General features: G+C 35.5%; 1 protein-coding gene across 2 annotated transcripts; it reads right to left on the bottom strand.

The window, feature by feature from the left end:
- Positions 1-30,373: 30,373 nt before the first annotated feature.
- Positions 30,374-60,399, bottom strand: LOC131051128 (sm-like protein LSM4). Of its 2 annotated transcripts, none has more exons than XM_057985504.2 (7): positions 60,143-60,399; positions 58,725-58,766; positions 58,176-58,274; positions 57,923-58,000; positions 31,134-31,173; positions 30,855-31,013; positions 30,374-30,765 (listed from the first exon to the last, which is right to left on the bottom strand). In XM_057985504.2, exons 1-7 carry the CDS (start codon positions 60,143-60,145, stop codon positions 30,743-30,745), a joined length of 444 nt encoding a protein of 147 aa, XP_057841487.1. In that variant the 5' UTR covers positions 60,146-60,399; the 3' UTR covers positions 30,374-30,742. The 2 variants fall into 2 exon arrangements, with proteins under 2 accessions (XP_057841487.1, XP_057841485.2); XM_057985502.2 differs by lacking the exon at positions 60,143-60,399 and adding an exon at positions 59,446-60,019.
- Between the last annotated feature and the right edge of the window lie 11,690 nt (positions 60,400-72,089).

The raw sequence follows: 72,089 nt of genomic DNA, 5'->3' as shown, positions 1-72,089 counted from the left end.
TTATTGTGAGAGGAAATAAATTTTAAGATTCCATGGAGAGAAACGACAAGAAGTTGTAATAGATGGTTCACCATATCTTTTTTATTTTTTGTAAATGATGCAAATAGATTTGAGGGCAGGTTGTCAAAGGTCCTGATAGTCCTAAAATGACTATGCAAAAAATTTCATGCCTTAGTCAAAATCCTAGTCATTCTAGATTAATTTTGTTCTCTGCTCTTGCCTTTGGGGTTTAAGGTTTAGGGTTTTACGCTTTTATAATTAAATCATGTGGAAAAAACCTAAACTTGTTATAATTTTGCATTACCTTTTTGTCTTAAGGCCTGAGGGTCGTGTCATCATCGGTGGGGCCATTTTATCCCCTAATTTGTGCTTACCTATATTATCCTAGGTGGATCTCGTTTAACATTTCAGTCGACCCCTTCGTTTTTTCCTAAGTCTAATGTTTTAATATTGCGGCCAATAGCTAAATCGCGAGTAGATCCTACAGCCTGTGCTCCCCCATAGTTGAAGGTGCATGGTGGTTAAAGACCACGACATCACGAGATGATGCCATGTGTCCTCGGTGGGGAGGTTAAGCCGACAGTTAAACCTTTGCAACATTTATTGTTACCGATTCCCAAAAAGTAAAGTTTGGACTACTAATGGTTCATCAATCTGCATGTTCTTGTAATGGATGAAGATGTTTTAATTTCTGCAAAAAAGTTGCTCGACTGTTAAGGGACTTAAGAAGGTGGTTGTTGTGGGCGGCAGGTAAAGTGAGTCGATCCAACAACCCTTGTAACCCTGCGATCAAGAGATGCAAGGGGATTATGTACCGCGGCATCACGAGATGATGCCACATGTCCAAGGCAAGCAAGGAAAAGTTGGTGGTGGGGTCACTAAATGAGGTGAAGTAAGCGGTGAGTTGGCTATGCCAAGTCATACTTTGGATGGACCCGTTTGCCACATGTAAGGTCAATGTCAGATTGACCGACGATGACCGTGTGATTCGCCGAGATGGATAGGATCTATGACGGAGTTTCAAACAATTTTTATAAGGGTGTTGTAAAGGTGTGGTATGTTATCTGCATTGGAAAGTTAGAATGGATAGAGTGCAAGCTTGTCAACTTGGAGAAAATAGTGACAAGGTAGGACGATTGGATATCGACTCATTTCAGAAGGCCAGTTTTCTAAAGGTTTGTATTGAGTTGAAATTGATTTGACAAGCAAGGACAACAATTTTAGAGGCATAAGAGAATTTGGATAACCTCTGAGTTAGAAATGGAAGATCACAGATTTCTCAGTAAATTAGAGGTTGCTTGTTATCAAGGATTCTCACGGAAGGATAAAGTCAAAAAAGCCTTCTTTGAGAAGATCTAAAAGAGGATAATCCAATGTTTTAAAATAATTATGAAGCAAAGTTGCACAGTCCTAGGACAAGAAGATCAAAATAAAATCATCCATGTAAGGTGAATCTTGACAGAAAAGCAGTGGATTGATTTTCCTTGTGAAAAAGCTGGAATTCGACGGTGTCCTGGGTCTAACATGCATGATTTCCCTAGTTCACAGTTGGCATGGTAAATAGATAGAAGCGAGCATTTAGGAAGATTGTTTTTGCATGAACAGACACCACCAAGTGAAATTATTTTGATTATAAATACAATAAGGTGGTAGTTTAGTTGGTAGAAGAGTAAAGAAGCCTCTTTTCTATCTGAAGAGCGGTTTTTCATCACTTAAGAAGATGATGTTTGAGAAACTTATTGTGCATGGATTTGATGTGTGCTTGTTGATACCAGATGAATGTTCTTTCTCTTGTGTGAGTTTTCTTATTGTCAGAGGGGTTGTGAAAGCTTGAAGGATTTTCAAAGGGGGCATGAAAGTCATTTCTTGTCAGAAAAAGACACTCATGATACATCATTTCCATCTACTCTACCACTAGCTAGCAAGGGGTTTGAGGAAGGAGCCTGCAAGGGAATGAAAGAAGGATTTGTTTGAGTGGGGAGCGGTAGTCAGTTGTCTCTATGACAGCATGCAAGATGCTACCCCTCCCTAACATATTATGTTTCCCTATAAGCTTCTCCTTCCACTTTCTCTGATCCTGGACATAAAGGTTGGAGATCTTCCTCTAGTTTGGGGGCGATTTTACTTCTTGCCAGGATCCAGTTTCCCTTCTGGGAAGGGAAATGCTTTGTAGGAAAGAACGAATCATCTCACAGTCTAATTGAAGACATCAAGATGATAATGGTATGGCTCAAGCACTTTTGTTTCTACCAATGTTTAGTTACAAATTGTGATTTTGTTTTATCACGGGTGTGAGCGTATGGGTAGTTTTAAAGAATATTTTGTAACAGAATTGTGTGTGGCTTACTTGGCTTGTTCATTCTAGATGACATGTGTCTCTTGGCCTCAAGATTGTTGCTCCCTTATTTTCTATAAAAGAGAAATCAAGGCCATTAGAAAGGGTTCCAAAATCTATGAATAGGGTCTCTTGTGTAGGTTCGGTCTACAAGATTAGGTTCTAGTTTTGAGAAGTCATTAGTAAATAGCAGAGAATTGTGATGTCATTTTGCAAAGAAAAATAGAAGTTAGTCATCAGTTTCAAATTTCAAATGAGTTCTTCTGTAAATGAAATGTATTCGGTTATTTGATAAAAGATAGCTTTTGAAGTTAATACAGATATAATTTCAAAATCCTTACTCTCTTGTGTATGATTTTATCTTCTTTTGAGTTAATGGAATCAAGGGTTTCATTTGCTTGTTGTATTGTTACGATGTATGTAATTTTTCATTTCATGCTTTAATCCAACGGGTTAATTAAAATGCTTGAATGAGATTACAGAGGGATAAAGCTTGTACTAGGATTTGATAAGTAGTTCGGGTAAGAATTACAAATAAAATGATACTGTAAGGTGGTATTGTTTAAGATTTAATCAGCTACTTGATAAATTTATGTCAAGTTTTAGTGATATTTCAGAAACTCAGAGCCCAATGGAGTAAGGCACTAGTATATGCTAGCAGATGTCATTAGGTTATCAATTTCTCATCTATTTCACTTATGGTTTGTCATAAATCATTAAAATCAAGACATATTTCCAAGTTTTTATGTATGTTTGAGGTGTACTACTATCTCATGCTCCAGATAAGGTCAAGGATCACTGAAGAATTTGTCAATCTTGAGCATTCTCCTTGTTGTTGAGTTCATATATGAGATTATCTGTTTTGTTTTAGCTTAATTCGTGAGTGTGGCGCAAAGATCACAAATTTGCTAAGGGATCACCCTCCCGGGTCTTGCAGAGCCCAAAGTGTAGAAGGATTAGCAGAATCCTTGTCAGTTGGTCCAAGTTCTCGAGGATTTTAATAGTTGGAGTTGGCTTCTCCATGAGTATTTGAAGAATCAACTTGGTTTCTGCCTCTCGCAGTATAAACCCATTTGGGAACTAACAAGTCCATTGCATGGATTGATAAGAATGGCTCATGCTTTTTCCCCAAATTCATCATTGAGGGTAATGTTGATAAAGAAGTTGACCCTAAAGTTGATGTTGAGATTTAAATTTGAATAAGGCCAACTGGGGCCTCAAGTGTTGATAATTGTATTAAAGAGTTGTTGCTAATGTGGATGTTTCAAAAACTGAGCAAGTTTGTTTTCTTGGTAATTTTGGAGTTTCAAAAACTCAGAAAAATAGTCTTACTTGTCACTTAAAGCATATAGGAGGGCCGAGAAAGTGGAATGAGATATACCATGTGGATGTCAAGGTGGTTTAGGTGAGAAAAAAAATCAAATTTTTGACAAAATATAGTAGCTAAAACCTGGCTTATTATTAAACCACTCCAAGAAGGGTGTAAAGAGAAAGCAAGCAAATAATAAATGGTTTATATAGGGTGTATTGACTTATGCCTATCGATCCATGAGAAGAATCATTGTCTTGCCTTTATGTAAACTGTGCAGGATCCTCATCAAAGGGGTTCAATTTCCTACATATGTAATTCATTTATCTTGTATTAGCTTACATCTTATATGAAGGTCAATCAAATGGTTCACTACCTTAAATAGACAAGGCAGCGAATTGTTTGAAAAAATATCTCAAAGAAATGTGTTCTCATGGTGATGGAATGCCATGAAAATCCATAGTAATTTGACTGTCATGGCATTCCATCACCATGAGACCGCATTTCTTTAAGGCATTTTTTCTGATAGTTCATTGTCTTGTCTATGTTATCACATTTTTCATACATTTCTTATATTGGTCAAATAGTGCAAAACATATATTTAACATAGCTAGGCAATGTTCATTCGGATCACAAATTCTCTAATTACATATATAAAAAATTAGTATCCCATAGGTCAATTTTGATTTTTACATATAATTAGATATAGAAATGTATAATATCCCATACCTTGGCAATGTTTACTTATAATTTCATATAAAAATGGTTAATATCCCATAGGTCAATTTTAATTTTTACATATAATTATATTATCTCATTTAATTATAATTACCCATATGATGTCCCATTTAATATCCCATTTAGTTATGTAATTGAAATATCCCATTTACATATAATTATAATATCCCATAGGTCAATTTCAATTTCAAATTACTCTGCAAAGCAAAAGACTTCGAAAAAATTCATTCCCACAAAGCAAAGCAGAAGACCATTGGCGCATGTAGGAGAGGAGATTCGCGGGGTTAGAGACAGTGGTGAATGAAGACTTCATTCATGCGCACAGGAGGAGGAAATCAGTTTGCAGGTGAGCAATCACTTAGCTTCATCTTATGTGCATTTTATAATATATATATGGTATACTATATGGGATATTTCAATTTCATAGACATATGTAAATGGGATATTATATGGGATATTATAATTATAAATAAATGAGATATTATATAATCAAATCTAACAGTTTTATTTTACAAATTTGTTGTGTTTGATCCTTAAGAGCTTTGGTAGAGCCAATTCATTTAGTCTAGCAAGTAACTAATCGAGTCTATATTGGATTTGTTTGTTTCAACAACTGACCCTTGCTTTGTAGCAATCTTATAGGCTCGTATATACCTTTGACTAACATCATCTATAGTTACTATATTGCTAGAGGACTCGGACAAAAAGTAGAGAAGGCTTTGAACTCTATAATGATAGAAGGTGGTGCATAAATACTTATCAACGGTATTAAGAATGGTGCCACACCAAATTGGAAAATACAAAGGATTCTGAGGGACATTATGGATGCTCTAAATAAATTTCCTGACTACGACGTCAGACATGTTTTCAAGGAAGCGAACATGGCTGCATATTACATGGCAAGCATGGGAATAAATTTAAGGACAAAGGATAACCAGGTTTTTGAGGCAATCCCAAGTGAGGATTTGGAACAGATTCTATTGGACGACTATGAAGCCTCGTGGAGGTAGAAAAAAGAAGGCATTAGATAGGTACAACTAAGGGAGGGTACTAATCTGGATTCCAAACCAAAAATTTGGATCCAGAGTGACAAAGGTGATCATGATAGACGAAAAATAAGGCTCTGATTACCATGAATGAAGGGACATTGGGAGAAGGTGGCAAGAGATTAGGACACTTCAAATCCAAAGATTGATTTGGTTTTTACGAGATATCAGATTTCCTTCTCTTTTAGACAGAGCTCGATGTTCGATAAGGACGTGAAATCATAAGGCTAAGGTTAAATAGGAAGGCAGATCAAGCAATGAATGTAGGAGGAGAGCTGGGGGAAAATGGTCCATCACTTTGGGTTGAGCTGTGTATGTGCGGAGGAGACATTTCAGCAAAAATGTCAGAGACTTTTGATTGTGATGAGCTCACTTGGAATGCGTTGTGGCGTTTGGCTAGGGCTATTTTGGTTGGGGACAGGCACTGGTGTGATGGTTTCGTTTATGAGATGATTTTATGCCCAATGATTGACATCCTTGATTCCAAGGAAGCATGCATACAGATGATCCCAACATTCAAAGAACATCCTTCAAAGCCTTCATACAGCATACAAACCCTTGCAATACCAAGAACAAGTCCCTAAAAAACCCTAGAACATCATTGAAAAGGGAAACAAATAATTTTGATTATGTTTGAAATACACATAAGATGAAGCTAAGTGATTGCTCACCTGTAAACTAATTTCCTTTGCCTACGAATCTCCTCTCCTGCACACGAATGAACTCTTCATTCACCACCATCTACAAATCTAATCCTCTCCTTTTTGGCGGGAATGAAGTTTTCTGAAGTATTTTGCTTTGCCTCACGTGAATGAAGTTTTTTGAAGTCTTTTGCTTTGCAGAGTAATTTGAAATTCAAATTGACCTATGGGATATTATAATTATATGTAAAAATTAAAATTGATCACCTAAGTGCCGATCCCAAGTGACTCGGTCACGCGAGATAATATTTACAAAGAAAGTGTCCCTTGTCCATTATCCCGCTGGGTGTTTCAATGTGATTTTCAACCTCGCGGGATAAGGATATGATAGTTTCCAAAGAGTGCATCTTATCTCGCGACACATTTGCATCAATGATTTGGAACCGTGGGATAAGAAGAAGGAAAGAATTACAAAGGAGTATGTATCCCGCGACAACTGCAAGGTGAGAAAAGAAGCAACGCGGGATAAGGAGCGGCTAAAAGAAACAAGCAGTAGAGGCCTATCCCGTAATGAGTCAGGAGAACTATGAGAGGTCCACGAGATAAGGTTTGTCTTAGGCACAGAGGAGAAATATTATCCCATGGGGTCTCCAAGTTACTATAATAACATTACAGGGTAACGCAAGACAAGTCAACAAAGAAGGACGCTATACTTTTCTTACCCGCATGTTCTCGTGGGGATAAGAAAAGAGTCACGGGATAAGAAAATAACTAAGAAAAGGGTAAAAGGGCTTATCCCGCAGGGAGCAAAGATCCACAACAAAGGTGAATGAAAGATCAATGGGTAAGACTCAAAGGTGCACCACGGGATAAGAGTATTAAAGGAAAGAAGAGGAAGTCTTATCCCGTGATGTGTTCTTCTTGTTCAAAGATGGTTGCGGGATAAGAGTTATAAGTTGGAAATAAGGGAAAGCTTATCCTGCGCATTCTCGCAGCGATAAAAGGAGTATTGCGAGATAAGACAAAGCTAGTTCAAAGGCTTATCCCGCGAATGGTAGGAACATAAAGGAAAAGGGCTTGCAGCCGGAAGGCTAGGAGCAACGCGGGATAAGGCTTCCAAGGTAAAACACAAAAGCTTATCCCACAAGGATAGAAGAAGGGGTAAATAACATCACGGGATAAATAAAACAAGAGAAATATACAATAGAGGATTATCCCACGGAGATAGCTGAGATGGTCGAAGGAACTTCAGAGACTATGAATTTCTAAAGTGACAAAGGGGACTTAAGTATTGCTAAAAAACTTGGGTCTTAAGTCCCTTATTTCCTAGGAAGGCCCCGCGCATGACCACTTAACCCATGAATTTTTCCATGTGTTATAAATGATCACTTAAGTGTTGACCCCAAGTAACTCGGTCGCGCGGGATAAGATTTCAAAAGGAAGCGCCCCTTGTTCCTTATCCTGCAAGTGGTTTCAATGTGAATTTCAACCCCCTAGGATAAGAAGAAAGAAAGAATTGCAAAGGAGTCCTTATCCCGTGACAACTACAAGGCGAGAAAGGAGCAACGCGGGATAAGAAGCGGTCGAAGAAAACAAGTGATAAAAGCTTACCCCGCAATGAACTAGGAACACTGTGAAATGGCCACGGGATAAGGCCTGACTTAAATATAAAGGGAGTCTTGTCCTACAGGATTTCCATGCCACTAGAATAGCATTACAAGGAAACATGAGATAAGTCAACAATGAAGGATGCAATGCTTTTCTTATCCTGCGTGTCCCCGCAGGGATAAAAAAAGAGTACCGAAATAACAAAATACTTAAGAAAAAGGTACATGGGCTTATCCTGCAGGGCAACAAAGATCCATAATAAAGGTGCGTCGCGGGATAAGAATTATGAAGGGGAAATAAGAGAAAGTCTTATCCCGTGTGTCCCCGCGGGGATAAGAAATATGCTCCAAGAAAAGAAAAGGCTAGTTCAAAAGCTTATCCCGTGAATGATAAAAACACAAAGAAAGGGGCTTGAAGACGAAAGCCGAAAGGAGAAAGGAAGGGTTAAGATCAATGCGGGATAAGATACCCAAATAAAACAAAAAGAAGCTTATCTCGTGAAGATAGAAGGAATGGCTAGTGACACCACGGGATAAGTAAAACAAAGGAAAAGTACAACAGAAGCTTATACCGCAGAGAAAGTTAAGATGGACGAGGAGGCTCCATGGAGTATGAAATTCTAATTTGACATGAGGAACTTTAAGAGAATGCCATGTCATTATTCAAGGAAGGCCAACAAGCACTCCTGATCGTCAACTGCCAGATCGACGGATGAAATTCAAAACTGGCGCCAACGATTACCTCTATCCAGCACAAATGAATTAATGACGCCACAATAAATTAAAAATTCAGTGGCATTATTTCTTACCTTGCATCCAGAGAGATTTCAAAGCAGCATAGAGCGAGAAAAAAAGTGAATTTCAGCATTAAAGCGTGCTTCCCAACATTGTTCAGTTGAAGAGCAAACCAGTAAGTTTTTTTTCCTGCTTGTGTGCATTATCAAACTATTACAGTAATATATTGAGTTGCCTGCGTGTGTGCCCTAGAAGTCGGTAGATTTTACTCTTGCATTTTCTTTCCAATTTTTTAAACAGTCCAAATTGTTAAGATGGCATCCCCTGCTGAGCAATCTACTACCCCTTCTGCCAAGAAATCCCGCGTAACTAAGGCAAGCTCCTCAATCCCTTCACTGAGGCTACACCTCTAGATAGGGTTCCCCCCGTACAAGAAATTGCAGTTGCCCCTTCTATGAAACCAAGCCCTAAAACCGCCCTGCAAGTATCAAAGGAGGTCGAAGCTAGCTCCCCTCCGAAAGAGAAGGCCACAAAGAGAAAAAGAAAAACCATCTAAAAGACCGTCACTATATTTTCTGATAGTGAATCTTCATATGAGCCCTCTCTCGCTCCTAAAACAAGAAAGCCCACTCCAAAGAAGAGGAAGAGCACCAAGAAGGCTTCAGCCAAAGCTGCCTCTGTTGAAACCCCATCTCCTGCACATGATGCTCCTGCTCCAGTTAATCCATCTGCTAAGGAAGCCCCAATTCCTCAAAAGCCAATCCCACAAGGAGAAAACCCTCAGCAGCCAGCCAAAGAGGTTGCTCAAATAAAAGAAAAGAGCCCCAAGCCTGCAAAGCGCTCTAGGAATTCGTCCAAAGGGGAGTCATCAGCTCAGGTGGAGCAGCCACTAGCGCAACCTACTGCTCCTCTTTCTCATGCCACGACCCCTAAAGAGTTGCAACAAGAGGTTGAACAGAGATTGGAAGAAATTGCACGAAGGGCAACCAGACAGACTAGGAGCCTATCCCAAGACCTACTGGAATTATTAAAGGGATCCACAGTGCAGGATCATCTGAGGACCGTCTTCAATGACAAAGAGGTAGGGTGTAGGGATGCCTTCACCAAGGAAAGGGGATGGGACATTTTTCATTCATTCTATGGCAACAGAGACAAGACCATCCCAATGTGTAACCCCTAGACACTAAACCTTGGAAAATTGGTGGTGCCCAATGTTTTTGTAGAGCCTATTCTCATAAGGGAGTTGGCAAAGGCATATGATGTTCCAAGCTGGACGGTTAGGACTACTGAAGGATATGTCCTACTAGACATCTCTCTCGAGGCTATCATTCAATGTTTTGATTTAGACAAGTCTACCCTCACAATTATAAACAGGGATAATTTGAAGAGGGACTATGAGAACAAAAAAGGATAGGTACAGGAAGGATCTTGTTCCTCATTTCATGAGGAAACTTTACAAAGATTCACAGAATTATGTCCTGCCATCTGAAAGGGAGCCCTTCAAGCTTGATTGTTTTGAGCCCTATTTTGTTAATATCTATTATGCACTAGGGCAGATCCTTGGAGTTGATTGTGGGCTCACCAAATTGCCCGTTTATTTTATGATGATGTCCATTAACATTAAACACCCCTCAATAAATGAATTGTATGATTTTGCAAGTGTTATTCATGAGAAGATTCATGAGGGATTGGTGAGAGTTGAAAATAAGGATGAAAAAATTGTATTCTTGCACTATTATTTGGTGTGCCACTTAATTCTTCTTCAAAATAGAGCATATTGGGGCCCAGAGTTGAGAATAAAGACAAATGATCCCTACACAGGTCTCCCTTGGTCGGTGCAAAGATGGACCTAGGTTTGGGACAAGGGATCTAAGTTTGGTGATTATTGTGTATTCTTTGACCATTTTGTGATGAAACATTTTGACAAGACTTGGGGTAGTAGTGCCAAGGCTGCCTAAAGAGATAATCAAAATATTGAGAATAAGGAGTTGCAGGGTTGATGGACATGTCTACCTTGAGGGTGCATTCACCCACAATTTTGGGGATTTCTTCTTTTATGGCAATTGTACAATAGTAAGAATTTATGGACATGAGCAGGGACCCCATGTATTGCCTATTGTTGTCTCTCCAAGGTTAGTGATGTTCTACAAAAAGGATTAGAATAGTGATGTAAACACAACAACACAAGAAATGAGTTCAAACGTTAGTGTTAGCAATAAAAGTTTATCCTAAGCAAGCATATCAAGAGAGATATGAAACATGAAATGGAAAGCATGCAAATATAAAAGAGATAAACTACACTCCTCCAAATACTAACCAAAATGTTCATAACTACTCCTCCCTTGTTCCTCTCCTCTCCAAGTTCCACATGAGTGTAGCTCTCAGCTTTGCACTACTATGGAAGTATTATGGAGATTCAAGATTGAAGATGATTATGAAAATATGCAAATGCAAGCTAGCTAGGAATGAGAGGAAATGAGTTAATTATGCTATTATCAATTTTTAACCAAAAGACAATGTAGATTATGATTTTACTCTAAAATGCTCTCTCAAATTCACTATAACTTAGATGCATACAAGATTTTTGGATCTAGGTTATGAAGGAATGGGCTCTATTTATAGGAAAATCAGAGAAATGGATGGTTGAGATTGAGTAATCTCAACAAGGGTCAGGATTGATGGGTTTATGATCTATGTGAGGGTTTTCAATCCAATCCCAGGATGACAAATGTCATCATGAGATGGCTTGAGAGGAGAGGGAAGAAGCAATAAATGCTTGACATGACTTGAAGGTAAACTTGGGAGGTAAGGTTAGTGTTGAGATGAATGAATAAAGCCATTATCCAATAAATAATGTCTTTATCCAATGGACAAACTCTTGTGCAAGAGTTAGTGGGGATAACCATGGTCAAAGCAATGAATGATTGAGGAGGCACATGAGTTAAATAGAGGTTGAGTTAGAGGTAAAGCCTCTAACCATGTGGGCAAGTGGAATTAACCATAAATGGTTATGTAAGAGCCATTAATGGTCATGCAAGAGCCATTAGTGGTTTGGAAGACTTTTAGGGGTTAACTTGTTGAACACATAAAGCATTAAATGCTTTTCAAAGACTTTGGAGGCTTTGAGAAGTGACTCCAAGTTGCTTAGGAATGTGACAATATTTAGGAAATGGGATTAAGCTAATTAGGAATGATTGGAATAACTTAGAAAGTGGTTAGAAGAGTCTAGAAGGGGATTTAGGATTGCAAGTGGGTTTGGTGGGTGAGGGAAAATAGGATTTTATTTAAAATAAAATTAATTTATTTCAATTGTGGTTGCAACTTGTAGGAGAATGCAAGTGGGGGGTAGTTTAGGGATTTAAATAAATGTTTTAATTATTTATTTAAAAAGAGGAAAGAGGGGTTGAATTAAATAAATATGATTTATTCATTTAATTGATTTTGAATGTGGCTAAATGAATTAATTTAAATAAATTGAATAATTTATTTAATTAATAGGAGAAGGGTTTGAGGGTGAATTAATTAAATATTAATTTAATTAACTGATTATTGATGGTTAAATAATCAAATAAATAGTAAACATTCATTTAATTAAGTGGACATATTTATGTGACTACAGTTAGCATTCCTCGAATTCATCTGGCAAATGATATGGATGGAGAGGGAGCAAATCAAATCTGATAGAAAGGGAAAATTTCTCCCCAAGAAAACAGTTTTCGATGAATTCAGTGTAGGTTGTGAGACCTTGGAGAAGGTACAGGATTTTTTGGTGAAGAATTACAGGCTGAGGGTTATCCAAGCCAAACATTTTGACCCCGAAGGTTGTATAAATGACATTAGAGTAAATAAATTGAAGGAAAAGGGGTATTTTCAATCTTTTGTAGAAAGAGAAGATCTGATTAGGAATGCTCTTCCAAATGAGGCAGAGCAAAGGAGGAAGAAGTGGGACCTCATGAATAAATTTGAAAGGGAAGGGAAACAAGAGGATCCCAATTTTGTAGGTTCCTTCCTACACTTCAGGGATGATTTTGCTAGAATGTCTTTCATGTTAAGAAAGGAAGATGATATAATAAAGAAGGAGTTGCAAAGAAGAGAGGCCAAGGAAAAGGGAGTGGAATACAAAGGAAACCCAATTGATCCAGCTCCCAAGGCTCAAACTGAGGAAGCACTTGCAGAGTCCTCCAAAGGGGGTGTACAGAAGGATGAGGAGGTAACAGCAGAGCAGGTTAGGAAGATTGAAAGAGAAAGGGCTAAAATATCTAACTCTGCAGATATCCAGGAGGATTTTGATACTTTGGTGCCACCACCTTCTCCTCCAAGGGAAACATTCCAAGATGATGCAAATGTCAAAGTTTTCAATGATCTAGATAGGGCTCTCATCCCAACCACTATCCCTATAGAAGAAGCACATGATGAGAGGATTATTGCTTCAAAGAACTTTATGGCGGATGACAATTTTATTAATACCCCTGAGTTTAGATCATTTTGGCTAAGGGAGAAATCAAAGAACATGTCTAATGAAGAAATCAACAATTTTTACAAGAACAATTTTGATTGCACTCCTCAAGAGGCTAGAAAAATGGTAGTGAAAAGCGGAGTGCTCCTTGTCCCAAGGTGGAATTTTGAGAGAATTTTCTTGTTAGATTAGATCATGCAGCAGAAGGACCCAAATTTTGCTAGAGAGTTTGGAGATCATGGCTCCAGTGTAAATATAAGTTCAAAAGCTTTTTCTTTATGGTCAAAGGCCCCTAGCACTAAAAAGCCCATAGTTTTGGAAGGGGTGCAACACAAAACAAGGGATGTTGTTGTAAAGACCTTACAGGACACTACTGCTTTAGAGGTCGTAGCAATTTCCAAGCATGCAGTCCAATTTGCTCAGCTGGCAATAGAGGATTTAGAGAAAAAGGATATAAAGATAAAGGATATGCATGTTGTTTTGAATACCAAGTACAATGTTTTTTTTGTTGAGAACATTGCATTGAAAGAGCAAATAAAGGAGATGGCAGCTGACTCTTCTGGAGGAATTAGACTTGAGGAGCTTGAGAAGATAAACAAAGAAATGCAAAGGGTCAAAGATGAAGTTGTAAGCAATTATTTTAAAATTAGGAAAGATTCAATTTTGAGAATTTCAAATAAAATCATTGATAAATTGGATGAAGTCCACACTTCATATTATTTGACATCCAAGCTCTTGAGTCAGCTTGATGAATTCATTGCATTCTTTCAACCAATCAGAGTTGTGTAGTTGCCAAAGGGTCAAACCTTGAAGGAGGTTATGTTAGCCGTGAAAAATGTGGCTCAGCCACCTCAGATTGTAGGGGTAACTTGTAAAAATTAAAATTTATTGAATAAAGAGTTACCCAACATAGAGGAGGAAAGGAAACCATTGATGGGAATGATTGATTCTTTCCAGGGACTCAAAAAGTGGCATGTCCCTACAATTCTGACAGATGACAAGCAAATTAAGAGCTTAGAAGAATGGAAACAGGGTTTCCAGAGAGCAATAAATGTCGTCTTGACATCCTTGGAAGGTGATCCAAACTAAGGAGATACATTTCTTAATATTGTTGATAAAATTATGGAAGTAAGAGCAAATGTATCATATATTTGCCCTAGGAGTAGCAATTGTGCTAGCCCACAAAACAAAGGAAGCTATGAATAAATTGCATGGCCTGAAGGGTTTTTCTTGGCCAGCTGATGAGATTGAGGCCCTACACAAAAAGTACTACTCCTTGGAATAAGAGAAACCTGAAGAGGAGGACTAGTCACAGTCTTTCCATTTTTGCTACTCCTAAAAGTTATGTGTAGGATGTTCATTTTGGGAAAATGATTAGAACACTCAGCCGGCAAGGAGCAGTCTCCAAGACACCTACCACTGCATGCCAAATTGCATTTTTTGATCCTGACATAAGCAAATATGAAGCACAGATGTGAGAACATATTTTGCAGACCCACAACTCGAGCTTCCAGGATGATGCCTTTTCAGTCGCCATCATTCAATGCAGGTTGCACACAAAGGTCGAGGCCTTAGGCTTTAGGTCTTTTTTGTAATGCAATTAGATTTTGACATGTGTCTTCTTCAGCCTGAGGCTTGTTTTTCTCCCTTGTGTTATAAAAGGGAATTCAGGGCCAAGAAGAAGGATTCTAGACTCTTGATTTGTATGCATTAGAGAAACCTTAATATAACAGCAAAGAGTCTTCTAGCAGTTTTAGTGACTCACTGTAATATTTTCATGAATGTATGAATTTTATATTGAAAATCAATAAAGAGAACATTCATTTCTGGTTCATATCTTTTGTGCTATGTTGTATGAATTGTTATGTTAATGGCATAAGCAATTTGTCTTCTCCAAGGGGGAATGTGTATTTTTAGATGGGTTTCATTTCAAGATAAATGAACTAAATAGTATCAAGTGCATCACACATCATAATAGGAATCATTGTATTATTGCATAGCAAACCATTAAAATGATTCATCCATTAAATCTTCCATAAATATCTCAGCAGGGAGCACAACATGTTGCAAATATTTGTAATGTAAAAGTATAAATGACTTGACATGTAAAGAATCACAAAGTACAAGTCCTCCCACATAATTACAAATAAGTCATCCCACATAATCACAACATTTAGATTTCACCAAAAAATATCTAGAAATCAATATCAAATAGATAATATACTAATCGCATACATCATACATTTAAATCATGTCATTGATCTTCTTCTTTATCCAACTCTTTGTATGTATCTTCTAATCCAGAATCGACATTATAAGGATTATTGGTCATATCATCATCGTCATCATCAACTTCATTGATATCATCATCATCATCTTCATGAACATTAACTCCTACATCATCATGATCATGTTCCTCTTCTTCGACATCTTCGTCGGGCACATAATCAACTAAATGTTGATCCTAATCATCATGTACATCATCTTCTAGTTCTTCTATATCTTCTTCTTCCATTACATTATACTTTACCGTCCTTCCTCTAGGATCATGTCTAACAACAAATGACCAACCTGGTTTATGTGGAACCTCAGAGTAAAATACCTACTCATATTGGCTTGGAAGAACATAGGGCTCATTTCCAACTCACTCAAACGACCTTATATTGACCATTGTTAATCCATTATCATGTTCAATAGCAGTTCTATCAGGATCATTTTCATTCAATCATAGCCAATACCATTGGACAACGAAAAGAACTAATTTGAAGGACCCAAAGTCACACTCAAATATATCATCCAAAATCCCATAGTATCAATTTTATGAGACTTGAGGATGTATGTCGCTTCTAGATGAAACATTAGTCACCTGAAATACTGCAGTTATCCAAGAATCACAAGTTTTTTTCGTGTCATCCTACTTTTTTATGTGAAATTTGTGACCATTGCACCACATAGCTTTGTGGTGTTTCACCTAATAGCTTTGTGGTGTTTCACCTACAATATGTCAAACATGTAAAAATTATTGCATCGCCATTTGATAAACATATTTATTCTTGGTCGAATGTATGCAAAAAACAACATATATATATATATACACACACACATCATTACAATTGAAAAAAATTAAATAATATGGGTGATTAATATATTTATGCGTACATGTTTATCTCTTAAACCATATGCCAAATCAATTTCCCTTGGTGTAACATTGGAATCTCCATTACGATGAGCTTCTTTAACCAATGAAGCCACACCTTCCCATGTTAATGCGTAACCAGATTATTGACATTGTTCAATCCATACTGTCATCCAATAAAGATTGTTTGCAACATACAAATGTAATGCATCCCACTCTCAAGCAACTGTAGAAAAAATAACTAGAAATTTACAACTGATGTATATTGAAGATTAAGAATTAATTAACTACAATATATATAAAAACCAAATGTAAAATGTATTCAAATTAATATCCATGAACATCCAATAATTACCTCTCACTTTCCTCAATCTACCTTTCCCCATCAAGTACTCCCCTTCGAATTTGTTAATGGAGTTGGGGTCCCAAATGCGATCTACATGGATCTTTGCCACAAACTTAGGAAGATATTCAGTAATGTACACCATAGTCTAGTATACCATTTATCCCTCCACTATAGAACCCTTAGGATGTGCTCTTTGTCGAACCAAAGCCTTCAAAAATTTCAAGTGCCTCTCAACCATCCACATTGACCTTGTGTGTGCAGGTCCACACAATTCAATCTCCTCAACTTGGTGTATGAGGTAGTGTTCTTGTGCATTGGAAAATGTCGAAGGTAGACACTTTTGCATTTCACACATTACACAAGGAATTTTTGTCTTCCAATATTTACTATCTTCTTTATGGATCTCTTTAGATTACAACCATCTACAAGTGATTCAAGACGCAAATATATTAACGAGAATTAACAACATAATATACAATATATTACATAACAAGTGAAACAAATGGCAAATATAATACATATACAACAAATTGAACAAATAACACTACTTACCTCATGTATTTTCTAAGATCATATATAACTTGCTTGATATTATTGTCAAAGTGGTCTGGGAGAGATAGAGGTAGAACATACTACAACAATTATAAAATAATCCTTTCATTATTTTTCCAAAACTAGTTTGTTTTCATCCCTGGCCCAAATTCACTTTTCTTTGTTATGAGATTGTTTATGTTCGCAGCAAATCTTGTGGGAAAACGAATTTTTCGTATGACCTCTTTTATAGCATTGCTTTGTTGCCCTGTTAATAACCAGGGAGTGACAATTTTTTCTTTGTCACGTCTTCCATCCAATATTTTCCATAACGTCTCTGTTATATTCTTTCCAATATGCATAGTATCAAACAAATGCACAATTTGTAGCTACTCATAGTAGGGCAGCCTACTAATTGTATGGGATAACTTTTTAGTCCCTTTGGAAGGTGGTAATTAATGCCTTAACAACCTTCATGAAGTATATAAGTTTAAAAAGTTAACAACGAGAATCATCATCAATTACAGCATGAGTAAACAAAACACAATATAAAAATATAAATTCCAAACATATCATATATGATAGATAAACAATTAGATTGAATGACATTACCTTGACGAATAATTCTATTATATTCCACTTCCATAGTCGAGGTGTCATTCTTCGTGGTTTTGATGTAGTCTTTGCTTTCCCATTGAAAAGATGTTTTTCAGTAGTTCGGTGCTTATGATTTTTGTGGAGGAAGTGCCTATACTCATCAAACACCTGCTTTCCTAAACTTTTTGAATGACGAGATTTCATCTTTGAACCACAAACTGGACATGCAAATTTTCCCTTTGTTTGAAGACCTACAAGATCATGTATAATTGGATTAAATGTGTTAATTTTTATAATTATATATATTGAATGGATTTTACAAAAAAATCTGTGATTTATACTTTAAAAAATTAAACATTATTAAAGTGCACAAGTTGAACATTATAACATACCACAAAAATGTGTTAGCCCCGGGGCATCATGAATTGTCCATACAAGCATTGCATGGAATTGAAATTATCTTTGTCCTATTGGTCTAGAGACGTCATACATGTGACACCATTCCATAATTCCAGCAACTCGTCGATAAGAGGCTCGATATATACATTCATATCTTTAACTTGGTACTTACCTAGTTGAATGAACAAAAACATACATAATTATTATGACCATTTTACTACAATATATATAATTTAATGTACATGACTATAAAATGAAAAAAAATACCTGGAACAATCATTGCCAACATTATGTGATCCCTCTTTATTCACATCCATGGAGGAATGTTATTGTTGATAACAAAAATAGGCCACACTAAGTAAATAGATCTCAGCTCTCCAAATGGATTGACACCGTCTGCTGCCAATGAAAACCTGAGATTATGAGGTTCTTCTTTAAAGTGTGGTCATTTTCCTCTATGTCTGTAAATGCAGAACCATCTGCAAGCATTCAAAGAATGTCATCTCGACTTCTATTGTGTGCATGGTAATCCATTAATTGCGCCAAGCTTTTACACCTAAATAATCATTGCAAACGTGGAATAATGGGAATATAATGAAGAACCTTGTGAGGCACCTTTTTTGTTAGTTGATTTGTTCAATATCTACTGATATGACATTCAGGGCATTCTGTTGCAAATTCATGTTGTTTGTGATATATAATATGATCATTGGGGCATGCATCTATTGCTTTATACTCCACTCCAATATCTTTCATAATGGCAAATAATTCTCGATATGAGCGAGGTAGAATATTTGATGGTGGTAAAAAAAAATCACCCATCAATCTAGAACAAAAAAAAAATTGTTAATATAAAGAATATTAATGGTACATATTTCACCTTTTATTTACTAGTAATGAAATAACGACAAAAATAGATGAAAAAAGATGACATATATGACATACCTTAACATATGTGAGATTGTTATGTTGGATAAACCATTCATAACCTTCAATTTCACCAACAACAATATAGCAGAGAGAAGAGTTGTTTGGGAGCCTTCGTAAAGGGGCTTGTATGCCTTCTCAAGTACAGGTAAATCATGAACAACATCAAAGTCATCTTGATCATCATGATCAGTTGCGCCAATACTAAATGTGTCATGGATCAATGTATTTGTACGATCATCTTCAACTGTGTTTTCTAGCGCATGATCATCTTCTTCCATAGGATCATTATCTTCAGCTTCGATATTCACACCTCCATGTTCCTCCACTTGGAAAACCACATTCTCCATGGCAGTTTATATCATGCTCCCTAGGGCGCCCCACCTATGTAAAAATGATCAACATAAATAAACCATGATCATGATCTCATTAACAAGTAATTTTTTATGTATATAAATTATTAAAACGATATAAACATTTACAAATGCAATCAATATAAACAAATATAATGAACAACTTACCAATGGACGATAATCATGCCCCCCTTCAAAGTGACCATGTTGCCTACAATGTTTCTCAGTTGTTGTGATTAAAAGTCTTATAGTATCTAAGCCCTTACAATTTTTGCAGGGACAATAACATTTCCCATCACCTTTTTTTTTCAAGCTAGACCACAATCTAGCAATTGTCTCCTTATTTTGTTCTTCGCTAATATTATGACATGATTTTTCTTCACAGGCAAAAAAATCGGGCTATGGAAAATTCGATCTATAACCTTCACAAACCAAGCAAAACGATGTCGCGAGTATGGAAAACATTGTTTGCGCGCGGTTTTTTTTCACTTTTTCACTTTTCTATTTTTCGTCGAAATTCTGATGAACATCGAGAAACTTTTTTTTTTTTTTAAATGACACAAATTGCCTTGTAAGATCTGACACAACAAAAGAAATCCCATAGTTCGTCAGAAATGTTCGTCGGTAAATGCACCTAAATGAGTTAGTGAAATGCCCCAAATTTGCAAAAGCTAGCCCTCTAAATTTTATCTCAACCTTGTAGTGCTTATGGTTGTGAGCACAACTAGAGTTTGTTTGATGCAATTCACATGAAGAAGTGTAATAAGTTGACTAAAAAATGCCTCAATTGTCTCTTTTTGGTGCAGTGTAACTTTTGGCTTCGCACAAGAAAGGTGCAGGACCAACCAAATGAAGTCGTTGATTTGGATAACATTGATCCCTACAATTATTGGATTGAGCAGGATGATGAGGATCCCTTATTTACAAAGGATGAGATTCTTGATTTCGAGAGGCAAGCTATGGAGGATGTGGCTGCAGCAAAAGTAGGGGAGATTGGATTGGATGACATTGATATGGTGGAGGAGCCACTACCACCTACCAGCATAGTGGAGCCTCAGGCACAATCTTCTACACCAAGCAGGGAGCCAAATTTAAGTGTGAGGACCATATCCTCTACTTCCCATTATTTCTCTAGGGCAGGGAAGAGGAAAATGTAAAAACTTGTAACGTCTAAGTTGCCTAGATATGAAATTTACCATGATGATTTTCAAATACAATCATCATAAATTCATAATAGTTATTAGTTGGTAGCTAGCTATTGTATCCAATTCCACTATTTGGTTTCATATGATAACGCCATTTTGTAATATATATGTATTGAACAATCAAATTTAATAGAAAACACTTTCTCATGGTTTTTATGCTCATTTAATACATTTTGTAATTGCATTTTGCAAAAAAAAAAGGTGTTCTTATAAGAAATTTTAGCACTTTTTAAGTTCTCGAGTTTTTGTAGAGTTTCTCTCGAGTTTTCACCAAGTTAAAAAAATTAGGCTTTCTAAGTACTCTCCGAGTTCGAGTATGCAATCTATGGTCTATACTATCAAATATAGAGTTATATCTTAATTCCATAGGTTGTGCATATTCAATCATATTTTGCTCATCTCCAATCCTACACAAAAATTTAAATATCTGCTCAGCTTGTTCTTGGAGTTTAGCTAGAGATGTCTTATGATCTTTAAGATGATTGTGATTGTCTACAAACATATTTACTAATTTTTGAATATTCATATAGATAATTGCTACAGAATCTTTCGATGATAAAATTTCATTAGAAAAATCATCCATTTTGATGTAAATGCTCGCAAAACATTGATATGTAATTTATTTGTTTGAACTCATTTGAAGGTTCCTTTTCTTTAGGTGTTCTTGGTCAGAATGCATATTGAAAAAGAGATATTTTCCCTTACTATGTTTTATAAATTCCTCTAATAGGAGGGCATTTTCCATTTTTGTAACAAGATTCATTTTGTTTTTTTATACCACTCAAGAGTTTATGCTCTTTGTAGTGTATGTACCATGTTACAGAATGGTAACTAACCTTTCCCTTTTCTTTTGATATAGGCTCATCAATATTCTTCAAAGGATCAAGCCCTTTGTTAATAGGAGTATCATCAACTTCAACAAACAATTGGTATTTTCTTCTACTACAAGAAAAGTTGAAGGAAGATCTAACAGTGTGAAATGATTCCTCAAAAGGATTACTAGAATTACTCTTAGTAGAAAGAGATCTAAGTAGAATACTAATAAGATTATGAGAAATATTATCCACTGGTTTGGTGCTTCGAAGAAAATGGGTGCTACATGTTGCATCCAATTAAGTCTCCATCCTGTTAGGATTTCTATAGTATTTGAGTTCCTTATGAAGTGGACTTCTCCATTAAGAGTTTTTGCATAGGGCAGGTTATCCAATAAGTATGGATTATTAGTATTCGTCATGGAGTACAAGACATGTATTTGTAATGAGCAAAAGTTCCCAAACATGTTTAGCCCATATAGGGAACCAAATTGTTGGGATTAAGGTATCTCAACTTTACAGTCCAAACATGCTAATCTAATTATTTGTTTTATTTTTCATTCCACTTTGGAAGTCCTAATATTTTTTGGGAACTAGTTTCATAGGTTGCTATGTTGAGATTACGACAAAATTTTCTATTATGACTATGGCAGTATCTAGTTAGGTGGAAGAGTCATGGAGAGTTATATTTTGGCAGTGTGTATTTATGTTTTGAGTTCACTTTTGACAAGTGGTGTGAGGTAAGGAAGGCACCTATTTGGTCATGGTAACTTCTATGTTGTACTTACATTGCATTTGGCGAGATGACTGTTATGGAAGAGATAGGTGTTGTTGCTTCGAAAGTTGCTATGTGCAACATGTCATTGGATTAACAGATGTTGCTTGTGACACAACTTACCTCTTCAGCTTTGAAGTTGGTTTTGGAAACCATGGGCAAATACCTCATTATGATGAGCTCTATAAATATGTTGATGCCTTAGTTGTTTTTGAGAGAGATAGATTGAAGGTGTTGTGTTGCTAGAATTATTCTCGAAATATCTGTTGTAGCTACTCTTGAAGAGCATTGGCTCTGTACATTGTATTGTAACTATTGTTGTTGTTGAATAATATAATTGAGTCTATCTTTTGGAGTGTGGTTTTTTTTCCCGAAAGGGTTTTCCCACATATATCTGGTGTTGTGGTTTCATTTGTTAAATATGATTCTATATGTGTTTATCTAATTTGCAATTGTTTAAAAGTTTGTAAGAAATTTTTGCATCACCTCTCCTGTTAGATTTAGCATTTGGAAGTGTTATTCCACACTTAGGCTTCCTTTCAATTGGTATTAGAGCTTGGCCAGCTTTGTTATTTTTGTTGGGTTGATGGGTTTTTTGTGTTGATCTAGTTTCAATGGGAGTTTTGTAGTGAAAGATTTCATAACTTCGTTGCAGGTTAGATATGGCAAGCACATCCAGCATAATAGAGATGGATAAATGTAATGGCAGCAATTTTGAGTTGTGGAAACTCAAAATGGAGGATATGCTTGTGGATAGAGATCTATGGGCTACATTTTCCTCAACAGAACCCCAAAATGCACCGCAGGATGAATGGGATAAAATGGATCGAAAAGCCAAGGGTTTGATAAGACTTCGTCTAGCTAATTCAGTTCTCCTGAATGTCCATGAAGAGAAGACTGTTGTTAAACTTTGGAAGAAGCTTGGTAGTATGTATCAAGGGAAATCGTTGGTAAATAAGTTATTCCTGAGAAAGAAGTTGTATTCTTTGAGGATGGAAGGCGGGTCTATTGCAAATCACCTGAATGTGTTCAACATGCTTGTTGCTCAATTGAATTATGTCGGTGACAAGATTGATGATCAAGATAAATGCATGCTTATGTTATGTTTTTTGCCGGACTCATGGGATCACCTTGTGATGGCCATTGGAAGCACAACAACCACTTTCAAAATGGAGGATGTGGTTGGTTCATTGTTATCTGAAGAGATGTGGAGGAAATATTATGAGATAGCTAAGGAGGCCCTAGTTGCTCATGGTAGAACAATGGACAAAGTCAAGAAAAAGGACAAGAAGGGTAGATCAAAGTTTCCTAGTAAAAATTCCAAGGCGAAATGTTGGAACTATGACAAATCTGGTCATTTCCAGAAAGATTGTAAAGAGGAGAAGAAAAAGAAAAACAAGAATTCCTCTTATTCTAATTCCGATAAATCCTCTCAAGGTGACATGGATGCTTTTGTCGTTGCCTTGGCAATCCATGCATCAGAAGATGTATGGTTGATTGACTCGGGTGCTTCTTTCCACATGACCTCTCACGGGAATTGATTCTCAAAGTATGAAGAATATGATGGTCAGAAGGTATATCTGGGTGATGATTCTCACCTGAAGGTTGTTGGTCATAGAAGAGTCAAGATACAATTCCCTGATGGTAGAGTGAAGGGGATTGATGGTGTTTTGCATATCCCTGGTTTGGAATGAAACTTACTTTCAATTAAGCTAAGTGATGTGGGTGTGCATATTGTTTTCTCACAAGGTGGATGTAAGATGACCAAAGGTTCTATGGTGCTTGCTAAGGGTGTTCGGATTGGTACCTTGTATAAGCTGGATGCATGCACAGTGCAGTGCAATAGTGCTTCTATGATATCCAAGAAATGGGCTTTGTATTCTTCATCCTCGCCGTCAGACTAAGCAAAGAAGAAAATCGTTGTTTCGACATCTGATGGTCATGCTTTCTGGGTACCTAAGGGTGCTAATGCTTTGGAGATGAAGCTCCCAACTAAGAAGACAAAGTTGTGGCACCATAGACTTGTCCACATAGGTGAAAAGGGCTTACAAGCCTTGAAAAATAAGAGCCTTGTTGAAAACCTTGATGATTGTAATCTCGAGTTCAACTTTTAGGAACATTGAGTATATGAAAAACAACACTGTGTTTCTTTTTATTCCAGTTCTCATAAGTCTTCTAGGGTTTTGGACTATGCTCATTCTGATGTATTTGGTCCAATTAATGTGCCTTCATTAAATAGATATGTGTACTTTTTTTCTTTCATAAATGACTATTCTAGAAGGACATTTGTTTATTTCCTCATAAGTAAATCTGAAGTTTTTAGTTGATTTAAGGAATTTAAGTCCTTGGTTGAAAATTAGACAGGTAGAAAAATTAAGTGTTTGAGGACGGATAACGGTGGTGAGTTTTGTTCTACTGAATTCAACAAGTTTTGTAAGGACCATGGGATTGAAATACATAAGACAACTCCATATACACCACAACAAAATGAAGTTGTGTAGAGGATGAATAGAACGTTGATGGAGAGCGCTAGGAGTATGTTGAGTGGTGTTGGCCTTGAACAAAAGTTATGGGTTGAGGCGGTAGCCATTGCATGTTATTTGATAGATAGATCTCCTACTTCAGTGCTTGTTGAGAAAAACCCTATAGAGGCATGATCTTGTAAAAAGCCCTCGTTGAGACATCTCAGAGTTGGTTGTGAGGCATATGCTCATGTGCTTAGTGAAAAGAGATCTAAATTGGAGAAAAATGCGGTCAAAAGTATCTTCATTGGCTATGGTGTTGGTGTGAAAGGCTACAAGCTTTGGAATCCAATTGCAAAGAAGGTGCCCTATAGCAGAAGTGTTATCTTCCATGAGTTGAAACCTTCCAAAATAGATTTGCAGCCAAAGAAGGAAGAGAAACAGAAGCAGGTAGTTCAGATTCCACCCACTCCTGAGAGAGTTGAACTATGTACTCTTGTTGGACCAAATAATGAGAAGAGCTCTAGCAGCTCAGAGAGTTCAAAAGAGGAATAAGATCCTCAACCTCAATCTTTGAGGAGGTCTACGCATGATAGGTGGCAACCTCATAGATATGGTTATTCACCAGAAAGGTTTGGATATTCTATGTTGTATTCCAGTTGTATTTATGCTTTCATTGCTAACACTGATGGGCCTAGGACTGTTAGAGAGGCAATGGGTATGCATGATGCATATTCTTGGATGGAAGCCATGAATGAAGACATGGTTGCATTGAATAAGAATCCTACATGGGGTCTCGTACCTTTGGCTTGAAGGACGCAAACCCGTTGGTTGTAAATGGGTGTTCAAGAATAAACTTGGTCTAAATGTTAGTGTTGAGAAGTACAAGGCACAGTTGGTTGCGAGGGGATACTCCTAGGTGGAGGGAATTGATTATGGGGAGATAATCTCTCCTGTAGCTAAGCTGACATCTATTCGGCTTTTGCTATCACTCGCAGCAGCTCATGATTTGGAAGTCTAGCAGATGGATGTGAAGACATCTTTCCTTCACGGTGACTTGGAGGAGGAGATTTACATGTCACAACCAGAGAAATTCGTGGAGAAAGGTAAAGAGAATCTGGTATGCAAGCTGAAGAAATCTCTTTCTGGTCTTAAGCAATCTCCTAGAATATGGTACCATAAATTTGACACCTATGTGTTGTCATTGGGATTTTTTATATCTAAATATGACCATTGTGTTTATTACAAATCTGAAAATGGTCATATTCTCATTATTGTCATGTATGTGGATGATATGTTGTTTATTGGAGATGGGAAGAGAATGATTTCAAATTTGAAGTTTCAGTTGTCAGCATAGTTTGAGATGAAAGATCTAGATGCAGCAAGGTACATTTTGGGAATGGAGATCAAAAGGGATAGAGCTCACAAAAAGCTTTAGCATGACAAATTGCAGGCAATTAATTGTTCCAGTGGACGAAACCTTTTGTGGAAGAAGTCTCCTACTGAGATGGAGGACATGACCAGAGTTCCTTATGCAAGTGTTGTTGGTAGCCTAATGTATTCTATGGTCTTTACCAGGCCAGGTATTGCACAAGCAGTGGGAATCCTTAGTCGGTTTATGGCTAATCCTAGACAGGTGCATTGGGATGCAGTGAAGAGAGTGTTTAGATATTTGCGAGACACTTTCAAGTATTCCTTGTGATTCCATGGTAATCCAACTAGACCTCGACACTCCTTGAGTATTCGTGGGTATGTTGAATATGATTGGGCGGGTGACATTGACAACATAAGATCCACCAGTGTATATGTGTTCAACATGTTTGGTGGTGCAATGAGTTGGATGAGTAAGTGGCAAGTTGTAGTCGCTTTGTCCACAATTGAAGCAAAGTACATGGCAGTTAGTCATGCTTGCAAAGAAGTCATTTAGCTTAAGAGATTGTGCTCAGAAATTGGTTTTGGTGCAGGATAGATTACTATCTATTGTGACAGCCAGAGTGATATTTGTTTAGCGAAGAATCCTACTTTCCATGCCAGAACAAAGCATATTGATGTACAGTTTCATTTTGTTTGTGATATGGTGGAAGATGGAAAGGTGAAGTTGGAGAAAATTAATACTTTGGTGAATGTTGCAAATGCACTGACAAAGGCAATGAGCACTGAGAAGTTCAGATGGTGTGTTGGTTTTATGGGCCTTGAGGCCTTGAGAAGTTGACAAAGTGTTTTGACTCTTAACAGGTCTTCGACAAGTGGGAGAATGTTGGGATTAAGGTGTCTCAACCCTAGATTCCAAACATGCTAATTTAATTATTTGTTTTATTTTTCATCCCACTTTGGAAGTCCTAATATTTTTTGTGAACTAGTGTCATAGGTTGCTATGTTGAGATTAAGACAAAATTTTCTATTATGACTATAGTTTCTAGTCAGGGGGAAGAGTCATGGAGAGTTATATTTTGGCAGTTTGTATTTATGTTTTGAGTTCACTCTTGACACATGGTGTGAGGTAAGGAAGGCACCTATTTGGTCATGGTAACTTCTATGTTGTACTTACATTGCATTTGGCAAGATGGTCGTTATGGAAGAGATAGGTGTTGTTGCTTCAGAAATTGCTATGTGCAACATGTCATTGGATTAGCAAGATGTTGCTTGTGACACAACTTACTTGTTGGGCTTTGAAGTTGGTTTTGGAAACCATGGGCACATACCTCTTTGTGATGAGCTCTATAAATATGTTGATGCCTTAGTTGTTTTTTAGAGAGACAGATTGAAGGCGTTGTTGTGCTGCTGGAATTATTCTCGAAATCTCTATTGTAGCTACTCCTGAAGAGCATTGGCTCTATACATTGCATTGTAATTGTTGTTGTTGATGAATAATACAATTGAGTCTAGCTTTTGGAGTGTGTTTTTTTCCCGAAAGGGTTTTCCCACGTATATCTGGTGTTGTGGTTTCTTTTGTTAAATCTGATTTTATGTGTTTATCTAATTTGCAAATTTTTGCATCACCTCTCCTATTAGATTTAGCATTTGGAAGCGTTATTCCACACTTAGGCTTCCTTTCATAAATCTCCCCAATAATTTAGTGACCCATATTTGACTTTTAGACAACCTTTATCTCTTGCCACAATTGTCAAATTGGGGAAAAATGTGAAACGCAAAAAAAATTGTTAACATGGATAGGTCGGACAATTGAAGGGGATGACTATAATCTACTTGTCAACAATCATAGAGTGCAAGATATGACAACTTTTGAATGTTTTCTGGAATACACGACCTAGTAACTTGACTAGCAACAAATTTTACAAAATTTAATCTTTACGTTTTCTAATGTATTCTATTTCCTCGGGGGGGAAGATAGACAACATTTTGGTTTAGAATGTTTGTTGTGGATCATATTCTAAAGATAGTTCAGGTGTTTTCATTCTAGGGATGACAAATGCTTAAAAGTAGACCTAGAAATGAAATTCTTTAAAGGATTGTACTTAATGCACTATTTTTATATATAGACTCAAGTTTTAACTAAGGGGGTCTATATGTTCTTACTTGTCCTTTAGTAATATCTTTAGTAGTATTAATATCTAGAAGAACTTCGACCACCAAATCACTTATTGTTGGTTGTACAGGAGGTAGTTCAAATATTCCTTTCATGATTACTCATTGATTCTTTTAATTCCATCTTGAACAGTAATTTTTTGGAATTCACCCATTGTTCAAGAGTGAGTTGCTAGATAAATCTAGAATACAACTGATTTTAACATGAGAGCAAAAGTCAATTCACCAAGGAAAGTAATACGTATTAATAGACAACAACAAGATAACTAATAATAAAGTGACTCAAATATCAACCCAAAAAGGGAGGGAGAGCCCTGCAGTGTCACAAAACACTTCGCTTTTCTATAATTCACCTTACTTCATGACCAAAAAGTTTATAAAAACTTCTGATAAAGATCGGGATAGGGTGACATAAGGCTCCAAGAAAAGCTAATAAAAGCTCAAAATTCTCTTATCTAATTCTTTTGATATTGAGCTATGAAATAAAAGCTCAAAATTCTCTTACCTAATTCTTTTGATATTGAGCTATGAAAAAGGGCCTTGAATGTTAAATAAAAGTTAAGGTGTGTTTTGGTTGAGGGTGATGTTAAAATCAGAAGCCTCATTATTTCTAGGTGCTCTTCTTGGTGCTCTTCTTGTTGAAATAATTTTCTTGGAAGAGGTTAAAAATGATCTTTGAGAATGTAAATCTGAAATTGTAATGTTTTCACTTCTGAATTTTGAGAGTAACATCAATTGAATTACTAAAGTTTCAAAATTTGCAAGAGATTGTTGTTTAGCCACTTTAGGAAGTAAAATTACAACATTTAAGCTTTACCTATTTGAGTGCCTATCATTTTGTTTAGTGTCTTCTATTAAAATTATTGTGAATGCCATTGCTATGAGCCTTCAACAACTTGTGCCTATTATTTTGCTTGGTGTTTTCTATCAAAAATATTGTGAATGTCATGGCTATGCCTCTTGCTCTTTAGCCACTTTAGGAAGTAAAATTACAGCATTTTAAGCTTTGCCTATTATTTTGCTTAGTATCTTCTATTAAAATTATTGTGAATGACATAGCTATGAGGCTTCAATAAATCATACCTATTATTTTGCTTAGTAGTTATTTTTTTTAAATTGTAAATGCCATAGCTATGAACATTCAGTATATTTTACTCAAAATTATCACATTTTATGTAGTGATTATAGTTTGAATAATCTCTTATATAGCACAAAAGGTATAAATTGAGCTAAGCTTTCCAATCAAAATATGTTTATGGCCTTACAGATTTTGAAAAAGCTTGTGATAAGATCCAATAGTTGTTTATAACCTTAGTTATGAAAGCCTTAGGTTTTGGTGATACATTTTTGTTTTGTTCAGGAATGCTTCGGCACCAATTTGTATTAACGGTGAATTGTATATGTATTTTTCTTATAGAGTTCCGTTAGACAAGGTTACTCTCTTCTTTTGTTTCCGTGTCATCAATAAAATACTGTGTGTTCCTTGTTGAGAGTGTATATACAAGAAACCCTCTTCCAATATGAATAATGAGTGATAAGAAAGCACAATTGTGCACTTACATGTAATTCACAAATAAAACCAGTGTGAGCTTGGAACTTTTACTTGATAATGACCAATCACAAAATCAATTCTACTCAAATCAATGTGTAGCTTATCCTAATCTTTCTGGAACTATGGCTACATAATAAGAACTACACGTGATAATGTAACCTATCGTAAAGGTGAAGTAACAACTCATGCCTCGTTAGTTTGAGATTCAATTTTAAAAATACAAAACAGGCCTAACCACAACTTCATCCTTCTTATTAGTCTTGAAACCGCTGTTAATTCAATCTTAAACCAAGACAATCGAACAACGATTGGTAATCTCTTTTGAAAACTAAACAATCTCGAAACAAAATTTTGATAGTACCTACGTATGACGGTTCAAGCAATGGTCAAAGGCAATTCATCTCACAACTAGTCTCATTTTATAAATTTGAAAATCTGTAAATATAAAGAGTTACAATGAGAGTAATTATTCTTCTGATACCATATAATGGGAAAAAAACATATTAAACAGTACCATCAAAGAAGAGCTAGAAATTTTATATATAAATTTAAGTACAATATGCTTACAGAATCAACCAATGCTTGGCAACCCATAATAGGAGAACAAATTCAACGACATGCCCTAAAGAACTAAAGATGTAATGATGGGCCTATTTGGATTACACCAACATTCATGTCACATGTTTCTCACTGACTAAAATTTATTCATTCAAACCCTTAAGTATAAAATTGTGTTCAGAATCGGTGATACCCTTGAATGTCTATATCAAGAGAAACAAACAGGTCATTTAGTTTCCTACTTTAAAACAATCAAATAGTAATAACTGCTTAAAAAAGGAACCCTACCCATTGACAACAAAATTCATTGATATCAAAACAGACAAGTTGTACTCATCTCTCATTGATTTAATCAATACTCGTCTCTTATCGAATTAATCAAGACATACTTAACCAAGTCTTAAAATCTTCAATAGGTATTTACATGTGATATACATATCTCGCAGAAATTCCCTGAGTTCTAATAATGCCTACAGAAAGCACCAACACAATTAAGTCTAGAAAAACTCATCACTAGCTTATGGCATCCAAAATACTTAGCCATGCAAAACAAGGAGCCAGGTTAGCAAGACCATAGAACGTAATTGTACAAATTTCTTAAAAAAGATCAACACATCCAGCAAATTGAATCAAAGAACATTGTTCAAAGTTGCTTTCACACTGATAAAAAAAAGTGTCACGTACGGCCACGGGCACCCCCTGAAAGCAAAGTAAAAATTATTATACATTTAAAACCATGACAAAACCAATAAAATAGCGAGGAGCAAATCACTTCTACTGATTGTTACCTCTTCCAGTTCCTCCCCTTCCACCTCCTCTAGCACGTCCACCCCTACCTCCCCCTTCTTCTGGGGCTCCTCGACCTCCAGTTTTTGTTGGTCCTCGACCACCACCTTCCTCATTTCTTCCTCTTCCTCTTCCCCGATTAGCAATAACAGGTTTTCTATCTGCACATGGACCAATATTAAATTAATATCTCAAGCCTGATATTAATTAAATATCAAACAGCTGCAATCAAACAGTGAAAAGTAAATAAACTTATGTCAGACATGAGCACAAGGTGCTACCTATACGTCTAATCGTTTCTTCTTGAACTTTGTCAATAACCTGCCAGTGAAACCACATGTTAATAAGCAATCTGAAGAAAGGCAGCAAAACCAGCTAATTACAATCATCATAAAAGTCTCTGCAAACAGATGATTTCTGCAGAATCTAATTGTGAGACAGAATTGACCAGACAAAATAGTTATCATGCCCTCTAATCACATCTTGACAGTCTCCTATCAACAATGTTTATGATCACATCGACTAATTGACCCTACAAGCTTACATTGATCTAATGTGGGCCAACAGTTTATCCAAAGACTTTAAGTTTCTGGTCCCAACTTTCTTCAATTTGTTGTGGGGGGATCCACCTCAAGTCTTTTCAATTCCCCTAAATCACGATCCGTGCTAAGATATGTGTTTCTCTATGCTTGTAAAATTATATGTAATGAATAATAAATAAATTAGTATAATGGAAGAAAATGTAGATGATGTTATGAATTAAACTTCTAAATATGTTATTTCCTTGAAAAGAAATTATTTTAACAGTCAATTTGTCTCTTTATTTATTTTTTATTCGTAAGAGTTACATATCAATAAAATTGTCAATCGTCAATGAGCTCCCCATGCACCACGTAACCCAAAAACCCAAGTAGTTAAGGCTTGTAAAATGCACCTCTTAGTGCATAAAAAAACCAGATCATCAGTCTAGCTGAGCTGAAATTATTTATTTTAACCAGCAAGATGATAATGATAGACTATTGTAGGGTGGCATGGTGTTTAGATGGCATGAAATCTAGTACTAGGTGTACAGATAATCTGACTTCCTTGAATAAGAGTCAAGAACTGAGTGTAGTCGCTACAAGAATTAGTTAAACAGTATCTAAAGCACCTGAGTTAAAAAAGCCAGTTAGAGGAGAGAAAAAAATACAATGGCTCACTTCTCATACAGAATTTCAAACTGCAGATTTTTGATGATTTTTTTCCACCACTAATGACAAGTTATAAAGTTCAAGCCCCAAAGATTTGAAAACAATATTATATATATGAAATATAATAATTGGGGGTCATTCTACTGTTCAGCGTCACAAAAGATTCCCTAAGAATTTACTGGTTCGTATCATCTATTTATTTGTTAGGTTCATAGTTAACCTTTTCATTTTCAGCATGCAAGTGTGTTAATATTTTAATTAACTGTTCTATATATTAATTAACTGTTATAATATTAGTTAACTGTTCATAAGTTTACATTGTATGTTGGGGGAAAACATAGATCTGAACACTACCACTAGCTGAATTCATCACCTGGAGAATAGATTTGCCAGCAGAAACATATCTATTATTTAATACAATCATGAAAGCAGTTTGCTGTAAGTAATATCAGTGAAATTGGTGGCATTTTTCAGTCCGAATTCAAGTTGAGAGAATGTTCTAGGCATCCAATAAGAAACTGAAGCATTTGTGCATATTATATAACACCTCTATAAATATTTCTTAGAGTTGCAAAACACCCAGAACACTTGTAGACTCTTACCCTACAGACAGAAATTCTAGTAATTCTGAACAGCTGGACACTGCTCATTCTTAGCTTTACAGTCATTTTATTTACAAGAAAGGTAGACAGGTATTTTTTATCTTTCCTTTCTTCTTCTGAAAATACAGTGTGTACAAATCTCCCAAATCACCAATCGAAAAACTAGGTGATCATAATTATGATAACTGGAAAGTTAAGATCCATTTGTATTTAATGGAATATGACATTAGCCCTGATTAAATGAGTTAATGGCTATGTTCCACGGGGACGCATCCCCTGCCCTTTTTCCCTCGTACTCGTACCAGGGACGAAACGGGGATGCAGGGATGGGTATTTGTCATTTCCTAAGCGTCCCCTTTTTGGCAAAAACACGGGACATTTCGGGGACGGCTGTTGGGCAGTAGGGGACGGCAGGGGGCGGCAGGCAGGGGACGCCTAGGTCCCCAGGACAGCTGGCCGTCCCCTATGGCCCAGAATTTTTATGTCCAAAATAAATAAAAAACACATTTTTAATTTATAACAGAGGTTTGGCTGGCCCCACCATGACCCCAAATAAATATTAAAATATAACAAACCCTAATCTAATGCATAAAACAAACAAAAGGAAGAAAAAGACACTCATTTTGACATTTGCAAAATAGGAAAAGAGCAACAAGAAGAGAAGAAGCAGCTGGTTAAGGAGTGAATAGCAGGTGAAAGAGGAATTGGTCTAGTTCCTCTGCTGTGGAGAGGAACTGGTCCACATATAGCTTCATCCAATCAGTCAAGAAGAACCACCTTACCTCTAGACAATCAGAGAAGTTAGTGGCTGTTCACAATGCATTGCGGCTACAAGATCGCCAGACTCTAAGTATTGTTAGACTCCAGCCTTACGTTAGGATGTCAATCCTAAAGATGCTAGGAGGATGAGACACCTCCAAGATTGCTTGGGGTTCCATTGGTTGAGGAGGCAGCTCCTCATTTGATAGTGACTCAGACAGAGAGACTAGCTCTGATCTTGATTTAGACTCTTAGTTTTAGACCTACCATGTGCTGATTATAGACAGCCATATATTTTCTTAGTTTATCTTGAGTCTTGACATTATGATAGACAGCTGATTATGGACTTTAATGTTTTAACTTTTCTATTTACAGTTTATGTCATCTCATAGTTATGGATGTTTATGACATGTTTGTTGGCAATGATTGATAAAAGCATTTGAATTTTGGTAAAATGATTGTCAATTCTCTTGTGAAATCTCGATTCAAGTCTAATGCAATGTATTAATGTCTATGATGAATGATTTACCATTGTTATGATATGCATATGATGAATTTTTTCTATATTTATAAAAACCCCCTATTTTTTCAACAGCTGTCCCCTGCCGTCCCCGTCCCCGAAACTCTGTGGAACATAGGTTAATGGTGCACATCAAAAACCAAGGGATCCAATAGTTGATTTGCAAAAATTTATCATTTCAGAAATGCAGATGAGGAAATCCTCAGTCCAAATTGTTGAAAACCAAAAACTCTGTGGAACATAGGTAAATGGTGCACATCAAAAACCAAGGGATCCAATAATTTATCATTTGAAAGAAGCAGGAACCAAACATGTAATGGCACTACTGCTGAAACACAGCTTTCTAAGATGACCTGTCTATTAAGTGAAATTTTGAGTGCATTAGCTTATTATTGCCCATCGTCCATGAAATCACCTGTTTCCTGAGACTGTTAGATGGTTTGAAAAAAAAGTTTGATTTGAATCACAAATCATTTCAAAACGATCAACTAGACTCAGACTCACTCACACTGACATCCATCTAAGACATTGTCAACCCACTTATTGGTGGAATAGAAATTGATTTGTAGAATTAGCATCAAACACATTAAGAGAAAAGCACATATACCAGATGATGTTGGAGAAATACTACGCAAAAAACCTGAAAACAGAAATGCAGATGAGGAAATCCTCTAGTCCAAATTGTTGAAACCCAACTTGTAGAAGAAAGAAGTGGATGATATCAATTTGAGTTGGCAATATGGTAAGGAAAAATTAGACTTCCATGCCCACATCCAAATATATTTCTGACAGTAATCAATTCAGGAAGGAGTTAAAAAAAATTTAAGGATATTTGACTATTCTTAATGTCCTTGTCACAAGAAAATCTGATGAGTCTCTAATTGCATGTTTCATCAACCCACACACTCAAAAGCAGGGATTCTCATAAAGAAGGGACTTCCAAGCAAATCTGAAGAAATCGTGCAAACAAACGGATTGTGAATGAATTGTCAAAGATCAAGAGAACTTTTCTTCTCTGCAGAATGAAACTCCAACAAAATATCGAAGACTTTAGAAAGAGAATATTTAATCAACCTTTTTCCCTCATACATAGTTGAAGTAGTTAATTATCTTCCAAGGACCATGTAGAACCAACATCAAAATATGAGGTTTATCAAAATTGACTGTTCATGTGAGTTGACATACATTGGTGAAACTGATTGTTTTGTTTGTATGTAATGTGGATATCAAGTGTGATCAGGTTAGCAAGTTTGCAGATATGCAGATATTTGTATTGAAAAGACGGGACCATTATGTCAAAAGGCATGTAAGAGAAGCTGTTGAGATTAGCAACCATGCACACAGTTTAAAACTCAACCATTCATGGAGAACAATTACCGATTATCAATTTGTTCTAAAAATCATTTCCTAAGAGCAAATGGCACCTGATTGGAATTAACAAGTTTTTATTCTAAATAATAGATAATACTAATGATACAACTATTTCGTTTAAATTTATTATTATTTATATAGATAGTGGTTAAAACTGATTAATTTTAAGATAACAGCTAATACTTCACCAGAGTTATCCATATAAGGACCTCTCGTCCACAATCTGTACACTTATTCTCGTCTTAACAATGGATTGAGGGGAGTATAATCCAAAACAATTAGAAGCACTCACAAATTTTTTAAAAAGTTCCTCAAATTCTGATAGTGGAGAAGGTTGCAAGAATGCATGTCAACAAAAAAGCTGCTTGGCAAGAAATGGATTGATTGTGATTAAAAATTTCTTACCCCAATTTCCTCCAAAAGCTTGTTTTCTGATATTTCATGGTCTGTAGAAACCTTACATCTCTAATAGTAAATTCCAAGAACAATACACCAATAGTGTCTGGCAAAAGAAGAGAAAATCAATATGCAAATGCAGAGAATCACATGTAGCCAATACTCAAGTGAATTCAATTGTAAATTTAATTCAGATTAATCATGACTTTGTTATGTTTCTTATGTCAAAACCAATTCCCGCAATATAGACGGTATGTACCAAACAAGCGTGTATATGTCAGGATCTGATATCATCCAAGATATGATCAAGAAATCTGTTATCATAGACTTTTTCTAGGGTTTGTGCATGGTTGCATGAATAACATTCGCAAGCTGATCCCGTTCAACCAGTGTTCCCTGGGGATAGGATTCTTTTAACCTACACAAGGAACAAGGACATCCTGAGGAAGGCAGGAAGGGGTGAGATCTCCCCCTTCCGTCCCGATGGGTGCCAACAACAGAAAGGGTCATCCCTAGAATGGTCTTGCGTTCCACGGTCGTTCTCTTACTGTCTACCCAATACAGTTGAGGAACCACATCCCTACAAAAAACCTACTTTTTCAATCACAGTTAAGCTCTGTAAATTTTCTTTTTCCATTTTTAAAAAATTGCAGTTAAGCTCTGTAGATTTTCTTTTCACAAATGTTTGAAAGTTAATGAATCCACAAACTATTTCATGGGAAGTGGGCCAAGTAAAAATAGATAAGGAAATAAAAACAAATAATGACAGGAATTCCACTTCTTTGACTATGCAGCACTCATCTTTGGCTCCCATACTGTGTCTTACACAGCCGCTCCTCCACCTTTACACCATCCTCTTCATTGAGTCTGACTCTTAATTTAAAAACGAAAAAAGAAAATTGCACATTAAAAAAATATTTTAATATAACTTATATATTATAATTATATCTTTATTAACTTATTTATATTCATTATTTTATAATATTGTATATTTAATTTTTGTTATTGGAAAATATGAGGGAATCAAATGTCCCTTGGCCACTAAGGAGCACAACAGGAGCTCCCAAATACCAACACTCCCATTATAAAAATTATATTTTTTAATGTATTGTTAAAACTAATGTATTAATATTAATTAATTTCATAATTTGTTTATTGCTAATGATAAATTGTATTCTTTTACCATATATTATAATTTTCAAAGATTATCGGGGACACGGGGATGTGTACTGAGGCATTCTCTGGCCATTCCCAATCTTGTAATGTTTTGGGGATGTGGGACACCTAGAATAATCCTCAAGCCATCCCCAATATCTCACACCAGACAATGTACATCCCAAAAACAGTGCCAACCCAGAAATGCCCATGGACATCGATGGCATTCCTTAAAATTTAAAAATCATGGAGACAGACAACAATCCCTGGGTAGTAAACAGCATTTAAAAGAAATATTTAATATTAAAAAAAGAAATAGGAAAAATAAGGGAGACAGGAAGTTGAGCAACTTTGATGGAGATTACACCTAAAGTATCATTGTAATATTCTTTCCAGAGAATACTTAGCTCATGGCAAGATCTAAGGGACTCAATAAAGAGGGTTATTTTCCAAGACAAATCTACAGGACAATGCAGTAAGACCATGTTTGCTAGAAGCATGAATGGTAATGCACAAGCACTTGTGATAGAGCTCAAGTTCATGTGGCACAATCTGAGAGCAAGATAATGTTTTAAAAGAAGACACAAGTTACCACAGGCAATCATAAGTAATGTTATGCTTGTATATACTACCACAAGGATGGAGCTGGTAGTGGTAGCTGTACCAGAAAACAAGAACCCACCAAAAGTGTTAAGGGTTTAGCTATTAATTCAAGATAGCAAAATGATGTACAAAGTGATTATCCATGCGGAATTATCATGTTTGGTGAAGTATTGTATGCTTTCATCATATGGTTGGAATATAGTTGTATGACTCTTGGTATTCCATGTGTTAATTGCACAGTTAGATGGTTTGAGTTCTTTTGTTCATGTCTATATGTATCATCTTGTGTGAAAGCACCAAAGTTGGAAGGTTTTGGAATTATCATGTTTGGTGATATGTGTTGTATGCTTTCATCGTATGGTTGGAATATAGTTGTATGACTATAGGTATTCCATGTGTTAATTGCACAGTTAAATGGTTTGAGTTCTTTTGTTCATGTCTATATGCATCATCTCGTGTGAAAGCACCAAAGTTGGATGGTTGTGCAAACTGAATTGGCTAGCATTGGATTGAACATTGTTGATATGAAACATTAAAGTGATTGCAGAAGATGTATGTTGCAAACTGAGATCTGTTAATAAATCTTGTTCTATTGGATCTTTGATTTTGAATAATACAACTATGAAAGTCTTTTGATGGTGAGATTTCTCCCATAAGGATCTTCCAAGTAAATCTCCGAATCTTGTGTAATCTTGTGTATGCATTCTGCTCTGTTCACTTCTATTTGTTGCTAGATAGACTTTGCAAATAATGTTGATGTTTTTCACTGAACATAATCTTAAGTTTCTTTCATCCCAGTCTATTGATCTACAATAAAGGTGAAAACTCCGACATTTGGTATAAAAGTGTAGGTGGTTGTTTAGGATGTTACTACATCTTTGGGAGTCCAAACCCTAGCATTATGGTGGTAAACCCTAAATGAAAGAGACCAAATCCCCGTATGTTAAAAGATACTTTATCAGTTTTCAAAGAGCATTTGAAACAGTTCCCAGAACAAGTCTGTGAATTAAACCAGAACATATATTGACAATAAAGTGATAACTGAAATCTCCATCACATACAGAAAACCACATTCATAATTCTGGGCATTGCAGACAGAATAATATCCTCTGATTATATTGACGGGAAGAATAGGAGACTTTGAATTACAAAACAAATTGAATGAGGTACCCATTAGTTTTTGCACCCTGGAGACAGCATTCCTTACTCGCTTCCATATTGGCAGGTGTCGATAGACACACTGGCAATAAGAGTAATCGTTTTAATACCCATCTGAATGCAGTAAGCCACCTGTAATGGCGTCTGGAACAAATGCCTCAAATCCGCCCAGACCTTAGTGAGTGCACACCAGACTGCTGGAAAGTCACAGATTTGCGATAATGGGCGCCCTTGCAGTGTCGTTATTGGCAGTTAGTCCCTTTCCCAAGCTCTTCACAGTCACCACAAACTTATACCTCTTCAATTCTCCGGCTCATGAATCTGTTATGCCACTGAGTTCCTCCTCACGCTGATGATACCTTCGCTCCAAGGTCAATATGAAATATTCATCAATAATCGGCACTTAGGAATTCTCAATAATAGGATACTTGTTCTTATTTGCTTATGCGGACTCTCAGAGAAAACAAATGATATAATGGGTCCCACAAACATATATTAATCGGCAGCCTTAATGTTCCTCTGCCCACTTCATCAAGTCATGATTTTAGGTAATAATATTCAAACATTAATCACCCAAGCCTTTATGAATTCAACTTGCCCATTCTCCTTAATATAGCTCCACTCCAATATCAAACTTCTTAATTATGCCACCACTAATATCAAAACCAGTTAATCAAACTCACAAGAAACGCAAATATTGAATGCGGCAGGTAATATTAATGAAACAGTAGATCAATAATGAATTTGTAATTCAACCAAGCACACAGGCAACCAGCTCTCAATCATATAAAAATGTCTAATACATCATCAGACAATATTGATCATTAATATCTGCAAATATTTCTGAATAAACCCTAAACTTACAAATTTGTCTCCAATGGAGACTTTGCAAATTTAGCCCAGCAGTGAACTCCATCATGAATCCACCCCTTTGAAGAACCAAGTTTCTGTCCAGCTCTCCTATCAACTCCTGAAGGTTTTCGTCTTCAGAAATCATAAACTGTTTATCAAATTCAAGCATACTTTGACACAGCCCAGCAACCTCCTTATAAATATCTCTCGGAAGTATCTAGAAGATAGGCCAACTTGGAAAAATCTGATTAATAAAGTGACATAATAATATTTTATTATTTTATTATTATTTAATTAAATTAATTAATATTAAGTCATCGTATGAATATTTTATTTATATTTTGAGAACTTAATAAAAAACAATTTAATTAAATGTCACCTTAAAAATTGGGGACATTACACTAAATCACTCAATTTGTTGCAGTTTATCTATGAATAGTTACAAAAGAGTAACTATTTACAAAGGAGGACATGAAGGATTTTGTGAAAAGGTAAAACCATTAAATTTCCGGCTAGCATATCAAGGTTCGCAATTGACAGATTCTGCAACCAGAACTTTGAATTGTAAGATGAAAGATCCTCTAGTGGAAAGAGATCAATGGGTTGTGATATCTTCTTCAACCGAACCCTCAGGTATGTTTGACAAAAGGAAAATGTAATGTCCCCTACTAGGAGGCTGCCTGTTTCCTACTAATCAACGCCCATTACTTAATATTATCATGCCTTAAATTAATTTATTAAACTAGATAACAATATTTATTCATAATACAACTGATAGTGACTATATTCAAGCCCCAATTCTTACTTCCTTTCTAATCCTCAACCCTGGATGGGGATTTACTTGTCTAGGGCACGATGACACCACCTCCATAATTGGGCCCAGGTTTCAGGAACATCCGTCCAGACCACCCTTGGGGCTCACCTAATTTGGGATGGATTTAATCTGCCTCTCCCTAACAACACCACGCCTCTCCTTATGGTGGACTCTGGGAGGGGGGGGCAATGGAGGGCAATAGAAATAATTAAGTAATCGGGCCAACAATATGCTAGTATCTTATGTCTTATGAATATATGCATATATCTATATCATTAGCATAATATAAACATCAATCATATTGTAATCAATATTCCTAGTGCAAGTATGTAATTGATTGTATTAAATACTTGGGAAACAATATATATATATATATATATCCCAAACAATGATGGAGAGTTCTGCCTTTCTCCATGGTGACTATTCTTGTAAGGGTAGCTACTCCCCATAAGTTATCCTTTGCCTTGGATAATAAACATTTCCTGTAATCACACCACTTTGATTGCTTAATGACACGTATTAACATAAGCAAAAACCTTCATATATCTCTAAAACTATTCACTGCATTATTATCTTAGGTAATTCTATGCATCAATATAATTTAAGAATGCTGGCCATTGATGGAATGAAATCATTGCCTTTGTTTCTGCTTTGTGAAGGTAACTACTGGCTGATGCATTGATTTCAGAAAATCGCAAAGTCTCATAAATGAGATGATTTTCTGATTAACGGTGTCTCTTGATTTATTTATTTATATTTTCTTCCTATTAGAAGGTGGATGAGAGGCTGTTGATAGGTGGGACATGACAGAAAAACTGGATAAAAAAGCAACAAGTATTATACAGTTATGCTTGTCAATTTCTGTGTTGATAAATCTGTCAGAGGAATAGACTAAAAATTCATTGTGGAAGAAGATAGGTACGCTATATCAATCTAAGAGTCTGGTTGATAAGCTTGCATTGAAAAATTAGTTATTATCTCTAAAACTGAAAGAGAAAAACTCGGTAACTGATCACTTGAATAACTTTATTATGATATTTAAGTCAACTTGAGTAACCGATTGCTTTGGTCATTACATAATTCATCAAAAAACTTAATAAAGTCTATCAACAGTAAAGGTGTGTTACTAGAACTAGAAAATGTCATTTGCATTTTGTTAACTGCAAAAATTAGAAAATATTCCATAGTTGTTAAAGGCAAGTCTAAGGAGAAGAAAGGTGAGAAGAAGAAAGGAGATAAGAAGTCCAAGGGTAAAGAGATAAGTCCGAATCTCCGAATAAATCTAATGAGAACACTGGAATTGTGGCAAGAAAGCTCAAATAAAAAAGGATTGCAACTCCAAGAAGAAGAACAATTCTTCTGATCGATCCCCATAGTAGGAATGCATTTATTTCAGCTGATATCATTGGTGCTGATTCTTGATTGATTAACTCAATTTCTTCTAATATGACACCTAGAGAGTGGTATTCTGATTACAAAGTGTATTGAAAGATATGTTTTCTCAATGATAACAAGCCCTTGATAGTAGTGATGCATTTATTTCTACTAATATCATTGGTGATTCTTGATTGATTTTCTCATGTTCTTCTCATATAACACCTAGAGAGTGGTACTCTGATTACACTTAGTGTAGTGAAGACATGTTTTCTAAATGATAGCAACCCCTCGAAGATAGCCAGGGAAAAGTAAAGGTTCCCATCATGGATGAAAGAGTAAGGACACTCTCAAATGTTCTGCATATTAGAAACCTTATGGTTGTGTCTAAAATGGTTGAATCAGGAATACATATCACTTTTGATGGTAAAAGTTGCAAACCGCAAGAGATAATTTGATGTTTGCTAAGTGAGCTTGGCATGGTACTATGTCTAGGTTAGACCTATGTTACCTGGCATGCACTGAACTCGCCCCACACCAGTATTGAGATGTCCAGGTATGGGTCCACACAAGGGTACGCCAGCGTACCTAGGTGTACCCATGGGTACTGAAAGGCGGAGCACCAAAAAGTAACAAAAAAAGACAAACTAGTTCGACAAGATTTTTTGAGCTATATCACAAGTTTTCTTTGTTTTCGATTTTTAGACAAAATTGTGAACAGCTAGGGTTTCCAAAATTTTGTTGCAATTTTTTTATGTTTTTTGATAAAACTATAGGTGTTCTTTGTTGCATAAAGACAGGGCCTTCAATCTAAAAAAATGCTTTTCTCCATCATGATGGACAAGAAGATGTCTTTCCAAAATCATTTGATGAAAATCAAAGACATTTACAATCAATTGGAAGCTATAGGTCGCAAGATGGAAGAAGAAAATATGGTCGTCATAACGTCGAAAAGCAACACACACACATATGCACATTTCATTGAGACACTCAACATCACATCTACCAATGTTGACATGAAGTTTGACAATTTGTGTGACAAGCTCTTGCAGCAGGACAAATGGAAGAAGCATTAATAGCAACAATGATTCACTAAGTGTGGAATAGGCCTTTTAAAACAAGGACAAGGGCAAAGGCAAGTGGCCAAAGAAGAAAGGACAAAGTAATTTTAATGATACTTCCAAGAATCTGAAAAATATCACACGTCACTATTGTGATAAATTTGGTCATTTGTACAAGCACTGCAGAAGGAGGTTGGTTGATCAGAAATCCAACCAAGGATGGTCTCCACAAAAGGTTAATGTCTCAAAGCATTCTAAGCAAGAATCAACCTTCTATGCTTTCATGGCCAAACAACAAGCAGATCAAGAAAAGTCTTTTACATGCTGCATCAATCTTAGAGCATCTCGACATTTTACTCACAGGAAAGCTTGGTTCACAGAGTACACAGCTTGCTCTAATGCAGTTCATCAATAATGGAAAGGAGTATACAGTTGTTGGGAGAGGCAATGTTCAGATAACCTCTGGCGGGAAAAATCTTATGTTCCTCAATGTATACCATATATCAGGCATAGAGCTCAATTTGTTGTCAATGAATCAAATTATGTGCCACTGTCCCAAATTGGACGTCATTTTTTGCACATACAAATGCTATATTGTTCAAGAGGAATCCAAGAACACCATCGTTGTTGGTGTTCAAGATCATAGTTTGTATCAACTTGTTGATACTAGAGAGGTTCAAAAGTGTGCATTGGCAGCCAAGAGTGCATCAGATATCAATACGTTATAGCATCAATGTTATGGGCATCTCGAGCTATCTTATCTCTCTCAATTAGCTCAAGAGAATATGGTAGAAGGTTTACCTAAAATCCAATAGCAGATACAAGGCATTTGCAAAGCTTGCCAAGAAAGGAAGTAGCACAGGACTCTGTTTTCAGATGGACAAGCTTGGAGCGCCTCGAGAGTTCTACAACCGGTTCTTGAAGATGTCTGTAGACCAATGAATACAACATCGGTCATTGGTGCCAAGTATTTTCTCTTGTTTGTTGATGATTTTAGTAGGAAATGTGGGTGTTTTTCTATAAGTCAAAAATGTGGGTGTTTTTCTGTAAGTCAAAATCAAATGTGTTCAAGGAAATTCTGAAGTTCAAATCACTAGTGAAAAAAGAGTTTGGTTGTTCAATAATCACTCTTAGGTCTGATAATGGAGGTGAACTCTTTTCGAATGAATTAAATGACTTTTGTGCTAAACATGATACAAAACATCAATTCACAACACCCTATAATCCACAGCAAAATGGAGTAGTTGAGAGAAGAAACCGTTAAATTATGAAGATGGCCCTGTGTATGTTGGAGAACAAGAGTGGAATTATGAAGATGATCCTGTGTATGTTGGAGAACAAGAGTGTTCCCAAGAAGTTTTGGGTTAAGGCAGTTTACATTGTAATTTATTTTCTCAACAGGTCTCCAACATAGGTAGTGAAGCAGAAGAACCCAAAGGAAGCTTTGGTATGGGAGGAAACCGAAGGTGAGCAATCTTAAGCTTTTCAATTCTACTGCATACATCTGAATTCCTAAAGATACCAGTGTATAATGAAAGCAAATCTCAACAGCAGATTGATAACAGTATGGGTTAATGTTTTCCAGTTAGACACAATTATCTCAGAATAAACATTATTACATCAATCTGGAAATATTTTGTCACTTCTATCCATATGCTCATTACAAATATTGTTGTCCACAACATAAACAATACTTATGCGATAACAATCTATGCACTAACACCCCAAGTTATAGTTACATACTTCATAGATGAGCAAACTGATACATCAGTAGAGTAAGCATATATCAATCATATTCACAGTAATGTTCAGTTTCTACTAACTATTATATTCACATATTTGTAACATTGTAGACTTAGTGGATTCCTCTTACTGTCCTACTGATATATGTAATGCGAAATTTGGAGTTGATTACACTGGCCCAGATGTATATTGGCATAGCTAGCTCAAAGAACAAATGATATTGATGCCTTTGAATGGCACCATCAACTCCCATGCGATGCCCCTATCAGATCAGGGCAATGCAGCTCCAGTTAACTCCATGACTAATGGCTACTTCTGTAGAATGCAAATATAGAACTGAATATTAATTGCTCCTCCTATGGCTTTATTGGTAAATCGACTCGGAGTTGGGAGACTTAGGTCTGCATCTGAGCTCGTCTCCTATATTCCCCAAATGAAAAGGTTTTTGTCCCGCCACCTTACACCTCTCAGGTTTCTACCTGAGGAAGTGGTTGCAATCGTGTAATGCACAAGATAACAAAACTTCTTGCTCTTCTATCACCTTTGCCATTGAAAATATACCAATTGCTCTTGAAGTTGGCCATGAAAGGAAACAGACTCATAAATGATTTGCACTAGTTGGCCCAAGCTTATTTGAATTTATTTAATAATAATCTTTCTATAGGTCAGCCCAAGAGCAATTACAAATTTATTTAATAATTTCATTTATTTATAAATTTGATACATTTATTATTGGCCTGGCCGACCCCAGCAAAAACTGGGGACATTACAATTCCAAATGGAAAGAGAACCAAACTAGACTTGCATAGTCAAAAGTTGATGCTTACATGGTATAGTGACAATCATAAAGCCTCCGGGCTGATTGATGTTGACACTGACTGCTTGACATTCAACAAGGGTGTTGTGATTGACGAAGAAGTTGGGCCTTTTCAGCTCTCTTCTGACATCAAGAGTACTGAAGATCAGCCTCTAAAGGCCAAAGATTTAGGTGTCACACTTCCATTAGCCCTACCTAAAGGGGAAACTCTAACGATTTTGAACAAGTGGAATCTCCCAAGCAGGTACCAATGCCTGATGATTTTCTTGGGAACCCGGATCAGTATCCAAATGACAGGAATGAGCAACCCAAGTCATGATGGCCACGCTGATTTAGGTGGAATGGTTTCTTCAAAGAGACCCAAGTGGTGGCAAAAACTCGTTGGTGATGTTCCATATGATGTTATGATTGATGGGAGATCATCTAGAGGCAAGAGCAAAGACACAATTAACTTTTCTATTATGGTTAACATTCAAAAAATTTACGAACCATAGGTGTTTTAGGAAGCAAAAGGCAAACCTGAATGGGAAAAGACCATGGAAACCAAATATTGTAATCTTATGAAAAATAAGACTTGGATTCTTTTTCCACCCAAGGAAGAAGCACATTGGCTATAAAAGGGTGTACAAAGTCAAATACAAAGTTGATGGTACACTTGACAAGTACAAAGCATGATTATTGGCAAAAGGGTTCTTGAGGAGAGAAGGTATTGACTATGAGGAGAGCTTTGCTCCTACAACAAAGATGAGCACCATCCATCTAGTTTTGACCATGGCAACACGGTTTGATTGGAAACTCCATCAAATGGTTGTTAAAAAAACCTTTCTCAATAACAACTTGAAGGAGGAAGAATACATGACTCAATCTCAAGGATGAAAGGAGCATTAAGTATGCAAACTTATGAAAGCTTTATATAGCTTGAAGCAGGCACACAAGGAATGGTACATTAAGATTAACAAGTATTTGGCTCAACAAGTATTCCAAAGAAGTCCTTCAAATTCAAATTTGTACGTCAAAAGCATAGGTAATGAAATCATCCTCCTAGTCATTTAAGTGGATGAAATCATCATTACAAGTAGTGAGGCACATTTGATTGAACAAATCAAATGTAATTTGAGTAAAACTTTTGACACAATAGACTTAGGCGTCCTCTACATTACTGCCTAGGTTTAGAGGTTTGGTGGTATATTTATTTTTCTATCTAAATATGCCAAGAGTTTGTTCAACAAGTTCCTAATGACAAACTGCAAAAACTTGTCAACATGTATTGAAAAAGGACTTAAGATTTCAGCCAAAACGAGCTCAAAGATAGTAAATGAGTCAGCAATTAGGCAACTAGTGGGTAGCCTTATCTATCTTATAGCAACTTGACCTAATTTGAGCTATGTCGTGAGTTAGCTTTCCAAATTCATGACAACTCCAAAGGGAACACATCAGGTTGCAGCGAAGTGAGTGCTAAGACATGTGAAAGGGTCACCTGACTTTGGCATTATGTACAACAAATGCAAAAAGATCCTAGGGTAGTAGGGTTCACAGATTCAGATTGGGCAAGTTTTGTTGTCAAGAGGAAATCCACTTCTGGATATGTTTTCAATCTTGCCCTGGGTGTTATCACATGAATCAATAAGAAGCAATAGGCGGTAGCTTATAATGTCCCCTCTTGGGATTACCTTAATTTTTGCCCTAGAATCATAGTTTGATAAAGGTTGACTGCACAATTGTTTGATTAATTCCTTGTTCTGAAACTGTTTTCCTTCCCAGATTTATCCCAGAATTTGCCCACCAGACTAATTGTTAAGATTATTAAATGCATGGCAAACAGATCTGAAATGTAGCAGTTAGAGGTCTGCTGCTCTCACACGTCTGATCTGGAAGTTGTAATCTGGCAATGTCCATTTTTATTGAATGCCCTAGTTTTCCCAGAGCCCAGTTATAATACTAAATCTCTGTCTGCCTGAATATGGCCGTCTTATATTAGGTCTGATCTTGATCGATATTGAAAGACTGCTGATCTCCTTCGATTGCCTTGTCCTTCGATATATCTGATTCTCCTTCTGCTCTTATTCCTATTCTGATTTCAGGTTTCTTGTCTACTCCCTTAGAATAATATTTCCTTTTATTTTCTGCCCTAGACCTGCTTTAGACCTGTTCTAAATTCCTATTGCTTTATTTTCTTCCTTCAATGCTCATATATCCTCTCGGGATCTGCTTATTACCTTCTCAAGGTCTGCTTATACGTCTGCCAATGTATGGAAAATATTGTCTTCCCAACTTGCCATTCACATCTCCTTTTGACCTTGTTCTATACCCGATCTAGTATACCCCCTCAATGCTCATATATCCTCTCGGGATCTGCTTATTACCTTCTCAAAGTCTGCTTATACGTCTGCCAATGTATGGAAAATATTGCCTTCCCAACTTGCCATTCACATCTCCTTTTGACCTTGTTCTATACCCGATCTAATATACCCCCTTTCCAAGGGATGCGACTATTGCCAAGAGGCGTCAGCCTTTGCAAAGAAATATATATTTATTTTGAGATATAAATCACAAGGAGGGCACCAAAACTCCAAGGGTGGCCCACCCTATTTTGCCTAGGTCAGCCCTAAAACAGTCGCAAGCAATTTTTCTTTATTATTATATTTTTTTTAGCAAATTGCTTGTGACAATCAAGGGGTGCTAAAGGATACCAAGAATCCAGTCTTCCCAAGCATACCCAACATGTGGCACTTCATGTCATTTCACCCAGCAACACGTAGTAAATTGATCAATGATGTTGTAGTATTGTCTAACTCAGGATCAAACTACAATCATTCTTATCAAGTCCTTGAGTGTCATAAACTGATTTATTTCCTAAATTAATTTTATTTTAATTTCTATTTTGTGATTAATTTTAAGATTCATTATCAAATTATTTAGAATAGAAAATGTTATTATTTAATTGAAATTAGATGTGCTTCGAGAATAGGAAACTATAATCGGAAAAGAGCTGATTTTATCTAACAGTTTAAAAATAAAAATAAAAATAGATTAGGAAGATAAAATTGAGTTTAAAAATGAACAATGCATGAAAAGGAGTTCTATTATTTTTATTTAAAATATATGTAACTATTTTTATAAAAACATGCATCAATTTATTAAGTGAGTTTTTAAAAATATATTTTTAATTATAAACTTAATCTAACCTATTATAATTTAAAATAAAGTAAACTCAACTTATTATATAAAAAATTATTTAAATATATAAGTAAAATTATTATAATTTATTGCATGCTTTTTAAAAGCTCATGTTTCAAGACTAGAAACAAATAGAAAAAAAGAACTATATTCTAAATATAAGACGAAAAGCTAAGTTAATGAATTTATTAAAAAAAAAGATTAAAGTATACGTGCTTATTAAAGCACAAAATTTAACTTAAAATAAAAGAATCTTTTATGTGTTGATTATAATTAGGGAATAGCGGATTCCAATTGCCTTGGGCAACATTGGAATCCGCCCAAGGGGGCCAGCCCCTTCCCCAACATGTAGGGCCGGGCCCTATACATCATGGCATCTAATAAAAGACCCCACGCTACACTCCACGCTACATACAAGCCTAACATGCCATCATGAAAGGGCCAACCCTATCCCAATATATTTCGCATTAAATAAATTAAAAAGGTTTTAATTTATAAGGCAAGCCGACATGTTTAGGAGTATTGCTCCACATATAAATAAGCATAAACCTCACATCACAATTCACTCATTTTAGTTTTATCATTCCATGCGAATTATACCTCTACCTAAAATGCGAAGTTTGAAGAAGTAATATTGGCGATTTGTATCTGTCATAAAAGGTGCTAATATCAAGAGCAAATACAATTGCAAGGAGAGCGAACTATTCTGCAAATACCATTACAAGGAGGGCGAACTATTCCAGATTCAAACAGCTAGGGTTGCAATCCAGTTTCAGGCAAAGGAGCAGACTTAAGATACAATAAAGTGTTGACCTAGGGTGTGGATCTAATTGCTGATTATTGTGTTAAATGGGGCAGGCTTGAGACTTACAAAAGTGCAGACTTGTTGAAGACCTTATCAGCCCTATGTGCAATCATCTTCAAGTACTAAAGATAAGTGTTGTAATCTTCATATGAATATAATCCATAATCAGATCTGAGGATCTTTTCTGGCTGGGTTTTTCCTCCTAGGAGGTTTTCTCAGGGTAACCATGTCTTGTTCTTATTTTGTTCATTTCTATGTGATGCCTAAACCTAGAAAACTCTAAATCTTGCATCTAATCCATTTAGTTAGAAACTAAAATCTGTTTAATGAGTTTATATTAATCTGAAAGTGCTAAAAGTTAACATGGTATCAGAGCCAAGTTGTTCTAACCGTAATCAGATCTAGCATCCTGTAGCCTAGATCTTGCACTTTCTTGTTGTCGTAAAATTGATGACAGGTTCCAAGATCGAGGAGAGATTGAAAAGGTTTGTGATCAAAGGTTTAGCATGGTCACATCTTGGTCATGTATGCTTGAAGATCTGACTCTTCAGTGTCATTCAAGCTAAGTATTTTTGAGTCATTGCATTCTTGATTGCAAGATATATTATACTTAGCTTATCCAAGAAATTGAAGTATTATCGTTTGGCTAACCTAGTTCTAGGTCGTATTGATTTTATGATTCTAATTGCCTTAGTTGGTAGACTTATCTAATATAGAACATTATTTAGATATCATCATAATCTTTGATTTGCATACTCTTTTAGAACTTAGAAGGTATTCTAAATTTTTGCTTGAGTTGCCTTAGTTGGTAGACTTATCTAATATAGAACATTATTTAGATATCATCATAATCTTTGATTTGCATACTCTTTTAGAACTTAGAAGGTATTCTAAATTTTTGCTTGAGTGTTGCAAGGTATTATAGATCGATCATTCGTTAATGTTTTGATTGGAATCAAGAATGTCTTGGACTCATCATTCACAGTTGTCATCTATACTTGTTATGTTCTCTGCATATGTAATTTAGATATTGTTATTATATTAAATAATATGGACTGGTTCTATTATTGACTTTTTGATTTAAAAGTTTTAAGTATTCTTGTGATGAATACTTATTCTAAGTGAGAAGCTATGCTTGGTTGAGTTATGTTTTTTTTAATGACCTTCATTCATGACATTTTTTTGTTAACTTGAATTCTACTTGACATGAACGACTTATGGAGATGTGTACAGTCATGAGGAGCTAATGTTTGTTTGCCTTGGCATAATTGATATAAGTATACCGACTGAGGTGTACGAATTTTATGTTCTATTAATTATGGAGATGAACTCTTAATGAACAGATCGAGATCACTTCGACTTAATATTTTGGCCTACGGGTAATTTTACTAATAGGTGTTCCTAATAGAAAAGTTTAGTTGAAAGATGAGTTGCAATCTTGTTCGTAGTATGCAAGAGTTAATGCTAGCCTTGTAGTTCGTATAATATAGGTCTTCTTCATGTGTTTTTTGACGTATGAGATTCTTCTACTATCATAAACTACCTTGAGATCTGTTTTTGTTTTGATCAAATATAAATTGTGCTTGGTGGTTAACAAAGAGTATAACTAATAAGTATTTTATCATTTTGCAGAATGATGTTGTTGTTAGATCAATTTAATCAATGCTCATTTGTTTTGATTCACTTCTGATTACTTTCCTCTGGACTGAACTGCAAATAGATGAACTAATATTATGGCTGCATTCAATATTTGGTCTTTTCTATGTTCTTTCTTCTGATTTGAGTGAACTACTACTTTCGTTTATTGTTACACCAATGTTATAAGTTGTTCTAGTAATCATGTGTTTCAGAACACAGCTTTGAATTATTCTCAACCTTCAAATCTGACCATTGATGTAAAGAATGAGATCTACTAAATGTGTTATGAAGAAGTTATGTGTGACTCCTTGTTGTTTTAGAAGTGTATTAAAGATCCCTTTTGCTCTTAATGTTTTAGTGCAAACCTCTTTTTGGTTTTGTAATACCAAAGATAATGATCAACTATGGACCTTAATGGAATCTTGAGTTCTGATAATTGTAGATTCATCACTTCTCCTGTAAGAGGTTGATGGGACACGGTTGGATGATTTGTGAGGTTTGAGTATTCTTTATTGTGCTTACTCCGTCGTCTGTTCCAAGAGATTGAATTTATATCTTGTCTTACTAACATTGCATAATGTTACTATTCATTGGCTGAAACTATTTTCTACAAATCTGTGATTCTAATTATGGTTCCTCTTTGAAAGATTTTGCAATTGATCTCTTAGGATTTTCGTTTTCTATTGATGCCATTGGATTGGCAATCTTGTTGTGTAATCTCTTGATGGAAGTTATCCTCATCTTATCTCAATAATTGTGTTGTGGGTCCACCCTATTGATTGAAAGATAGATGGACAGTATCCTTGAGATTAACATAAAAGATTGATTGTGGAGAAGTTAAGAGGGAGCACCTCCTTCTGAGATTGGTATACTCTAACTTATGTTGGTTGATTACCTTTTGATTGAGTATTAGCATGGAATTTTTGGGTGAAGCATTTTTTAATTTTTGAACTGACTTGATACTTGGCTATCAATCTGATATTGAGGATCAAGAGGGAGCCCTATGATCTTCAATAAAACTCTTGGTATGAAAGAGTACTTGATAAGCCTAGGGTTTTGTAAAGATTCTAACCTGTTCCTTAAAGTATTTGAAATGCTAATTCTAATTCCTTATGTGGATGATCTAACTCTGACTGATAAAGATAGCCTCATGATTTAATAAGAATGATTTAGCTCAGAATTGAGATGGAAGATCTAAACCTAAAATGCATTACTTCTAGGTTAGAAGTGTGGCAAGGATCTAATGAAATTATTCGAAGTCAAGTTTTCTATTGTTATGTTAGAATTATGGATTGTAAACTTATATGGAAACTAACTTAAAGAAGTTGAGTATGTCTGCAACCAAGTATGATTTTGCAGATTCATCTGAATAAAGGCAGGTTGATTGGTGAGTGTTTCAGCTAATCAAAGCTAAGCATATTGTGGCAGCCAAGCATATTTTGATATTTGCAAGACACAATTGATTATCAGCTCAAGCTGCTTAGGTTCAGATTGGTCAAGAAGTGTTACGGACAAGGAAAACACTTCAAGCATTCAACCGCTGCGATCTCTTGGACCTACAGGGACAATCCTCAATTGCATCGAGTATTATTGTAGCTAAATACATTGCTGCAAGTGTTGCATCAAGAGAAGCAGTGTGGTTTCTCAAAATTCTTGTTATGCTGTTTTGATTTATTATCAGAGTTGTATAGAGATACCTGACAATTCAGTGTTTTATGGCAGAACAATCATGTGTTGCAGATGTTCTCACCAAGTCTCTTAAAGCTTGAGATAGACTTGGAGCTGTGGAGAACACCGCCTTGGTTGAGAGGGAGTCTCAACCTCAGTGATACATTGTGTTGTATCAAACCACCCTCTGCGAGCAATGTAAGGTGGTATTGTAATCCTCTCAGGGAGAAGAGTAACTGTTAACCATCCTCTGCAGGCAATGTAAGATGGTATTGTAATCTTCTCAGGGAGAAGAGGAATTGTTGACCATCCTCTACGGGCAATGTAAGATGGTATTGTAATTTTCTTAGGGAGAAGAGTAATTGTTAACCATCCTCTGCGAGCAATGTAAGATGGTAGAAAAGATCCTCTCCACCCTCTGCGGGCAATGTAAGGTGGATCCAGTCTATGCTTGTGTGCGAACTGGAAGATTATATTATGTAGTTCCATTGTATGCATGTGTGCAAGATGGAAGACTACAATATTCTGATTATGTCTATTCCATTTCTTGCTTGTGTGCAAGATGGAGGATTATGTTTATTAGATTCCATTCTATGCTTGTGTGCAAGATGGAGGACTATGTCTTCATTTTATGCTATGGAGAGCAATGATTATGTATCTCCACTCTATGCTTGGGTGCAAGATGGAAGATTATGATGTTACATTCTTCTTTGGGAGAAGACTGAGGTTAAGGCAATGAATGATGGATATGCGTGATCGATGGCATGGAAAGACTCCATGATGTGCATGAATAATTGTGTATGTATTCATGACTTGCAAGTGTGCATGTTAAAGTTTGAAGTCACCCTCCACAAGCAATACAAGATAGATACTATGGGATACTTGTTGTGATCCTCTCTCAGGAATATTTGAAGTTGACAACTGAGGTCGGATTACAATTTAAACATTGTATGTATTACTTAGGGTTGGGCCCTAATCTTGTAACCCGGTTGTAAGATTATCTTTCTCCCTAATTAAGAGGGAGTGTTGATTATAATTAGGGAATGGCGGATTCCAATTGCCTTGGGCAACACTGGAATCCGCCCAAGGGGGCCAGCCCCTTCCCCAACATGTAGGGTAATGTAGGGTTGGGCCATATACCTCATGGCATCTAATAAAAGACCCCACGCTACACTCCATGCTACATACAAGCCTAACACGCCATCATGATAGGGCCAACCCTATCCCAATATATTTCGCATTAAATAAATTAAAAAAGTTTTAATTTATAAGGCAAGCCGACGTGTTTAGGAGTATTGCTCCACATATAAATAAGTATAAACCTCACATCACAATTCACTCATTTTAGTTTTATCAGTCCATGCGAATTATACCTCTGCCTAAAATGCGAAGTTTGAAGAAGTAATATTGGCGATTTGTATCTGTCATAAAAGGCGCTAATATCAAGAGCAAATACAATTGCAAGGAAAGCGAACTATTCTGCAAATACCATTACATGGAGGGTGAACTATTCCAGATTCAAACAGCTAGGGTTGCAGTCCAGTTTCAAGCAAAGGGGCAGACTTAAGATACAATAAAGTGTTGACCTAGGGTGTGGATCTGATTGCTGATTACTGTGTTAAATGGGGCAAGCTTGAGACTTAAAAAAGTGCAAACTTGTTGAAGACCTTATCAGCCCTATGTGCAATCATCTTCAAGTACTAAAGATAAGTGTTGTAATCTTCATATGAATATAGGCCGCTAAGGCTGGAGTGGAGGCTACTTTTCCCATAATCAGATCTGAGGATCTTTTCTGGCTGGGTTTTTCCTCCTAGGAGGTTTTCCCAGGGTAACCATGTCTTGTTCTTATTTTGTTCATTTCTATATGATGCCTAAACCTAGAAAACTCTAAATCTTGCATCTAATCAATTTAGTTAGAAACTAAAATCTGTTTTCTGAGTTTATATTAATCTGAAAGTGCTAAAAGTTAACATTATGAATTAGAAACAAAATTAAAAATTAAGGAATCAAATGAGTTGTTCGAAGTTTAAATGCTACTCATTGACTACATGGCTTTAAGTCATGATTTTACTTGAAAAAAAAGAGATAAAACGAGAATTTCATGGGGCACCGCTATGGGAGAGAGTGGCAAAAAGCTGCAGTCTAAAACAAAAGTAAAATATATATCTTATGAACCCTACTTAATACGACGATGAAAGCTGATAGAAAAAGAAGAAATGAGCTGATAGAAAAAGAAGAAACAAGCTTCATGAAGACATCACTCTCCTCTATAAAAGCGACAAAGAAGAATCGATTGGAGGAGGAAAAGTGGTCTATAAAAGCGACAAGGAAGAATCGATTGAGGAGGAAAAGTGGTATGAAACATTAGATTTTCTTTATGCCGAAAACTTGGAAGGTGTAGAATTCTGGGGTTCTAGCCTCACTGGTTATACTCATCTTCAGAGAATTTTTGCTGCGTAAGAGAGAATGAAGGGTCCTAGTATTTTGAAGGAAGGAATTTGTAAAGGAGCGGCATACCTACGAGATAGATATAATAACCAGGTACATGTTGGTTGATGCATGTTTTCAGATTGCAGAGATTCTTGTTATGAAATTCTTAGTGCTTAGAATAAAATCGTCTACAAATCTCACAATACTGTGATCCAGTTCTTGTCCATGTAATTTTAAAGCAGACCAGAGACAAAATCCTTCATTGTTTTTAATAAACCACAGCCTTGATCATGTCCCTACATTTTGGTTTCTTATATTTTAGGCATCAAATAGAGTTGATTATCTTTCACCAATTCTATTTCTATTTAAAAGGTGTTTATAGCAAGAAGCCGCCAATGAATTGTATATCAAACTACGCCTACCATTCTTATATGCAAATCTATCAAAATTATAATCTTTCTAGTTTTTAAGATAATTATTATTGTCCAGAGATTTTGTGTATGATGGTTGAGCCAATCTATTGTCTTTTATTTCAGTTCCTAGTGGCATCCTTAAGTTCTTTCATGGGGTTCGTTTATATGGAGACATAGCACCAAATTAGAGGTTATGCAATATAAAACTTCTTATACCCTTTTCATTATTATGAACCATTACGTGCTGAAACTTATCTCCTTGGGATATTTTAGAATAAAATGAAGCACCATTCTTGGCGCATAATAGATACAATCCATTCAAATTCTGCATGATAAGGAGCCTTAATTTTGAGTATGTCCTTGCCACTGTGATTTGCATGTAAAGGTTTATATTTTTGGAATATCCGTGATAGTTTAGTAATCATGACTTTGGAAGTTATTAGGTAGATATGCAGTGATATGCATTTTTGTATAATTATCATGCCTTTGTAAGTCTTCTATTCACTCAAGTGCATGTTTGGAAGTCATTGTGATTGGAGCTCTTATGAGATAATGTGTTGAATTGGTTTTTATGCATGAACCATATTGTCAAAAGGATAATGCATAATTGCATTCTTTTGTAAGCCAATGAGTGGTTTTGTGTCCTTGTGGATATGCCTAGATGACAACACTTATATGAACTTATGTGCTTTTGTATTCATGTGAGTGTTCATGTATGCTTTGAAGAGCTTTGTATGCATTACTTTGTCTTCTCCATGTTTGAGATAAATACATGTGATGTGACCTTTCAGAATAAATGTGATTGGGACAAAAACCACATGAACTTGAAATGACTTTAGATAGTTAAGCAAAGGTTGTTGCTTTTATCTCATATGTATGCTTTAAGAATCTTGTGTGCCCAAATATCATGCATTAGCATTAGATGTATGCATGTCACGCTACACAGAATTCAATTACTCTTGCCAATATCACATTGCTAACCTTCCTTGTGCTGGGCTGGGTATCTTTTGTGTCATGAAAGATTCCAGGGAAGTGTAACTACTTCGTGGTAGGGTGGAAACGCACTCCGACAATGTTCTCGCCCATGATGTGCTTGACGGAGAGATGTTAGGAGTTCCTGTCAGGGTGGTTATCATGATTTGCTCATTATGCATTTATTGTATTCGACCTTGTGGTCTATTGTAAAGGTATATGTTTCTTAAAGTCTATCTTGTTGTCAACTTATGAAATTTGACTTTATATGTTGAAATGTAATTTCTTGTCTCTAACCTTGAATATTTAAAAACGTGCCAATGTTTTATTCTTGATTATGTGTATTTTGTGAATTATGTTATTTTGAAATTGTGGTGGTCCTTACATTGAGTCTTGAGGGTATCAAGTAATATTGTAATATTTAGTTTATAATGGTCAATTAAGTCATTAGGATAGAATTTAGGATTTTTTTTTATTCTTTTAGTTGTCATTCTTATTCTTTGCTTTATTAGTTGTTGATCTTAACCTTGATGGATAAATTGTTTGTAACTCTTATTTAAGAAAACTTTCGCTCCTTTGTTAATGTTGAATATCTTGGTAATCATTTTGTGTTATTAATTTCCATAATAATGCCCATCACACATAATAATGGAATAGCAATGAAGTTTGTTTTCCATTAAAAACCTGTATACCTACAGTCAGCCATTTTGCAACAAATTGCAACAATTTTAAGGTTTCTATTCGTCAAATTTTGTAATATTTGAATGAAGTCCGATGAGCTTGTGACTTAGTTTGTGACAGAGTTTTTCAAAAAAATAGGGTTTTGCCTATGATTCAAGATTTTTTTACTATTTCAAGATTTCTAATTTTTGTTTTTTTAATACTTATTTGGATACAACACAAATGACCACTTTGCCGAATCTAGATGTATCAAGTGCAGCAAAAATGTGCCCTCATTTTAGGTATGAGGAAGCATGATGCCCAAGCCATATCCAGGCCATCTCATACCCATATTCCTATTGAGTATGACAAGAAGCGTGTCTTATACCCTTGCAAATATACATTACGAATGTAGTTTAGGAGCATTCTGAATTGCTTCAATACGACTTAAAACTTCTATGAAAACTCTCAACAAAGTTTAGATAAATCGTTGCTTCTTCAGATACAGTTTTGAAAAAGGACACTTAAAATATACAAGCCAACATTGAAACCCAGTTCAAACTTACACAATTCCAGTTCAATGTTTGTTTCGTTAAATATAATAAATATTTATACGTTGACTATAACAAGGGTAACCAAAAGAGTACTTGAATTAAAACACCAAAGCAGATAACCTCTTCTGGTTTTCGAAAATTATTTTGTGGCAACAAGATTTGTTAATTACCATTGATAGACTAATATACTAGCAAATTCATCAGTGACTCTGTACAGTGTGTTCTTTTAGTTCCTGATGTTTTGTAATAAAAAGTGTGAATATACGTTCTCCAGCTGTCAGCTTAGCATGAAATTCAATTACACATATATATGCATGAATAAGAATTCCTAATCTCACCTCATCAGGTACTCGTAGATATTTGATAGTGTTCCCACGGATGTAACACTCAGGCATTCGCCAAAAACGATCACCATCCTACAGTGCAAACCTCCATTTCAGAGACAGAAAATCCACATCAGGCTAAAGGATTGCAAATGATACAGATTCCAAACACTGCCTAGTGGAAGTTCTCCTGGGATAGAAGAACAATCTACAGTTCACAAAACAGCATAACTATCAGACATAAAATGATTATAGTCAGTAAGCTTACCTTAGATGTACATATGACTTCTCTTAGATGTATGTTCATCCATGTGTCACAGTTCACTAAATGTCCATTGTATGTTTCCCCATTCTTCAACTCCACCAACTGCCAGTGGAGATTGTTAGTAACACCAATGGCATGTATTAGAAAGAACCAATTACTTAATACCATCAGAAAGTTATCATTCTCTGCAAAATAACTCCAAGCAATGTTTGTTGAAACATGTCTTTCCTGCATATGCATGAGCCCATAGAGAATTTTGTGATACTCAAACTTGATGTTTTTAGCTACCAGTTCAAACACTACAAAAGGACTCAAAACTTCATATGTAAATGCAGACAGAGCAACCACTTCAATTGCACTTTATAGCATTTCTGATAGTGCCATATAAATCTGAATGGCATTCAGAATAGCTCATTTATATAAAACAGATACGATTCTTATAAACTGATTCAAATGATTGAAATAAACGAGCAATCACTCAAAAATTAATGCTGAAACATATTAACATTGAATGTCGAAAACATGATTTGTATAAACTTGACAGAAACTTACCATAGGATGGCCTTGAGCTGTCTTGAGCAATGACAAAGGAAGCTGTAAAAGAACGCAAAATGAAAATCAAACAAGAGAACAAGTTTACAGGTTAAAAAAATGGTAGAGCCATTTGAAGAAACAAATCTGTCTAAATAATAACGGTAAAAACAGTAGCATTTCATTCAATAACTGCTCTCAGTTATTATTTCATCAAATTCTAGCACGTTCATAATACAGAGCTCCTCTAGTTCTAAATCTGCCTCCACAAGGGAAAATAGAAAACAATGATTATTATGTCATGAATTCCATCGTGTTCATAACACGGAGCATCTCCAGATTCTTCGATCTGCCTAAAGGAGGGAAAAGCAAAAACAAAACCAATTGCACGGAATCACATCCCAGTAGAAGACACTCTTAAATCCACCAAATGATAAAATTCAAACGTCATCTAATAGAACAGCTGAAAAAACCGGCAACCCAAAATATCATAATTTAACTTTAAATATTCTATTTAAAATAAACAAAGACTACGGTAGGACAAAATAGAAAAATGCAATAAAAAATCTAAGTAGGCATTTAATCCCCTAAAATTTGTAAATTCACCAGATGGCTTCTGACAATTTGTGATGTTGTTCTGACACAGACTCGTATAATTTACCATTGAAATCCAAAAATAATTTGCAAACATAATTTCTATGACAGACATAAAACCAAACTTTACAAACTAGGAAATGAGCACCTTTTGGAAGACTATTTTTTTAGGAAGTAATTTCTTAAAGTGTTGACGCTTAATTGACTCCTTGCCTGTCATAGGGCGTAAATAATCAGTTTCCTTTAACTTAAAGCCAGGTACTGAGCGATAAACAGTCTGTGAAATTAGCCTCGTTTTTTTTTGTTTCTCCAGGAAATCAATCCTTGGCGAGTTTTTTGTAAACCAGCATTCTTCATCGGTAGGACTTGCCCTTTGGTCTTTGCTATATCTTTCCACTCTAGCAAAAATTCCCAAATGTATTTTTCCCATTAACTCCTATAGCCTTTTGTGCTTCGATCAATTCCAATATTTAATTCAAGTCCAAAATAAGCACAAACCCTGACGACGCTGCTAGTGACTAAACAGAGCAGGAACCTCTAACAAATCATCAAAGTCAATACAAGATTACGATTGACGGTTTCAACACAATGTTTGCCACGAATACATCAAGCTTCAAAGTCACAACCTCGCATGCACGACGCACAGAGCATGAAGTTTATGGTTGAGATAAATCCCAGTAGGTTTTGATCTTAAGCAAAAAACCTAGAACAGTACACAACGAATATCAACAGAAGTAAAGCATTATATCTAGTGTTTAAGGTATTTGACTGATTAATTATATGCTCAATCTAGTATCCTGCATTTAAATTTTCGTGAATGAAGGTCAAAAAAGACAATACTGTACCATTTTCGATGAAAAAAAACTCGAAATGCTCCGCAAGAGATAAAGGATTAAATCTGCAGGAAGGCAACAGAAATCGAGGCGTATTTGCGTTGAATATCGACGCCCACGAAAAAAAGCACTTCTCTGCTCTGCCTTCAGCTTCAGGAAGCAAAGTTTCAAAAGGCTTGGCCTGAGAAAAGCATATTACCAATTTTACGCTGATTCGTTTACGCGTGTTAAGAGGGAACTTTAAGTGGTTACCATTGCGTTTTGTTTACTCAATTTAGGGTTCAAATGCCTTTTTCAGATTCACGTTCTCCAACCCTTGTGAATAAAAAGTTAGTTTTCGGTACCTATGTTCAGCAAAATCGTGGTAAATATTTTTTTAATTGTTATTTATGTTTTTATTGAACGTAAACAATTTTAATTTGTTGATTTAGTTATTAGTACTTGTCGTTAGGTAATACTATTGTAATGATTTTATTTTTTTAAGACTTAAATAGTTATTAAAAAAACTGATTTAAACCAATTATAATCAACTATTATTCCGTTTCTAAAATATATTTTGTTCTCATAAAATATAGATGTATATTTTTTAACTTTATAAATTCTAAAATATATTTTGTAGGCATTATTCTAGACACATTTTTTTAGTTTTGTCAAAACATTAACGATATTTTTAGTATTTTTACATTTACACTTAAGTTTCATATGTTTTAATAAATAATATACTTTTTATTTAAAATATATATTTAATAAAAATAATTTAAGTCAATTAACTTTAAAAAAAAATGAAGTATCCTTTGATGTAATTTCTTTAAAAAAAAAAAAAATCATATTTTTAAGAAAAATAATAAAAATAATTTAAGTCAATTAACTTTAAAAAAAAAATGAAGTATCCTTTGATGTAATTTCTTTAAAAAAAAAAAAATCATATTTTTAAGAAAAATATTTTTAATTTTTTTTCATTATAACATAATTTAAAAAAATAATATTATGATAATTATTATATATTTTAATTGTTTCTTATTTGATTCATATTGGATTGTGAAGAGTTTTTTTTTTTTTAATATTTATTCAATGAATGATTAGTAATCAAATGTTGTAAGGTTTTCTTTATCATTCTAGATTTTTCCCTATCATCTTATTGTTAATATATAACATTATTTATATATAACATTATTTAATAATATTATAAAATTAAAAAGGATTATTAAATTTTTATTTTATTTTTTAAATTTAAATAGTTTATTAAATTATTTTATTACAAGCCTTCTTTTCAAATTTGAAATACATTTCTTAATCTAATGTACATATTAAATAATAATTGAATTAGGATCATGGATCTAATGTAAATATTAAAAAATATATACCAGCATTAAATAAAATTAAGCATTCTAAAATAAAATTTAGTTCAAGGTTAGGTTAGGATTAGGGTTAGAGTTAATAATAGGGTTCAATTAGGATTGGATTTGGTGTTCCTAAAATTTAAATTGGGGTTATAGGGTTAGGGTTTAATTAGTATTAATTTTATGGTTAATATTATGATTAAAGTTAATATGGCTAAGATGTAATTACATATTTTCTTGATCAATAAAACCTTCAGATACCATAATTAAAATATAGTTATTAATATGTTATTCGTGAAATATTTTATAATTATACATTTAAGACAACACAATTGTCAGAAAGATAAATAATATCAAATAAATTAAATTAAATTAAACAATATATTAGTGACAATTAATAAATTACTATTTCAACTACAAATTAACAAGGCAAGTACTCGCCACTATGTGGCACTTGTTTTTATTATAATTGTGATGGTGAACAAATAAGGTTTCATGTAATGATGTAGTAAAACCATTAATTTGTGTTTAGGGACCATTACATTAGGGAAAGATGGAATTTGATAGATCTAAGTCTAAAAGACCAAGATTCTAATCAGATTTTAGGGGTTTTAGATGTCTCTCTTCTTTCCTTTTAAATTGAATTGATTTGATTAATAATGTTAAAAGTAGGGTAAATGTGCTAAAATTGAAGCAATTATGCATAAACATTGAGCTACAATCACCAAATGGAGCTACGAACCTGGATCTAAGCAATATGCGAGTGTTCGAATCTGTTCCCAAAAGGTCGACTTGAATTGTCGGGACTAGAATGGCTATCACTCTGGTCCTCTAAATTTTTTGCCATCTAAAGGGGAACCTGTTCGTCTCTGTAAATAATATTGAACCTGAAATTTGTAGCTTTGTACATGTTCCTACACACAGTAGAGATAGGAAAATGGTTGGGAATAGGGGTTTGACCTAACCCCGATAAATTGGAATTAACCATGAAATAGAATCAAAATGTAAATGAATTGTTGTAATGGAAATTATTTCCTTTTGAGCGAAATGCTAAAAATGTTGGAAACACTAATGATATACCATTTTATGAAGTTTTGTTTGTCTCCACGAGGAATTAGGGTTTCATGTAGTCTTCATAAAACATAGAACGTGAATGTCATCTCCAATGCTAGAATCTTGACTTCACCTCTGCTTTAATGCTTGAAAGAAGACGGGTTGCTTGCTCACTTGAATTATGAATGCTTAATTGTTTGATCGAATGTTGAATGTATTTGTGGATGTCAAAATGAGAGGGGTAGACCTCCTTTTATACATGCTAGTCGAAAAAAAAAATTAATTTTTCGACATGAGCTGACACGAGATCTAGGTTCTCGCCCATTTGAAGTTACCATTGGGAGGCCCCAAAATGGGCCCTAATTGGGAGGACCAGGGCGTGGGCGCTCTAGTCCTAACCAATCAAGGACTCATATTTTTGGGGGAGAAAGTGCAGATACTGAAAATATTGAGTTTGGTGCATGGTGTGAATAGAATCAAGGCTCCAATCAGGCTTTAGGAGATGAACACCAAGGTGAGGGCCCAAATGAGGACAAAATTGTAAGGGGGTATAATTTAGGACGCTACAATAATATTTAATGTTAGTATATTTTTGTTTGGTATTTTGAGAATTTTTTGTCTAGTGAAGTTAGGTGGAGTTACAAATGAGGGACCTCATTTCTAGTATGAATGATTAGTAATAATGTAGTGGTTCAAGTTCATGAGTTTAGTAATCCAACAAGAGTTGAAATCTTGTTAGCTTAGTGGCCTAATGAGAGTGTTAATCTAGAAGGGTGAATGATTCAAACGCGTGAGCTCAATGATTTAATATACGGCTCGACACCTACAACCTTAGTAGCCCAACAAGGGCTTTAATTTGGAAGAGTGTATGATTCAAACTTGTGAGCTCGGCAATTCAATAAGGGCAAAAATCCCACAAGCTTAATGGTCGTTGAACCTTGTTGGAAGGACAATAATGTAATGTATCAAACCAAAACAATAATGCAATAACCTTCTATGAACACATGTTAGTTGAATAAGATCAATATCAAGCTCTATTATCTAATTAGATCTTAGGTAATTCATATTTAGATCAATGTTAATACATCAAAAGTGGCAACGTAACATTTGATCTTCTTAACATAATGAATAGCAAATATATATGTAATTCTTGCTCTCTTTCTTATTACAATAGTGATTGTATTGCATTCAAATAATTTCGTGATAGAATGCAATTCATACCAACGACAAGAAAAATTTGATTTATACAATATAGTTAGAGTCCACCTCCAATGAAGCTCAAATGTGAACTCTATACGAGATTGTCCTTCGAAATCAATAGGATTTTCATCTTAGGACTCCCATTCTCAAACACAAGTGCCCAAAACGGATTTTGAAAGGAATTTAATTAAGTGTAGATGACAATCCTAGATGAAAATATATGGTCTTTATATGCTTTGTAAATATAATGGATTGATCACAATGTACACCCACAACTTCAAATAAAAAATGCTCATGGGTGGGAAATATTTCACTTTGAACTTATGGCACCAAAAATAGTCTACTAGAAACAATACATGTGATAGGATGTTAGGAAGGAACAAAAAGGTTGGAAGAAATGTTTAAAATTGAGGAACCATACCACAATACTCAAACTATACAATGATGTGTCGGGGGTTGAGCAATGAGCATGTTGATAAGGGAAAGTTTAAAAGTTTGATAGGAAGGATAGGAGCAAAGTTGGAGAAAATACATACTTGAGAAGGGAAACACATAACATATGAAAATAGGGAAAACACAAGTACAAACCTAATATGTACGTACATTAATTGATTGGAAATGAGACATTACAAGTTTAAGCCACTCAACATTATTTTTCCTCAAGCAATTACAAGTTCAAATTTTCCAATATTTATATGTCATCCCATGATGATCCACCAGAAGATTTTTCCATTGAATCTAGTACTCCTTTTTGTTTTTATTTCCCAACTTCTTCTCCCTTACATCCATAATTTATTTCATATTCAAAACTATATTTTCTTCTTCACAATTGGAGGCAACTCATCCAATGGTTCTATATGTTTTCCTAGCACCTATTTTAAGCAAGCTATGTGATAAATATTTTGTATGTTTCTCCCCTCTAATAGATCCAACTCATAGGCAACTTCCTTAATCCTTCTCATAATTTTGTAATGCTCATAAATGCATGGTTTAAGTTTTTTTGATCCACTTGTCGAAACTTGTGTGACTATAATCTCATAAAAAACCATATACTTGATCTAAAATGTTCTCTCAATCCTATGATGGTTTACATACAACTTTTTTTGGTTTTGAGCATATTGGAGATTATTCTCGAATGACTTCGTAATGTCTTGGCTCTATTTGGTAACATCGTTTACTCTTGGTATCTTTCTATTCACCATAATGAGATCAATGAGGCTTCAAGATTTATACCCATATAAAGAAATGAATGGTTTCATCATTGTTGACATCTGGTAGGTAGTGGTTTGGCAATGCTTCCACAATTATAGCCCTTTGATCCAAGTCTTATCTTGATTAGTAACATGATTTATCAAATAAGCTTCCACCCATTTGTTCGCAATCTTAATCTGGCCATTCATTTGCAAGTAGTAGTTGGTGTTGGGGGTGAGATCAATTCCCACCAAATGAAAGAAATCTTGCCAAAGCAAGCTAATGAGATGAATATCTCTATCATTTGTGGTACTCTTGGATATTCCATGAAGTTTCATCACTTCCTGAAAGAACAAATCAACCACTCGTGATGCTTTAAAATCTAAAGAGATGGAAAAGAAACATGCATACTTCATTAATCTATCTAGAACAACATACATATAGTCCTTATTGTAATCATGAAATCGAATAAGATAAAAAAGAACTTGAAATCACAAAACATAAATAATAATTTCCATGGAACCTTAAATCAAGATTATTGTAGTGACTTGCTCATTAGAAATATGGATGCAACTTAATTGTGTGTCATTGTATTTATGATAAAATATTTTGATGTTGTAGGTTTGCATAAAGACCCAATATATGAAAATGATGAGAGGATGGGGGAATTTATAAATTTTGAAATAAATCAAATGGATGGGTGGGGATAAGGTTGGAGAGCTAAGTTGATTGGACTGACTGTCAAGTCAACCAAATTAAAATTAGAAAATTGTTATTTTAAACTCCTAGGACAATAACAGTGAAACATTTAAATTAATAAATGGATAAATGAGAATGATTTTCTAAAGTGAAAATGAAGTTTACTAGTGAGGGAAGAAGTTTCTAATTCAAAAACAAAGTCGACTAATGAGGTGAAAATCAAAATTTTATTTACTTAAGCTGGATAATTAGCTCTTATTTGATTGAATAGTAATATATTATTTAATTAAATAGATATTAAATGCAGAAAATGATAAGTACTAATGATTAATTAATTAATATGATTCATTCCCAGTTCTTAAGGTAAGTAAAATTATTTTTTTTTCTTAAGAATTTGAAACTTGATCACAACGAGAGAATGGATTGCAATCAAAATAATGTAGAGGAAATTTGGTTGAATATATTTCATGCCTCAAATCGAAGCCAACAAAGGATGCAATCATCTCACAACCAATTTTTTTGAAGGAAATAAAAATATGATAGTAATTTAATTGTTAATTAATTGATGGGTTCTTACCACTTGTGAGTTTTTTCCTATTTTGTAGATGTTTGTAATTATTGAGTTGTAACTATCAAAGATGGAAATTCCTTTTTTGGTCTTCCATAGCTCCTTTTAATGGAGTTTTTTGGGGTGTTGTTTTTAGATTAAAAAATCAAAGAAGATATTTCAATGTTATAACTAATTACTCTCTGTGAAAGACTTTCTACAATATAGGATTTTGGTTTTTTGGTGAATAAAAATCAGCCAATATTGTGGTTAATGTTCCTTGATTTTGGTACCTATATTTTTATTTTATGTTTTTGGATTTTGTTTTGGTGAATATATGTATATTATTGTTTTTATTTTAAAAAACCATGATTTATTTATTATTTTTTGCAAACAAGGTACATAATAAAGATTAAAGAAAATTGAATAATGTTACTCAAACTTGCATGCAAAGAACAAGGTTTAATCTACATCAATTTTTGGTACCAGAGCAATTCACAATGGCCTAGGGGAGAGTTTGCATGAACTAGAGAAAAGGGTTAGGAGAACTTGACCCTCAAAGAAACACTGGGGAGGATTTTTGAATGTTAGAGATCCTCGAGGCTAGATTACAATTGGATGAGTTCGAAGAGGAACAAGAGAAATTTAAATGTTGCTAGGGACTTAGACTTGTAATGGAGGATTTATGACTCTACAAAAGGAAAACTATATTCCTACGAAAGATAATTTCACAATATACATTCAAATATCTCCAACTGGTTGGACTAGTGAAGATATCACTGGAATGGAAAGTGTATACGATAAAGAGTCTTTGGTCCAAATCCAAGCATCTTAACCAAGAATGCCAACATAAAACGCTATAGTCTTGTATTGACCAAAACAATCAAGACTAAAAAAGTGTGAAAACCCAACTCTGTGTGTTGTCTAGCTTGTAAAACCCAGAAGTCAAAAATGTAGTGATAAATACTAGATAATAGAAATAAGCATAAATAAGATAAATAGATAAAAGCAAACCTTTGTGTGTTTAAATGCTTCCAAATACTTGCATACACACAAAAGAGGAAAAATATTTGAGGGTTATTTGGGGACTTGCCTCAATCAAGTCCTTGTCTTGGTGTTTTTACCTCCACATTCAAATAGATAGATAGATGGATAGATCAAGAGACAAATCGACAATGATAAATGATGAATGATTTAATAGAGAAGGGGTGTGATAAATCCCAAAATGATTGAAGACATAAGAAATATATTTTTAGAAAGGCTCAAGGAAGTCAAGAGAATTGCAAAGATTGTTGTGAGATTATTGTAGCAAGTTGTAGAGAGTTGTGCAAGCTAAACAAAGAGAGATAGTTGTAAGAATACATGAGAGATTGCTAGAGAGAATTAAGAGAATTTTAGAGAACTTCCAAGAGAGATTGCATGAAGTGAAATAATGGATTTGAAAGTGAGAATAAGAGGGGGAAAAGAGGTTGTCGAGCTATTTCATAATATTTTGGTTCATTTCCAATAGCCTAGGTAGGTGATAAGTGAAAAAACATTCAAAAATGACCTTTGAACATTAAGATGTTGTGAGACGCTCAACGATGCACGAATGTTTGGGTGTTGAGCTATTGTTTGAACAAATCATGCTAAAAAATAATGGAAGATGAGAGTCATAAACACATGGTTAATGTAAAACTAACATAGAAAGGTAGATGTTGAAAAGGTGTCCTGAGTATCTCTAGAAGGAAGAGGCTAATTTAAGGGCTAAAACGAGCCTATTCAAATGTTAGGGAAATGGACACTAAAATGGATATAAAAGTGTAGGTGAAATTTTAAAGGAGTGTGCAATTTTCAATTCTACAAGACCCTCTAGAGAGCCTTATTGAAGCATTGACTAAAAAAAGCTCTAAAGTAAAGGTGGATATTTTAGATTTTAAAGGCGAGCTCAATATTGATATATTCATAGGTTGGATCCAAGAGTTTGAGAAGTAATTTGAGATGAATGACATGGATGAAGATGATCCAAAAAGAGTAAAAATTGATACCTCCAAGTTGAACTCACATATAACCCTATGGTGGGAAAATGCACAAAGTTCAAGAAGGAGAAAAGCAAAAGCAAAAATTAAACTTTTGCCTAAGATTTGGAAACATCTAAGAAATTGATTCAATTATTACCCTCAAATCAGCAATAAAAAATATTTAAATAATTTTAGAAATTAAAATTATTGGATTAGTCAATGCAAACTTATGTTGAACAAATTATGAGACTTCAAATTCAAACAGATATACAAGAGAATTGAGGAATAGTCATAGCCAAGTATGTGAATGGACTTAATTTTCAAGTTCAATTTGATCTTACATTGGTGAAAATTCTTACTGTAGACAAGGCATATGAATATGTCTTAAACACTAGAGAGAAGCTAAATTGAAAAAAAGAAATAGTGAGTAAAAGGGGTGATAGTAGTTAAAATAAATAGAAAGAGGTTTCTATAGAACCTACCATTAGTGAAGAGCCAAAAGAAGGCAATAATGTGAAGGTTGTCTTTTGAAGAAGGGGAAGCTTTGAAGGTCAATGATGAGGACAATTGCCTTCTAGAGAGGAATTTCTTGAAGTGTTTTATTTGTGATGAGGCCCATAAGGCCATAAAATGCCCTCGAAAACCCAAAAGGGTTATGGTAACCCCAAAAGAAGAAAAACCTTGGTTAAAAGAAACTAAAGTTGATTTAACAAACAACCTAATGTTGAGAAGAGCCTTAATATCTAAGGACAAGGTGTAGCGTCATAAATTGTACACCCTTAACTGGGTGGTACAATTCCACGCTTAGGTTAGCACCCACCTTGGTGTGTTTGCATATTGCATCTCAATTTCCCTTTAAGCATTTAATTAATTAATTTAATTAAATCTAAAGTCTTCTTTCATCCCTCTACACATCATAAAATTGGGCCCCTTACCATAAGTGTTCCCCCTTTTATTTTATTCTCCCAATTATTCATTTCATCAAATACCATAATTATGTCTTATTTCTACCTTCAAGGCCTGATTTCGCATATCTAGATATCTCAAATTCCCACATACTCCTGGAATTTGCTTTAAAATCACAATATCTTGTTTCCCCGAAAATTGGCAAAAAGTTGGTTGGACCGTGTGTTCGAACATGGTCCCGAATTTTTCTCCCCGTATTTTGAGAGCATGTTTTGGTGGCATTTTAATATTCAAATCCAAGAGATTGTCGAAAAATATTATTTCTAGGTTGGCCTATGACTCAAAACAAAGTTAGGGTCTCCTACATAAACCCTTCCTTTCCTCATTTGAAGATCTAAGATCTAGTGATTGAAGGAGCTTCTTATGCAGCAAAAGTACAGGTTTTATGAAGTATACAACAACAAATCAAGCATTCACCAAGTCTACATCGAGTATTTTCAACACCCTTTAGGAGCTTTGAAGACATCGAAGAATAATAGGAGATCACTGACTGATGATTGGCTTGTACCTCTCCCTTAGGGTTTGGTACGGTTTCATGTTGTTTTCATGTCTTTGTATGAGCTTCATTTTCAGATTTACATTCATGCTTTAGATCTCTAGATCATTTGTGATTTGAAGCATTTGCATCTACATTCACAAGCATTTAGGGTTTTCTCTCCAAAGCGTAGGGTAGAACTCTATATTTACTTTCTTGTTCATTTGGGATCTTGCGCACACACAAGATTCTTGCACACGCACTTTCAATACGTTATCGGCTATTTGTGGAGGTGGAAACCACCAAAATACGAGTTTTGAATAAGGCAACGCCCTATATAGCCACCCACAACACAATTTTCCCCTTCTTTTGGTGTGTAAGTTGCAGATTCAAGGACCATACAAGGTTGGAAAGGACAGAGGAGACCGAAACAAGGAGAACTGCCTTTTGCATATTTTTTGAAACCATCTCAAGACTAGGGTGCTATAGAGGGATCGGGGCGCTCCACCCTCATCTTGATATTTTTTCTCGATTTTCAAGTGTGGACTCTGCTCCTCTTCTGTAGCTCAGATCCTAGCTTGTGGCTCTATTTGATTTCTATAGCACTATGTTTTCATCATTTCATTCCAATAGACTTAGTATTTGCAAGTTCCAAACCTAACTCATAATTACACAATTTCAACTCAAACAAAAGGGGAAATGGGACCTCAATCAGCATTCAACCCTCTTCCTAATAGAATTGAGGTTGAATCTCTCGACACATAAAATTAATTAAATTAATGTTTAATTAATTTAAGCCTGTCATCATAATCAACCAATTTAATTGTGTTAATTCCTTTCTTCTCAAGGTTAATTAAATCAAATTTAATCAATCTTGTCACTATAGTCCAATAATTAATATATCAAATAAATAAATTATTTCCCTATTCTTCAAAAGTCGACCAAAGAATATGGGTTGATTTAGGGAGAGGGGAACACGTCTGCGTTTGTGCGAAGGCTCGCAAGCGATCGAGCTAGGGTTTCACGGCCCTAGCTCGCGGGAAGTGCAGGTGCAGGCTCGTGCGGGGGGAGGGAAGTGTAGGGGGTCGGGGGTAGCGGTGTTAGGCAGTGCTGAGCAGGGCTTAGCGGCGGTGGGTGTGAGTGGGGTTGCCATGAGGGGTGCAGGCTGCGCGAGGGTGGGGTTCTAATCTGTTTCGGCCTGGGTAGTCTCGTGTGACAGAGATATCCAGCGGACCCATCTCTTTGGGGGTACGTGGGAAGGGAGTTGCCTAGGGTGTTGAGCCTCCGTGAGGGGCCCTTAGGGGTGTGGGTCATTGGCCCCCTAGTTTTATTTTTTATTTTTGTGCCCAGATGGTGAGTTCTGGTGGTGAGGCCTCGCAGGGTGCTCCAGCCATGGATTTCCGTGCTGCAGTGGGCTCAAAAACCCCACTTCAAAGTATGAAGACTTTCAACAATAATCTATTCTCCTCCGACTCAGGGTTTGGGAGTGCTAGCAGCTCTCGTATGGTGAAGATTAATGGTTGCCTAGAGAGATGCAGTGAGAGACTGAAGCTGATCATCCCTCCTGAGATAATAGTTGAAGACATTGAATATTTTTTTAAATCACTCGTTATACTGCAAGTTTTTGGCAATGAGGGTTTCCCTGCAGTTTTTGGAAAACTGGGCGCAACGGACTTGGGCATCGGAAGGGGAAATGGAGATTATGCTTCTGGCAAATAACTACTTCATGGTTACTTTCAACTGCATGGAGGATCGCAATAGGGTCTTTGAAGGAGGCCCTTATTTTTACAACCAGGTGGGATTATTCATCAAACCTTGGCATGTGGGGTTTAATCCTTCAGAGGAGCTCCCAAATAGGGTTCCAGTGTGGGTTCGGTTACCATGTCTTCTAGTGGAATGCTGTCGGGAGGATGTGCTATGGATGCTTGTCGCTCTGCTTGGGAGGGCAGTGGGATCCTCGTCGCAAACTCTGGGGAGAAAGGTAATGACCTTTGCTCGTATTTGTGTCGAAATAGATCTTAGTAAACCCTTGCCAGATGCTATAGATATGTGTGTAGGATCTTATTCTTAGGTTCAACAGTTAGATTACGAGACTTTACCATTTTGCTATCGTTTGCGTCATGAGTATGGTCATTTACAGTGTAAGTGTCCTAAATACAAACCAGTGGTGTGACAACCTCAACAGTCATAACCGAGCCTTGATAGGGCTGAGAAAGGGAAAGTTGCCATGTCGGTTGTGGTAGAGGGTGCTAATGGTTTTGTCTCAGTTAAGACAAAGAACAGGAACAAAGGACAAAAGAGGCCCTTACAGGAGAGACGTGAGGAGGATACCTTTAACAGATTTGAGGCCTTGGATGACCTGAGCCATCAGGACGTAAATCTGGGGTTAACCCCTCTAGATCAGGGTGCATCAAGTGGGGTTCCGGAAAGTGTAATGGAGGAATCTACCTAGGCCCTGCTACTGGTTGGAAGCCAGCAGATGGAGATG

This window comes from Cryptomeria japonica, chromosome 3 (genome assembly GCF_030272615.1).
Source record: "Cryptomeria japonica chromosome 3, Sugi_1.0, whole genome shotgun sequence".
In the NCBI taxonomy this organism is placed as follows: domain Eukaryota; kingdom Viridiplantae; phylum Streptophyta; class Pinopsida; order Cupressales; family Cupressaceae; genus Cryptomeria; species Cryptomeria japonica.
This window is presented reverse-complemented; position numbering and strand designations above follow the sequence as displayed.

Excerpts from the sequence above, each read along its gene's own strand:
- LOC131051128 (XM_057985502.2), bottom strand. The coding sequence starts at position 59,727 with ATGGGAAAAATACATTTGGGAATTTTTGCTAGAGTGGAAAGATATAGC. Across the intron at positions 58,275-58,724 it reads CAGCTCAAGGCCATCCTATG|TTGGTGGAGTTGAAGAATGG; the intron begins GTAAGTTTCTGT and ends CTCCACTGGCAG. Across the intron at positions 31,014-31,133 it reads AGAAACGATTAGACGTATAG|ATAGAAAACCTGTTATTGCT; the intron begins GTAGCACCTTGT and ends GTCCATGTGCAG.